The sequence below is a fragment of the Diabrotica undecimpunctata genome, chromosome 8 (genome assembly GCF_040954645.1).
Source record: "Diabrotica undecimpunctata isolate CICGRU chromosome 8, icDiaUnde3, whole genome shotgun sequence".
Classification (NCBI taxonomy): Eukaryota; Metazoa; Arthropoda; class Insecta; order Coleoptera; family Chrysomelidae; genus Diabrotica; species Diabrotica undecimpunctata.
The window spans coordinates 131,343,426-131,404,373 of record NC_092810.1 but is presented as its reverse complement, the minus strand read 5'-3'; the positions used below and the strand labels follow the sequence as shown (position 1 = coordinate 131,404,373).

The 60,948-nt window shown below is 32.1% G+C and overlaps 1 protein-coding gene and 1 long non-coding RNA gene across 3 annotated transcripts; one reads left to right on the top strand and one right to left on the bottom strand.

The window, feature by feature from the left end:
• Window positions 1-2,621: 2,621 nt before the first annotated feature.
• Window positions 2,622-23,085, top strand: LOC140448572 (mpv17-like protein). 2 transcript variants are annotated; one of them, XM_072541655.1, is made up of 5 exons: window positions 2,622-2,824; window positions 17,422-17,551; window positions 18,340-18,425; window positions 21,166-21,278; window positions 22,799-23,085. In XM_072541655.1, exons 2-5 carry the CDS (start codon window positions 17,423-17,425, stop codon window positions 23,017-23,019), a joined length of 549 nt encoding a protein of 182 aa, XP_072397756.1. In that variant the 5' UTR covers window positions 2,622-2,824; window position 17,422; the 3' UTR covers window positions 23,020-23,085. The 2 variants fall into 2 exon arrangements, with proteins under 2 accessions (XP_072397756.1, XP_072397757.1); XM_072541656.1 differs by lacking the exon at window positions 2,622-2,824 and adding an exon at window positions 7,309-7,548.
• Window positions 23,086-23,094: 9 nt separating this feature from the next.
• On the bottom strand, window positions 23,095-29,010 carry LOC140448573 (uncharacterized). The gene is made up of 3 exons (XR_011951737.1): window positions 28,722-29,010; window positions 26,341-26,484; window positions 23,095-23,233 (listed from the first exon to the last, which is right to left on the bottom strand). It is a non-coding gene; the product is annotated as an uncharacterized lncRNA (long non-coding RNA).
• Window positions 29,011-60,948: the final 31,938 nt, after the last annotated feature.

The following is a 60,948-nucleotide window of genomic DNA, read 5'->3' as shown; positions in this document are numbered from 1 at the left end:
GAGATAACTAAAACTGGACGAAAACGGTCAAGAAGACATTTAGTTGACAGGAAGACTTGGAAGAAACAGACGAACATAAAACGAAGACTACAGCGATTAGGGTCAAAGAAAACAAATGAGAGAAAATGGAAGTTTAGTGAGCAGAAGAAAAAAGAGCAGTTAAAGATCGATGTACTTGCAAACGTAGTGCACGAAAACAAAATATTAGTATGTTTCGTAATTTATTTTCGGAGAAAGATAGACAAGATGTATTTGAAGCCTATTGGAAAATCAAATCTTGGGAAGATAAGCGTAGGTATATTCGTTAAAAACAGGGTAATGTATGTCTCAGTTAAAAGAAGACCTGCAAATAAAAAAGAGTCAGAAGAAGGTTTGGAAGGCAGATTGGATGAGGAAATAAAAATATTTGATAAATGCTCGAGTGAGAAGAAACAACCAAAATATAAAGATTAGAGTCTGATTTATCGTCTTTTTTTAAATGGTCAACTTGTTCAAGTATGCAAACATTTTTTTTTAAATACCGTCGATATAGGCGAATGATCTGTGCGGAACTGGGTTTCCGAAGATACAAGAAATGAAAAAATGGAGAAAGTTTTTTCTAGATCTTCAAACAACCAAAAGAGTAGTAGCAGGATGGTAGCAAAAATGAAAACAAAATTAAACAATGATAGCACTTCATTGATCTTTTTAAAAAAGTTCCTGAGTGATTTAAACAAACTTGAGTTCCATTACTGCCGGAAAAGATCGTCCAAGATTTATTTGGAACCTATTTGGCAATCGAAAATGAGTTTATATTTGCAGTACAAAAAAGAATGTACGGCAAGTAAAAATCAGTTTCTGTCAGAAAATCACCTCGGAAAAATCACGAAATACACCGAAAAATGGAAGATCAAAATCAAAGCAGAGAAGACGCAATTCATCATGTTCACCCAGGAGACGAGTCTACCAGTGCTAGAAATTGCAGTAGAAGGAAACAGAATCCAATCAGGAGAATCAGTCAAGTAGCTAGGAGTCAACCTAGACAGAAGACTAAACTTCAATTTGCATACTCAAAAACCCAAGGTAAAAGTAAACGCTGCTAAAAAACTAATACTTCCTTATATTTTTAGGCCCAGTCCACTATCGAAGGCCAAGAAGATTCAATTATACCAGGCCTACGTTAGATCGATTATACTTTACGCTGTCCAAGTTGGGAGTTCCATCGCGGAGTACAACTGGAAGAAGCTCGAAGCAACAGAAATACGCAACCATCCAAGAAAGACTCCTGTTCACACCACTGAGGGAGGTGGCTGAGAAAAGGACCAGATACTTTTTTACCAGATACAAAAGGCAAACTTTTTTCTTTCATTGGTAGTATGATTAGAAGCACAAAAAGATAGCCCTGGTGTGCTTAATTAAGTAAGTTTTTAGAACTAATTTTTAGACAAATATATAAATTATATAAGCGAAAATACAACCGAACGTAAACGAAATTAGAGTATAACTTCAAATACAAATGAAAATATTTGAAATTAAAGTATAGTCCGTCTAGAAAGTATCCGGAAAGGGTGTCCGATACGTTAAAAAATTAGTGCAATTGACTGAACTTGGAAAAAGTGCAGTGTATGAGACAATAAAGAGGATAAAAAATGGCATAGATATGAGACATAGACCGTGGCTTTAGGATGACAAAATCCGCGCCTAGGGTTTTGAAAATTAGCGAACAAATTTGGAAATCAACGAAGAATAAAGGCAACAAAGAATAGATTTTAGTCAACGTTTTCGAGAAGATAATTTTAATAATGTTTTATATCTGATGAAAGTTGTTTCCAGCTTGGTGCAAATCATCTAAAAGTCCTATCAAGAGAAAATGTTACCATTCAAATTTCCAAATTTCCCACTAAAATAATGGTTTGGGGAGCAATATCTCAGCGTGGTGCTATACCTCTCTGGATAGTTAATGCTACTGTTAATAGTGCAAAATATTGTGACATCCTAAATGGTTTTCTTCTTGAAATGGCTTATGTTTTATATCCAGAGGGGTGGCGTTTTCAGCAAGATAATGCAAGATGCCATAGTTCTGCTTATACTCAAGTTTGGATGCAAGAACACGAATTGGCAACAATTCCGTGACCAGCAGCATCTCCAGATCTTAGCCCCACTGAAAACATATGGGGACTGATGAAGATTAAAGAGGAATGAGCAGCTCCACGAGATAAAGAAGGTTTGATTCGGTCAGTTTTAGAGGCCTGGAACACCATTACCGAAAATTATGGCCTTGACCTAGTTTCGGGTGTACCTGGACGATTAGTTAAGTGTTTGGATTTAAATGGAGGTTGTATAAGTAAATGAGATGAATTATTTGTTGAAATTTTATATTTTAAGTAATAGAAAATAAATACCGCAAAATTATAATTCTGCTTTCTTTTTTCCGGATACTTTCTAGACGGACTATATAATCTCTTGTGTAATCTGGTTTTTAAATGGATCTTAGTGTCGTTTTATTTTATCACGTACTTTTTTAACTTTTAACATTTCTATCAACAGGCAAACCAGTTTACCTTTCTTTATTTTTACTAGAGTTCAATGAAGGTTATGGTTATATGTATATATTACCATAATTCTTTTTAAATTCATCGTAATTGTATCCAATTGAATTGAATTGAATTGAATGAAATGAGTAGTTAAACCGACAACACATCTAAAAAATTCGTTCGTGTTGGTGTTTTATTGTACTTGTAATGTTTATATTGTGTTTTATCTTATCATCGAGCTATTAATAAAATTACTGAAATTTTGAAGGTGTAAAAAAAGCATTTGATATAATTTGAATGAATTAAATCATGTAAGTTCATATTTATTTATAATCTTTAAAATATCAGCTAGTTTTTAGTGAATATATATATAATTATTTTTATATTTTTGAGTAGTCTTAATAAGAACTGGACTTACTTTAAAATTTGTCATTTGTCATGCTTTTTCCAAGTCTAATAAGGCCATAATAAGGCTACTTGAACTTTTCTATTTTTCTCTACTCATTTTTTTTCTACGTCGATTTTCAATGTAAATAAATTATCTATGGTGGATCGTCCATCTCTACACCCTGCTCAGTGGTGGACTAAGGCTAAATCGGGCCCTAGGAAACGTTTCAATTCCGTGGCTATTTTTTAGTTATGACACATAATATATTGCATTTGGTAGTTTGGCTTCAAAGCATATAGTACCTATGTAGTTCTATTTAATTGTCGGATTTCAAGAAAAAAATTGGAATGGTTAAATAAAGTCTCAGAATTTTGTTTAAATTTGGGAGTGTGGCAATATTATTTTTCTTTATAAATGACCACATGAATACACGCGAAATAATATTTTCTTTACTTACAAAAGTCTTAAATTATAATACTTCATTTTTCAGTTCTGCTAGGTTTAAATCTTGTTCATAATATTTTTATTTCTCTAATCTTTCTCTAAAATTTAATAGTAATCACAGCAGATAATATGGTCAGTAAAGTTTCCATGTTCTGACATTTTTCTATGTACATTTTTCCAATCAATCGTCCGTTTTGTCATTAGCGTTGTTTGCTTGGAAAATAATTTACAGACCTAATAGTACAGTAGGTTGTTGATTTCAGTATAGTCCAACCAATCTCATTTAACTTTTTTCCCGCTATTCATTGTTCTGAAGATGGAGGCAATAGTTAATTTTTTTGTGATTTGTTTTGACCCTTCGTTACATCGAATAGAAGACGATTCCAAAGATATATTTATTAATTTTAGTAGATTTTTTATATAATACTCTCACACAGCGTCTGTTAAGTATCTGGCCATAATGCAATGTCGTTTACAAAACTCTTACTTTCACCATTACTTTGAGATGATTTTAAATTTAGATTGTCTTCTTTTATTTTATCTTTACAATTGAAATTGCTTGATTTTTCCTGCTGGTCTTTTCGCAGAATAGTTTCGAGTACAAATGATGTTTCTGGTGTTTAAACAGGTGAAATTTGTGAAAATGATGACGATTGTCGTAACTGTTTTCCGTCTTCAGTTAAAAAATTTTCCAACGTTCTTTTCATTTGTTTTGCCACTTTATCTCGATCTACTTTTTGTTTTATTTATTCACACTCTCTTATATTTTTAAAAGAACTCATTTTAAAGACTACGTACTAAAAAGAAAGAACAAAATTAATTTCAACTAAATTTATTTTACTCAATATCACAATCACAATTTGTGGTATTTTATATTATATATTATTTAATCAAATAATGTAATACTTTTATAAAACTTACATTTTTTAAAATAATTGGAAGATATTAATTAGTCCAATTACTTTTTCTTAGGTAGCTTTAACTTTTTTTTTTACTTTTTTTTTGTGGACTTGCGGTAGCCTTGCCGATCTTTGGCTTAGGCGCTTTTGGTTTTTTCGTATGACTGCCTTTATTTTATTTCTTCTCTTTGGTTGGTGTTTTTACTTTGGCGTCTGCAGAAGTCGGAACTGGGGATGAAGATGACGCAGTTTTAGGAGCTGACTTCTTTTCAACTTTGTTCGACTTGGTCGGCTTTTTCTCTGTCTTTGATGCTTCTTTAGCCTTAGTCACTTTCTTTACATATTTTGCCTTTTTGCTGGTAGCAGAACGTTTGGCGGCGGTGGCAGTTTGTTGTTCCTCCAGCTTTCATTTTTCTCCTGAACTGGGTTTTGTAGATCCAGAACACAATGATATAGACGCTAATTTGAAGATCCTGACGCTCCTTTTCCCTTTGTTTACACCAACGATCCAGTAGCAACTGTAGTTTTTAAATATTTTTTGATGAACGGTGCAACTTTTTCCGCATCTACTTTGTAATTTGCAGCGATATATATATATATATATATATATATATATATATATATATATATATATATATATATATATATTTATATATATATATATATTTATATATATATATATATATATATATATATATATATATATATATATATTGTTATGATGTGTTTTTTGTTTGAATGATGAGCAATGAGTATTTTTAATAATATAGAGTTTTTATCGCGGTTCTCAAAGAATTAGCTTGTAAGTACTTTTTTAAATTATCTTTATTATAACTATTATGAAACACACATATATATCTAACTTAGCCAATGTAAATTTAAAATAAACTATCTTTAAATTGATATTCTTATAAAACTAATTAAATTCTATAGACAATCTACAATTTAAACAAAACTATCTTCAAAATTGAAATTGTTATGACACTAACTAAATTATATTAACAAAATTTTGTACCTTTCTTTCACTGAATGCCTAAATGAACTGTTTTCTACTATATAGATTCTAATCACCACTGAATGTCTTCGTACTTCAGTTATCCTTGTTTTTTGTGAAATTACTTTTTCCAATTATCAGCTTCTACCAATTTAAGATATAGTTTTCTTCACCAGCATTTATACACCACCAACCAAACCAGCAAACAGCATTTATATTTATTCTTCTTTTCAATATACCAATATCCACTTATTATAAGTTGATTTATACTAATCTCCAACCATAATATAATTTAATTTCTTCCAATATACTTTTTTTAATCTTCAATAATTATTTGTGTATAATTATAAATGTGCATTAAATTATATGCATAATTTTTAATCTTCATTTAACTCACTATATTAAACAATTGGACTATCTCCAACTAACTTTCATATTTCTTATAAAACTGCTTGACTGATTTACTAAAACTGTGAACAATTGACTTCACTAATTAATTGTGTCTATCTTCTACTAACTTTCATAATAAACTGCTTGACTTCTAACTAAAAACTGCCATCTTGAATCCAAATCACGAGTATTTATATCTTTTCAATCTTCCAGAACCATCTGGTAAGAAATCATGTTCCAATTTGTTCTATCACTTCTATATAGATGTTCTCGAAAAAAATATCTGTTCGATCCACCGCCATAATCATTATTTCGAGAATGTTCGACTGTAAACAATGGTCACACTCTGCACTCTGAAGAATTCGTTAATGTTCCATTGATAATTTTGTTGACATTTAGGCTTTTCAGATCAGAATAAACATTTAAATCATCAAATATATATAAATTAAACACCTCAAACCAACATTATTATTATAACCCCACTTATATTCGTATTATGATTAATTTCTATCTGTCAATCCACTGTATAGTTGGTTGCCTAAGCACATGGCTCACTTAAATCTATTTACAACATTAAAATTACTAAAATACAACTTTTTACAATTATTATATGCTAATTTATTAAAAATGCCCTCACATAAATATATTTTTATTAAATTCTCTAGTATATAACTTATTTAAAATAATCAAATACTTTTTTATATCTAATATTATGTAGTATATAACTTATAAATTATTTTCTATAAACCCCAATCGTCACAATATATATATATATATATATATATATTTATATATATATATATATATATATATATATATATATATATATATATATATATATATCTTGATAGCTTGAAGATAAGAATCACCTCTTTTTGGATTTTTTCCTTTTTTTTCATTTTTGGATGGTGAAGGTGTTTGTCGCGTTCCAGATTCCGACGTAGCCAAAGTGGGTGATGATTGATTTTTTTATAATTAGGAATTTCATAAGGTATTAACTATGAATTAAAAACAATCTATTTGCAATTAAGTATATAGGACTTAAGTACCTATTAATTGCACAATTTTCAACCAAAACTCACATAAAATACCATACGTAACGTTCAGAGGACTGATTTAAATAGCTTCGTTTGACTTTTTAAACTCGATCGGCGCGCGATTCTATCATATTTTCATGCATCGACATCGATACTTGCGGGTATGGATGCATAAGCACGGGAACGGTCGTCCACACTTGTCAACTTCATCAACAATGATTCGGCATAATTCGGGCCTCAAAAATTGCGGGCCCTAGGTTGCCTAGGCCTTAGTCCGCCCCTGACCCTGCTTGTTGTTTAATTTGTTTGCCGATACTGTCTACTTCTACTAGGTTTCGTAATATTTTCGTGTATAATCTGCATGCTGTTGGTATTACTACTATTCCTTTAATTAGCTGGATAAGTTTTTTTGCCTTTCTTATGCATTGGAGAGATGTATCCTGTTTCCATTCTTCTGTTCTGTTCAGTTTTATGTTCAAGAATGAAAGTTGAAAGCAAGTTGATCATGATAATAAACTAAAGCTAAATAAAACATCCGCCTAACGGTTGTTTAGTATCCCCTCCAAAAAAAAAGATTTGTCATGTTTTCTAAATCAAAATGACATTTGTGACATTTTGAGTTTTTCAGAAACAACAATTTTATTATATATTTATATTTTTATGTTTAAAAATGGCTGCAATACAAGAACGTAAATACAATAATTATGAAAGTGTCAAGAAAACACAAATTGTAGAAGTACTGCAGAGACTTTTAGAAATAAAACAACGATTACAGCGATATTTGGCAATCTTATCAATACAACTAAAATTTATGCAGCTGCAATTACAGTTAGATAACATGAAAAAAAGATTTTAAATATACTTTATTTAGTTGTTTTAAAATGTAAGTAGATCAATACAATAAATAGTAGATAAGTTAAAAATTAAAGATTGATAAATTAATATAGAATTTATAACAGAATAATTAATATGTGGATTTAAGATTAAATTTATGTCTACGACTATAAATGTGTAGAACTGATGGTTACTTGGTTATTTAGTAATTTGGAGGTTTTAGCAAAAGCAATTACTTTTTTTGAGAATTTTGTTACAGTCCGTCTGTAGCAGTGATTCCCAAAGTGGTTGCATCTCCCCCTAGTGTTTTATGCAGCGATTCAAGAGGATGGTGATGGCCATAGGTGGATTTGTGTGCAATGAATAATTTTAAGGGGGCGGTAAAAACATAAAAAAAGAAAACGATCTAGAAAAATTTATTTATATATTCCGATCATAGCGCTCAATTTTTCTTTGAACAACCCACTGAACGTTGGCTCGATTCCCGCTTATTTTTGTAAGCAGTACGAGTACGAGCATTGCTGCGGGTACAGTTTGTCCAGGATAAGCTGTGCGCAAACCAGATAACCAGAGGAGAGAATCAGATTTCATTTACGGCTTACATTACAGGGTTGCCACGGTTCCTATAAATATTAACTTATTTCTTTGTACATAAAGAACTGTTGTTTACATGAATTATTCTTTTGCAAAATAATGACTGTATAGAGAGTTGCATTTAATTATTTAAAATTTGTAAATTTTAAAAGGTGTGAGATGATGGTAAATAAACTAAATACATATGTAGGGGAGACCGGGGTCGTTGCCATTATTACATTTTATTTTTTTGTGCATTCAATATATAATAAATAAAGAACATGTCGTTTATTATACTATGAATAAAGAAGCACTCACTTCGATATAATTATTTTAAATATTAGATTTTTATCACTTTTGGGAAAAAAAAAATATTTATAATAATATGTATAATAATCAAATTACCCCCCAATTGAGTAATTTGTTACATGGCAGGAGCAAATTGTTACATTAGTAACTTTCATAATTTTCATAGAATATTTTAATTTTTTTAATGAAAAATCTTTAAATGTACTTTATTTATTTATTTTTTATTAAAATACAAACTATTGTGCGACATTTTTAAAAACTAATCAAATCAGTTATTAGACTAATCAGACTGGCAATGTATGAATATAAAAATTGGAGAACCGTCACGGCAAATTTCATGCGCTCACCCCTTACAGTCTACACATTGCACCCATTTTCATTTTGATTTTGAATTAGTGTATGAATCACAACATATAATGCAGCAACATTCTTCATTTTCTTCATCGCTTTCTTTTAAAACAATTTTCCTTTTGACTTTTTGTTTTCCTTTTTTATTAGCTTTTAAGTTTCTCAGTTGCTCTTGCTGTAATCATGCTTGCTTTTCAGGCGTGTCCGTCAAAATAGCCGAACGTCTTCGTTTCCTATTTTGTGCAGTATTTTTCTGGGTTGAGCTTGAGGTATAGGACGAATATCTTTCAAGAAGTTAAAGGTTGTGGATCTTGGTCTGGTTCCTTGTTGATAACTTGTGGTGGCGTACTTGGTGGTGTTCGTATATTTTGTGTGGCTGCTTGTGACTGAAGCTCCATATTTTCTTGCGGCTCTAGTCTATCTGTAATGAATGATGGCAGAAAATGTTTATCACTAAAAACCTCCCTATTAAACGGGAAAATGCCAGTTACACAAAAACCGGACTGTATATTTTTTGGAGTTACAGCTAACGGTAAATCATTTCCAGAAATTGATGGAATGTTATAAATTGTCATTGTAACTCCTGGATGAGTTTTGATTCAGCCATCCATCTGACTGCTAATAAATTTTTTTAATGGTCCAAACACCGATCGGTCCCAAGGCAACAATGCCATTTTCCTTGCAATAATCTATTACCTCAACCGACAAATGGGAAATGTGATTGTCCAGTATTAATAATAGTGGGTTTTCCTTAGAACATTTAATAGTTTTATGAAAATGTTTCACATAAACTAAGAATTCCACTTTCGTCATCCATCCAGAAGGATTGCTCGTTCCTACACATCCTGGTGATCCACTGAAAACAAAATGTTCTCGATAATTTTTCCGTGGAAAAATAAACATTGGCGGCACTGAGTTTCCACTGGCATTCACTGCCAGACACACTGTCACCAATGTTCCTCGTTCCCCTGAACTGACCCCCCCTACTTGCTTCATATCTTTTGATGCTATTATTTTTGCTGGTTTTTGAATTGTACTTACCCCGGTTTCATCTAAGTTGTAAATATCGTGTGCTTCAAGATTATGCCTATTTAATACATTGGAGAGTTTTATAAGTTTTAAGTTTTTTAATAAATTTAAAGCTTGTGGCTCGCCCTAAGCTCGTAGCCTGAGGGGTACGGATAGATAACTCATTGTGGCATATTAACAAATTTGTTAGCCAGTCAGTAGATGCAGTCTCAAATTTGGTCCAGCTATGAGGAACAGTTACGTTATTTTTTATAGTAAACTGCAAAAAGCAAGCTGTTTAAGATCTTTTAGGGAGTCAGTATAAAATATGGACTACAAATGAGCGTTAAGAAAACCAAGCGCATGATTATTTCTAAGCAACATACAGTAGGAATACTAGATGTCGAGGGAAAACAAGTAGAAAGAGTAAATAACAACAAGTATCTGGGAACCTAGATAAATAAAAACAATGACCACGGTAGAGAAATAAGGACACGCATTGAAATTGCAAGACAATCATTTATAAAAATAAAAACAAAGTTTGTTAATCGAGACCTTTCTCTGGAGCTGAGGATAAGAGCCTTACGATGCTACGTGTTCTCGATCTTTTTGACGTATCTCCGAAGCGTCATAAAATTAATCCCGTATTCATCCGCTACTGGTCTTAGAGGTCTTTCATTTTCTATGACCTTCATTGCTGCAGCAATAATGATTTCCTGTGGCGTTTCACCACACTTAGTTTTTTTCTTGTAGGTTCTCATTTTGATCTATTAAAAATTTATCTATTTACAATTTTATTTACAACATAATCTAGGTAACTAATAAACCTACACCCAAATTTCTTGAGATGGAGCAGGTTGTTACAGTAACATGTCCCTTGAAAATAGTAACAACCTGCTCCAGGACGCCATATTAAAAAGAAATTGTAATTACTCATCAATCCCAAATATTTAATATTGTACTTATAGATAATAATAAAGCTAAAAGTCTACTAAAAAAAACTGCTTCTAAACTGCACTACGTCAGAGCCTTACTTAAACCACACTAACCAAAGTTCGTTAAGATGTGGTGAGGTATGCACATTATTGGCTACGTCGAGTTGAAGGTTCTCTTTGGGTTGATTAAAATTAAATGTACCAATCTGGTCCTTTTAACAACTTACCCCGGCTTCCCCTACAGCATTAACAAATTAATATGAACATTAATAAATAAATTTAATGATAAAATAAATGTATTATGATGGTTTCAGACTTATTACACTGACCTGAATACGGTTATTTCCATCGTCTTCCGTATACAATAATAAAAGTTATAAAAAGAACGGACGCATAATAAAAAATAGAATTGTGAATTAAATCAAATCCTCATCGCTATCATCAATGTCTCTGTTTGGAAATATATCGTCGTTAATGGCTCCTTCGAAATAAAATCATGCTCAGTAATGTTCACTTTGTCCACAATGTTTTCCCACTCTTTTGCGGAAAATATTTTGCAGAAAACGACAGCAAACTCAAATTATCACATCGTATAATCTGGCGTACCTCAGGGTAGCGTTTTGGGCCCATTTCTGTATCTGATATTTACAGCAGACGTTCCAACCAGCAATGACACCTTAGCTACTTTTGCCGATGACACTGTAATCTTGTTAGTGGATAACGACCCTAGTGTAGCATCATAAAAAGTACAAAATCATTTAGTTCAATAACAAAACTGACTTAAGCGATGGAAGATTAGTGTTAAAGCTAGCAAATCAGTACAAATTACTTTTACAACAAGAAAATCTACATGTCCACAAGTTTATATTAATAATACTGCCATTTCTATAAAACCAATTGTCAAATACTTGGATTGCATCTGGATAAAAACGTTACATGGACAACGCATATTAAAACTAAACTGAAACCACTAGATCTAAACTAAAAAATATTCTTTTTTTTTAAGTTCCATCTTCTATCGAAGGTTGGAAATCATCATGGCTATACTGACTCTGTTGACTGCCGCTCTAAAAAGTTCTGCACTACTGCATTCAAACCATTCCCTTAAGTTCTTAAGCCAGGATATTCTTCGTCTTCCCACATTTCGCTTTCCTCGGATTTTGCCCTGCATAATAAGTTGCAATAATGCGTATTTTTGCCCTCTCATCACATGTCCTAAGTACTCAAGTTTTCGTCTTTTGATAGTTAATATTATTTCCGCCTTATTTCCTATCCTTCTAGTTACTTCCACGTTTGACATTCTTTGAATCCATGATATTCGTAGGATTCTTCTGTAGCACCAAAATTCAAAGGCGGCCAAATTATTCAGATAGACTTCTTTTAGTGTCCACGCTTCCAAGCCATACAGAAGAGTAGATAACACGTAACATCGAAGCATTCTCAGAAGTAGTTCTAACCTTATATCCCGACAACAAAGAAACTTTTTAAGTTTAATGAATGATGCACTTGCTATTTCAATGCGTGTCCTAATTTCTTTGGTTTGGTCTACATCTGATGTTATCCATGTTCCTAAGTATTTATAGTTATTAACACTCTCAATTGTAGTATCTTCAATAGTCAATTGGATATTTGTATGTGCAGATTTAGTCATGATCATGCATTTAGTTTTCTTTAAATTTATCTTCAGTCCGTACTCATGACAGCGTTCATTAAGGCGTTGCATTACGTTCTGTAAATCATTGTTGTTATACGTCATTATTACTGTATCGTCTGCAAAACGTAAGTTATTCAAAACTTCTCCATTGATGGATATACCTTCTATTGAGTCTGAGAGCGCTTTTTGAAATACCGCTTCACTGTAGACATTGAAAAGTAGTGGGGACAGCACGCAACCCTGACGGACTCCTCTCTGGACGGACTCCTCTCTGTATTTTGATATTTTGAGTATACTGGTTGTCAACTCTTACCTTGGCAGTTTAAGTCCAATATAAATTAGATATAATTTTTATATCACGACTGTCAATATTTTTGCTGTTTAATGTATCTAAAAGCTTTTTATGTTGAACCTTATCAAATGCCTTTTCAAAGTCTACAAAACATAAGTACATGTCCTGATTCATGTTCATGCATCTCTGAGCCAGCACATTCAAAATATGAACTGGCTATTTAACAACAGGTCTCAGTTATCTCTTGAAAATAAACTGCTTCTGTACAAAGCTATACTCATAAAAGTTTGGGCATATGGAATAGAACTATGGGGCTGTAGTAAACCTTCAAAGACGAAAATACTTCAAACGTTCCAATCCAAAATACTCCTTATGATAGTAAAGCTCCATCGTATGTATCTAACCAAACACTTCACAATGATCTGGACATTCCATTACTTAAGGACATAATTAAGAATCACTTAATAAAATACAAAAATCTGTGTATAGAGTAGATTGTAAATATGCAATGTAACAATAAAAAAAAGAGGTCTCCGATCTGAGAAAGTTTGGGAAACACTGATCTAAGGGATTCTTATTACGTGTGGATTTAAGCGCATCTAAAACCAACCGCAGAGGTTTGCAATGAATGCATGCTGATTTTTTTTAACCCATTTTGTGCCGGTGATGCGTTTACGCAACACCTTAAATAATGTTTTTTTACTTGGCATAACCCCAGGTTTATCATTTACTAAAAAACAAATAAAATTTATAATTTTTTAAAAATTTGTATAGAATATACTTTCATAAAAATGGAAATAATTTGAACTTTTGAACATGTGAAATTCAAATAAACGTAATTTATTCTGTAAAATAAAAAAGTATTTTTTTTTGCTTTTATTTACTCGACAAGATGTTAAAAGTGATGTGTTTCATATAAATAAGTATATACAAGAAACATCTTTTTTTCTAAATCAACTTCAAATTTATGTTTTGCGTAAACGCATCACCGGTCAAATAGTAATATAAGCGAGAACGAAATTTTTAAGGCCTGATCTACCAATCTGTTATGTTCTGGTTGGTAAAATAATAAATAATAAAGTAAAATAAGTAAAATAAATAAAATAAGTAAAATAATAAATATTTACCGCCATAAATGAAATACACTTATGCGGACTTTACATTTACGAGTACTCGGTTCCGAGTAGCTCGGATTTGAGTTACGAGTAGAATTGCGATCGTTTACATTAAACCCGAGCTATCAGAGTTGTTTCAAAGAGAATTTAAAAATGGCGCCATCAAGAAAGAAACGAGCTGCTGTTGCACTAGTATTATTAAACATTTTAAAGGAGAAAAATAAATGTGGTAAGTGGAAATGGTCATGATATCCGCAATAGTCTCGTAGGCCTTAATTCTTTTGATAATGTCCCGATACTCCTTCAGTTTCACATTCCATAAACATTCAAAAGAACGGTAAAGATCGATAAATTGATCCATTTGATCTGCAGAAAATCTTAGTTCCGCCATTTTTATTTTGGAATTTTCACCACTTTGACGCTCACTCGTACAGGAACTGACAGGAACTCGTACTGCTACTCAGTTTGCGTTCAACTTCAATCCGAGCTCAGATCCGAGTGACAAGAGGCTTCGAGTAGACGTTTATACTTCCGGGTTGCACTCCGAGTAGAGTAACTCGGATCCGAGTACTCGTAAATGTAAAGCGGACTTTACTGTGCGTTTTTGCTAGTTGCACGTGGTGTATCCGCCTCAAATGTGATGATGATGAGTCAAGTTGCCAGTCACAATCAGACCTGCTGCTTCTTTTGAGATCGACGTTGTTATAGTGTGAAACAAATCGCTTTGTTTTATAAATATGAATAAAGCTTTAACAAAAATTTAACTTCAATTAGCTCCGTGGGAAATTGTTAAGCGGCCACTATACTACTCGCGAAGTTGATCGAAGTTCAGCGAGTACGAGAGGTGTTGACCTTCACGATAATGGAGTAGTCAATTATCGAATAAATATCAAAGGAAAAAAATTGTGGTGGCCCTTGTTCACAAATACCATGGATAATATTCTGGTAAATTCATGGAAAATTTATAACACTACACATGAAAAAAAGATGTCGCAGCTGGATTTTGGATCCTACATTGTTATGTGCCTACTAAAAATGTAAATTTCACCAAGAAAAAAATTTTTAAATTCATCAACAAATGTCAAATTTGTCACAGTCAGACAATTATTTATACCTGTAAAAATGTAACGTCTACCTTCATATTGGCTTCTTTCAGAAATACCACACATAGTACACGGCATTGACCGGTGATGCGTCTACGCAACACCCAGTTTTTTCCAAAAAAACATATGTTTTCATTTTTTTCTTGATTGTTTAGTTTAATTACATTATAATAATAAAAAATGTCCTCACTTTTCTTATTTTTTCATACCTTGGTAATTAATGCGTTAATATATTCTTTCATTCATTGTATTTAATTTGATTTCTTTACATCCATTCTCTGAATTTTTTAATCCCATAATAACTAAGAACTGACTTATTCGTCTTCTTATCGCTGATATGTTTTACACGATACTTTAAGAATAAAAATACGTGTTATCTCCCTTGCTGGGATAAAAAGAATTTGCATATGCAATTATGTAAATTCATAAGTTTCTAAGTTGGCTCATAGCTGGATTTCCTATTTTTTCGCCTTTATTTTATTACTCTCGAATATTAAACAGCAGCAATGCTAATATTTCATTTCATAAGCGTAATTTTTAATTTTTGAAATTTATCACCCGCTTATGAATAGCATAAATCATTAGACTTTTAACTAGTGTAGCTTTGAAATATTTTTTGTTTTAATTTTACTCTAAAAATGATTGTTTCATTAGTTTGATTCATTTAGTTGACATTACTTTACCCAAGAAAATACGTTTAGAAATAGTAAAAAGTCTGGTTTTCAAAAATCTTTTATTTTTCATAAAATATCGATTGTATTAATATAATACAAAGGGATAAAAACATTATCCCTTTTTTTTAGAGGTTTTAAGGTTAAATTTAAAATTTATGAAAAAGAAAGACTTTTGAGATTTGATTTTAATACAGGGCCTTTGCCATCCGCTTATACGTATTTCGACCTTCTTTGGTCTCCTCAGAGCGACGTATGCAGAAGATCTGGATTGAAAACAAATCTCTCCCGTCATAAAAGTATAATTACAGCAATTAAGCTCTTCTTTTTCGAACTTCAGAACATTCCATTGGTAGTGGCCTAATTTCGGATAGAGACCGAATTGAAGTTGATGGCTCAGGTTGAAATGTTTAATCAGGAACATCTATAATTTCAACTCGATCCATACTGTGTGTTCAAAAGAGAAAATTTTAACTAAGTTACTGATTTTTTTCAATATTGATATCTAAGGAAATTTCACAATCTACCACTTCTAATTCATCATCTGACTAATATTTTACTCCCACACTTCCTCACATATACTAGATTCTATCTCCTTTTCGTTTTCTCTGTTTGAGGCAGATTATGCTGCTTCCACCGTTAATATTTTTTGTTCAGGTTGCTTTTGAGTATATAGTCCATTAGAAACTTACCATAGAAAGAGCGAAGTCTTCTTCTGAAAATATTAGTTGGTTGAACGCAAAAATTCCGGTCGATTTAAAAGGGTTTACAGCCTTTTCAATTTTAGCAACAAATAAGCTTTTAAAAACAAACCATCTGTGTCAGTCTGGTTAATACCTTTACCAATATGACTGACGAGCCAGCTGTCATAAAATTGACTCTTTGGCCACTTTACACTAACCTATAATATAACCTACAATACTTGTTAAAGGGTTTATCTACAAAGCCAAATTCGTAACTGTCCTAAACATTTAACACTCTCTAATAAAAGAACACACTGGAACAGATATAGAGAAGAAATAAAAACATCCATTAACCTAAACTTGCCTCTTAAAAGTGATAGCGACATAGAAAATGCAGTTGCTCACTTAACTACAGTTATTCAGCAAGCTGCTTGGACGTCCACCCCAGAAATTACTTACAAACACAACTTCGAGTCCTATCCTGCTCATATAAATACACTCATATTAAAAAAAAAAATAAAACTGCGAAAGAGGTGGCAGCTCACTAGACATCCAGAAGATAAAGCAAATCTTAATAGAGCTTGCAGACTACTCAAAAGAAAACTGATCCAACATAAAGACAATGGAATCAACAAATATTTAAAGAACCTTTCACCTGCAGATGATACAAACTATTCGCTGTGGAAACTAACAAAAAAATTTAGACACAACTAACAAATGAATATGCCAATTAGGACACAAAATGGCACTTGCTCCAGATCTGCAATGCCCCTTGATATATTACGAACCATAGATTACACCACGATTTACAGTTACCAACAGTTAGCGAAGCAATATCTGCTGTAAACTCTGCATACAAGACCAGACTATACTGCTATCCAAATCTGCTGGCCGCAGATCTGCTCAATATTTCACACGTACATAAGAAGATTAAAATGACAAAACCCTTTGGGCCTCTAGTAAATCTGGAGAAACGGAGCATAGTGTCATAGTGCGGTAAAATAAAAGTTTTTATTCTGGTGTTTTCTAAAACTTTTCTTGATTTTTTTTAGTCTTGTAATACTCATAAAAATGTTTGATTACCACTGGTTAAATGTCTGTTTTATGTAAAAATGTATTCTAAAATTTGGCCTTGAATTTTTTTTTAACAGGAGTTTCAAATTTAAAATTTTTGATTGTTTATGGATTAGATATCTTGACACTGTTGTTAATAGCGTATTTATTGTTTCAGCATGAACAGCATTAGATTATTTATAAAAACATCGTTGGTAAAACGTCCAATTATTACAAATTCAATTATATATGGAACTTTGTGTACGTTTTCGGAATTTTCACAACAAACTTTATCCAAAAAACTTTCGGTAAGTAGGTATATTTTAAAAGTTATTGTGTTTTATATACCTATTATGAATTTATAAGGATTTTAAATGATAAAATGGTATTTTTAAATAACTCCGTTAGTTTTAGTATTGGTTAAAGTTTTATTTATTGTATTCTCTTCTTTTACAATACTTTGCTGTCATTTTCTGTTCTGTAATTTGTTTTATATACTTGTATTTTCTACTAGATTTTCTTACATGTCCATATTACTTTAATCCTTTTTCTGTCCATTCTTGATTTCTGGTAGCATTTTTAAAAGCATTTCATTTGTGTTATAGCTATCTTACTGCTGTTTGTTGTTTTTCTAATTTTCTGCACCATGTACCATAATATTTTGTACATAATGGTTTTAAATCTGTATTTTTCCTAGAGTTTGTTTAATATCTTCTTCTCTTGACGCTGTTTTTGTTATTGTTAAGCCCAGGTCTTTTTTCTCCAAATCTTCTACATCCTTTTCTATTATTCTATACAATCACCACTTGATCATCTTGAAAGAATAATGTATATTAGTAATAATTTCTTACTATTATTCACTTTAGTTCACATTTGTTATTCCACGCTTCTAATTTGTTTTCCAAGTTTATTGTAAATCCTACTGAAGATGTGAAACACCCCTACAAAAGCATGTTTCTATGGTTCTCGTTTTAAACACTTCATTTTGTTTGTGCAGATTTTTTGTGACGTCTATGAATGATTTTTTTCACTTGCATGACATTATAAACTTTCTTATTTAACTTAGTTAAAACAAAATAGATATTTTTTAATTTAGCAACCAATAGAACCATATGACACCGACACCATTATCAAATATGTTATTTATGGAACCGGGATAGGGGGTCCGTTGATAGCAACTTGGTAGGTAAGTTTTAATTTATATATAAAATTTTAAAAGAAAATGAAGAAATCCCGTCCCGTGTCCTCTATTTGTTCCTTTACTACGTTTTGGGAAACTAAAAATTATGTAACATATAAGAAACCTGTGAAACTGATGCTTTAGAGTATCAAACATTTTTACAGTTTATTGAATATTGATTTTTAAACACCAAAACTTTGTTATAAATCATCCTGTATTCATGCATTAATCCATCGCTGCAGTAGTGACCCAGAAATTATTCTTCTTCTTTAGGTACCGTCTCCTCTAAGGAGGTTGGTAATCATCACAGCTATTTTCACTTTTGAGATTGCAGCTCTGAACAAGTCGACGGAACTGCAATTATACCACTTTCTCATATTGTTGAGCCAGGAGATGCGTCTTCTTCCAATAGTTCGTTTTCCCTGTATTTTTCCCTGCATTATGGTTTGTAGCAACACATATTTATCCCCTCTCATAACGTGGCCGAGATACTGTAACTTTCTTATCTTAATCGTATTCATGATTTCCATTTCCTTTTTCATCTTTCTGAGGACCTCAACATTTGTTATTCGGTCTACCCAACTTATTTTTAATATTCTTCGGTAGGTCCACATCTCGAATGCTTCAAGTCGATCGCTTACCTCTTTCTTTAAGGTCCAGGCCTCCATCCCATACAGCAGGACCGAAAACACATATGAACGTAATATTCTTATTTTGAGTTGCAAACTAAGGTCTCTACTGCATAATACTTCTCTTATCTTATTAAATGTTGCTCTAGCTTGTCCAATTCTCATTTTTATTTCTTCTGTATACTCGTTATTTTCATTAATAATTGTACCAAGATATCTGTATTTTTTTACTTTTTCTATTGGAACCCCTCTTATGTTTAAAATGTCTTATTGTTGTATTCTGGAAATTGTCATAAATTTTGTTTTATTAACATTAAGCGTTAGTCCGCTTTCCTCACTAGCATTTACTACATTATCTAAAAGTGTCTGTAGATCTTGTATATTCTCTGCAATTAGTATAGTATCATCGGCATATCTGATATTGTTGATGGGTCTGCCGTTGACTTTTATTCCAATTGTTACATTTTCTAGTGATTTTTTAATTATTTCTTCCGAATATAGATTAAACAATAAGGGGGAGAGTATGCAATCTTGCCTTACGCCTCTTTTTATCTCTACTTCCTTCGAAAGTTCTTTGCCTACTCTGACATTTGCTGTTTGGTTAAAGTAGAGATGAGTTATTATTCTTAAGTCTGTTTTGTCAATGTGTTTATCTTTAAGTAACTGTATAAGACGGTTGTGTCGGACCTTATCGAACGCCTTATTGTGATCAATTATTAGCTGCTAGTATAATGAGTGCTTTAGATAAATTTGTAGTTTTTTTCTGCTATATCATCGGTTCCGAGCCATGGGGAATAAATAAAAAAATATATAGTAAAAAGAAGGCAAGTAGGATTGAATAGTATATAATATAAAGTAAACCAATGTTTAAAATTATAACATCCTATGGTGTCGATATCAACTGATCACCTTCTAACCCAGTCAATAAACACAAAATTTTCTCAAAACCCAAAAATTTGGGAATCGATAGTTAAAAGCGTTTATTCTAAAAAAAATTTACAATACCAAAGTACCTCAATTTTGCAAAAGGGTTAATTTTCATATACAGTCCATCTAATTTACTTACCGTTGCACGTCATTGACAGAGATCGAAGTTGACATAGTCGCCAAAGTATAAAAAAATCCTGAATCCATTTTAAATCAAATAGGTCACATAATTATTGCAAAAGTGGATTATACAACAAAACAAATTAATATTTAATGTAAATAAATAGAAACAAAACAAGAGTTAAAAAATAATCTGTTAAAAATAATAATCCACTGGGAAACTAAGTTCCTGTAGCTGGCTGTATACCATGTATCACAAAAAAAAAGTTTATTTCAAAATTTTTAGTAAAGGGTAGTTGGGTGTTTTATTTATACCTTTTACTAAAAATTTTGAAATAAATTTTTTTTTCTGTTAAAAACAATTTGAGCCTCTTGCTTAAAAAACAACATAGTTTAATTAATAGTAAATAATAAAAACAAAACTAAAGTGTCAACACCGCAACTGTCAAATAAGTGTTACCAATTTATGTAAAAATAACACCTACGTTCGATTACAGTTACAGTGTGTTTCGAACAAATGTTCTTCATAAAAACGCTTTATAATGCATTTATACAAATTAAATGAACATATTATTTTGTATTTCTTTAAGTTAACATTAAGAGAAATCTTTAAATATTATTTCTACGCGTATATAATAAAATATGTCTAGTGGCTGTAATGCCAGTGTACTCGGCAAAGTGATTCTAAAAAAGAACACACCTACCGTATAAATATTTCATGTAGGTATCATGTGACCTAACGGGCAATGACGCGGATGACGTGCAACGGTAAGTAAATTAGATGAAGTATATTGGGCTGTATTTCGTAAAATAATAAAAAAAGCGAAATTTTTTAGAAAACTATTATCGGCATGACTTTACCTTAAAAATTTGCCTAATTTTTTTTATAGCTTTAGTAGTTTCTGAGATACCTTTTTTAAATTTCTACCTGGTTACACATAAAGTAAAGAAAAAATAGTAAAGTATAAATAATAGTAATATAGTAAATAGTAAATATAGTAAAGTAAAAATCGCTATTATCTTTTTGATATAGTATAGTCAGTTAAAACAAGATCTTCTGTTTTAGGTACAGATTTCTAGATAAAAAATTTACTGGGACAACATTAAAAATTTCAGCAAAGAAATTACTCATTGATCAGTTTACTTTTACAGCTGGTCTACTAGTAGTTTTTTACACTTGTAAGTATCTAATAAGTAAGATCTCTTCATCTGTTTTTATAATAAAAAGCTACTCCCGTATTTATAAAAGATTCTATTATCTCGTTCAACTCAATATTTTGCTAATGTTTTAGCTTCATCAGGATTGCAAAAGAGAAATCGTTAAAATGCAAACCAGCACATCACAGGACTTTAAAAATTAGAGTGTAATTTTTAAAGCTCGAGTCAGAGTGTAAAGTCTTTAGGAGCGTTATTCCCCTGTAGTTAATACAGTGCTTTGTGTTTACTTTTTTTGTGGATTGGTACAATAAATCCTTCTTTGTATTCATATGGCATTGTTTCTTCTCGCCAATTACCTTTAATTAGATTCTTTATCGATCTGTATTACGCTGCGTTACCATCGCTGCCTGGAGCCTTATTATTTTTAGCTTAAGTTTTTTAATTGCATGGGGTACTTCTTCGTATGTTGGGGTATACATGGGTTGGTCTTCTATTTTAGCTCTATGCACTTCTATGCGTTATGTATTTTTGCTACATTGGTCGTTGGATAGTTGATGGAAGTATTCCTTTCAGGTTTTTATAATTTTCTTGTTATCAGTAATTGCGAAATTGCGAATTGTCGTCGGAAACGGTGGGTCTGACACTTTTGAGCTTATCTCTAACATTGCCAATATCATTAAATTTATGCAATATTTTGCTTTACTTATTGGTACTCGATCAGGATATTTTTCATTAAAGATATGGATATATATTTTTCATACTTCCGCTATACTCCTTTTACGATCGCCTAACCTAACCTTTACGTAACCTAAGATCATCAAAACTTCTATTCGCTGTTTTTCTGATAGCACCATCGTCATTTCAAATAATTTCTATTAGGGTAATATTTCTCAAAAAGATACTAGTGCAGACTTCTAAATCGATGTGATAAAACAAATCAATTTAATATTGACATATCCAATGGTAACTATGAACTTTTTGTCTGGTTGCTAAGGAATTTGACATATCTTCACAGCCTACTTGATATTTGGCAATATCATTACATCATTACAAAGCCATCATTTAAATGGAATTGGTTATCTTTAATGGATAAAAAACTACCTTCTCTTTCGTACAGCAATAGGCCACTCCTTTCGAACATTTGTTGTAATTATGTTATTTGTTTGCCTTTAATATGAAATGACTTCTTTAATAATTTTCTTTGTAAAATAAGTTTTGAATTAAATTTAAAAAAATACGAGCAATGGTTTCCTTTAAACTCTGTATACTGAAGTTTGAATGTGATGAGTTTGATACGGTTGTACTTTAAAAAATATGCCCTTTCTATAAAAAAAAAATATCGACGACGTCACATTTGCTAAGATAGTAGGGGGAAAAGCTTTTTTTCCAAAAAATTTAGAAAACAAAAATAAAAATCGACCTGTCGGAGATTTAACTCTGAAAATAATTAAGTCATGAGATAATAGACTGATTTCACACTTTATGAACACGCTGTATATTTTATTATAATATACTTTATTTTATTTCTCGTTTATTTTTAGCCATGAGCATAATGGAAGGTAAAAAAGATATTTTCGAAGAATGCAGGCAAAAGTTTATACCTACATTTAAAACCAGTTGCTGTTTTTGGTTACCTGCACAATTAGTGAACTTCATGGTGGTTCCAGCAGTTTATAGAGTCACATATATCGGAGTATGTTCATTTGTTTGGATCAATATTTTATGTATGTTAAAAAGAGAACAGGTCGAAAAATCGGATTAGTATTGTATAAGAAATTTGTATAAAAACTATTTTATTATAATATTAACAAGTATATAACATTCGTATTTTTTTAATACTGTCATTCGTTCTTGCCTGTTTTATCTTCTTTGGATGTATTAGATACTATAAGTACTAATCCTATCATTATTAACGATATTCCAAACCACCATAACAAAGATGTGGTCTCTTTAAAAATGAAGAAACCAAATAAAGCCTGGAAAAAATTTAATTATCAGTAAACAAGAAATAAACTCTTTCATAAACTAAAAATTAAGTTATACTCCATTTATAGTGCAGAAAAACTTGAGATCCCTTCTTGTCCGTATCTATAAATCTTATAGATACGGATATCAAAAATTTCTTTTTTTTTGATGATTTTTTAGGTATAAATGGTAATTTTTCTTTTTTAAGTGCCGTCTCTCAATCGTATGTTGGACATCATCTTCACTATCTTCGCTCTATATACCACTGCTCTAAAGAGTTGTATTGAACTTCATCTAAACCAGTCCCTTACATTTTTCAACCCTAACATTATTTTTCTTCCTATACTCCTTCCTCCTCTGAATGTTCCAAGCAGTTCAACAACTCATTATAATTCTCATCTAAGACGTTTTTTGTCTTACCACTTCATTATAAGTTGATATTTAAATAGGGGAGTCGTTCTACTCCTAAGTAGTCTGCCATTCTTCTTCTTATTTAAGTGCCTTATCCTCCAAAAATATTGGCGACCAGTCGCATGATCTTTACTTTGTCCGCAGCGGACCTAAACAGGGTCTTAAGTCAGGATGTTCTTTGTCGTCCAGGTCCACGTTTCCTTTATATTTGTCCCCATGATATCTGTCTACATGAATAATTTCATGTAACAACTTACATTGATTCCTGTTCTGAGGTATAATACTGTTTCTATGAGCTGTATGGTTTTAAAGTCTATCAGTAGGGTGCTAACCTGGCCCCTCCTCCTTTATCCGGGTTTGGGACCGGCAAAAGTTCTGTCGAGCTACTCGATCCACTCAACAAAACTGAAAAAGAAATAAAAATACTCTGTTACGCAGACGATGCAATATTGATAGCTCAAGATGAAGATGACGAATATCATGGATTCAAAAAATGTCAAACGTGGAAGTAACTAGAAGGATAGGAAATGAGGCGGAAATAATACTAACAAGCAAAAGACGAAAACTTGAGTACTTAGGACATGTGATGAGAGGGCAAAAATACGCATTATTACAACTTATTATGCAAGGCAAAATCCGAGGAAAGCGAAATGTGGGAAGACGAAGAATATCCTGGCTTAAGAACTTAAGCGAATGGTTTGAATGCAGTAGTGCAGAACTTTTTAGAGCGGCAGTCATCAGAGTCCGTATAGTTATAATGATTTCCAACCTTCAATAGAAGATGGAACTTAAAAAGAAGATGAAGATAGTCTAGATCGTAGAAGACTGGTCCACCGATTTAACATAAGAGCAAAAGAATTTAATATGACAATCTCATCTCAGAAAACAAAATAATAGTAATCAGCAAAGAACCAACCAGATTTAAAATAGAAATTGATGGCATCAGTATTGAACAAGTAATGGAAATAAAATGGGATTCTTCTGGACAAAGAAGTGAGAGATCAAGTACAAAAAAGAAATAGATTGACAGGATGCCTTAATCACGCTATACGGTGAAACAGACACCTTAACACTGAGATAAAGCCAGTGTAAGACCAATAATGACATATGCATCAAAAACAAGACCCGACACAGCCACAACACAAAGGCTATTGGAAACGGCAGAGATGAGAGTATTGAGAAGAATTACAGGAAATACGCTGAGAGATCGAAAGGGAAATGAAGACATTATAAGAAAATGTAACGTACAGTGTATAAATAAATGGACACAAAATAGAAAAAAAGAATGAAATACCCACATAAGCAGAATGGGGGAGACCCGTGTCGTCAAAATAACAGGAATAAGTCACCGATCGGCAGAAGAACTATCGGACGACCGCGCAAAAGATGCAGTGACAACCTTCAATAGAGGTATTAATCCGCCAATTAACAAGCAGAATTGCTTATAAAGAGGAAGAAGAAGAAAAAGAAGAACTTAAATTGATAATTATTCATCACGTCGACAAAATCTCTTAATATTTCTTTTTAAAATTTTCTTATTTTTACGGTGTTCAGAACATCTCTTTGTTAAGACGCTGAAGAACTACTTTATTCGTCACTATGTCGATCCACGATATCCTCAACATTCGGCGGTACTCTCACATATCGAAAGCCTTTAATCTCTTACACATTATTTTAGCGAAGGTCCATGCTTTCGTTCCATATAGGAAAATGCTGAAGAAATAACAAAATAATACCCGCATTATTAAAGGAATTCTTAGCGTTCTGTTTTTTTGGTATTTTTCTGGAATTTCATTTTGTACTGAATGATTTTCAGAAACTACTTTAGTACATGGCTTATCAAAACAATTGTTCTGTATTTTTTGCAGTACTTAATCTTCTAAATCTAAACTTCTTTCTTTGATCATCTTAAAAATCCCTTATATTGCACATTGATCCCAGATTTACTTGCAAAATGAGGTACAGTTGTTTTTCACTTTATTTTAATTGCATATTTCTTAGCAGTAAGTATTACACCTAACTGATGATACATCCCAAATATTGAACATTTCTTCTTTCTATTGCTGTCCTGATTTAAGATCGTTCCCTTAATATCATACGAAGGAGTGGAAACACATAGCCGCACTACCTACGGATCGGAGACCAAGATGTGAGTCTTGGTTGCAAAGAAACTTTCTCATACTGTTAAATACTGTAGGTGCTATATGCATTATACTTCTTATTTCCTTATTCTGATCACAGTTATCAGTTATACAAGTTTTCATATATTTGTAATATATTTTATCAACTACTGTTTCATCAACAAACAAATCTCCTTCCTGATTTCGAATGTTGTGTGATTTTCTGTTGGTTTTCTAATACCGTAGTTATTACAATAATAATTCGTTCGTTCGACTAGTTGTTACTAATTTACAATATCATCAGAATATCTTGTCCATTAGAGTGGAATACTACTCCACTGATTATTATTATTATTTTTGTAGTACCTCCAAGACCTTCTTGGAGGTTTTATGAATAGATATCATTATAATTTTTGTAAGATTCTGAAGATATCTATTCATAAAACTAAAGCATCTGCATCCTATTCTGCATTTTTTCAAATTTCTCCAATTTGAAGATTATTTTTATGACTGGTTATATGTCTATATATAAAGTAATGGAAAATAAAGAAAAACTTGTGAATTAGAAGAAGAATCGCTATACTTACTGTTATAATGTAATTTGTAGCAGAAGATATTAGTGTAGCATTTATTGACGCAATTTTTTGTAAGGCCTTAACAAAAAATGTTAAAGATGCTGTATTTGTAGATAACATTAGAGCGAAAAATATAATCCTTATTAAAATGTAGCCCTGTAACAATAGACAGATATAGATTAGCTTGCCTAATCCAAAATCTTGGTATATATATTTTAAATTTAATTAATCAGTAAAGTCGCCAAATGTGGAATATCATTCGTATTTAAACTCACATTTGATAAACGTACTACTTGTGTCAAATATAGCTTGAGACTTGGTGATTTTTCCATCTGTGTAGGAAACTAGTGAGAACGAATTCGGAAGAAAAGAGATACGCAAATTACGTACTTTGGGAGTAGGAAAACATTAAGTATGTATCTGTAGAATGTTGTGATAAAAACATTTTGGTACATATTATAAAAAAATAAATTGTGAGGTGATATACATTTTTCTAAATGTTAACAGATGCGTTGTAATTATTTTCATTTTAATTTAGACAAAAAAAATAAGTTGACTACACAAGAAACTTGAGACCATCTAATTTTAACATATTTGTTATAACAATGGAAGAACTGGACATCGCCATCACAGCACTTAAGATAGGCAAAGCAGCAAGCCAAGATGACATCAAAAATGAAATTCATAAAAGTATGAGCAGTCTTGCGAAAAAATGGGCATTAAAGTTCCTAAATCAATGTTGGGACCAGGCTAAAGTACCAAAGCTATGACGGCAATTTTAAGTGTTAGTTGTATTAAAACCAGAGTCATCCCCAAGGACCCAAAGGCTACCATTTTATCTTCTGTTTAATATTCAAGCTGTTCAAAAAATTGATATTCAATAGAATCAAACCAAACATAGAAAACGTTATTCAGGAACAGGGAGGCACACTTAATCTTACGATATACATCGAGGACGGATATTAAAAGGGGTTAAAGACTGAAGTCGTATTCATTGATATAACGGCTGCATATGATACGGTTAACCATCAAATACTCCTGAACAAAATTTACAAAATAACGTTCGATCAATGTAATGGTTCGACTGCTCATCTACAGAAATCTTTCGCGCAGCAGTTTCCAAAACTACAATTGCCATTTGGATTGCTAACCTTCGAAAAGAGACGGCGCCATGAGAAGAAGAATGTGTACTTCCAGTCAAAACTTACGGCGCCGAAACACTTTCCTTAAACCAGGCTACAGCTACAGTAGACCAAAGAAGAATAGAAGGGTCGTTACTTGGATTGACCCTCAGACACAGGGTGAAAGACGAGGAAATAAGAAGAAGGACAGGCGTTGCAGATGTCGGAGAGCGTGACAGGAAAAGCAAAGGTAGACCATGTACACGATGGACAGACGACCTCAAGAGAGTCACTGAGAACTAGTTGTAAGAAGCTTAATAGCGACAGAACTGAAAGAAATTAGGGGAGGCCTGTGTTCAACTTTAGACGCAGAAGATTGGATGATGATGATGATGACCAATTAAATATTAATAGTAAGATATTAATTCGCTGCCCTGGAAAACTAAGAAAAAAATGTTCAAGATTATTCTGCTACGCCTATTAATGTAAGGCTGACCGTAACGATAGACCAGCCAGTGTTGTGGTAAAATGACCTTATCCACGTGGGAAAAGAAGATTCTTAGAATAACCTACAAGACAGTAAGAGTGCAGGGGCAATGGCGTATACACGTGAAAGAGCTAGATTAAAGTAGCTGAGTCACCTGGAGCGTAGGACTAAATCAAACATTGTTTACTGCCACAATCCGCAAAGTCGATGACTCGGAGGATAGAGGTGACAAAATTACGTACAGGACCACCACCACTAACCTAGCATCAAAGGATAGCAGCTCGGATGCAACATCGTGAGCTTAGAAGAGGATAGTGCCGGAGAATATTATACAAGGACAGTAATAGGGATTGAAAAGGTACCTTTCTCTGATACCTTACTGCATCTTTATTCTCGTAGCGTTAAGATGCTGTGTTTTCGGTTTTTTTGTATTCCATTGGTACTGAGAACATGTTTAGTGAGTTCTCTTCGTTCTGTTTAAGGTATTCACTTGTACAAAATACTGATAATAAATCTAACAAACATTTTCTATGAGTAATCTAGATGTAAAAAATTTTCATTCGATTTATGCGCAGTATTTTGCTTAAATGAATCTTTGAATTTATTTTAATTTCTTTCCTATACATCAATGTACAGATTTTAAAACATATTCCATCTTTTGATTTTGCAGATTTTAATTAATCTACATTCATTTTAAAAATACAAATAAATAAAAATAGTTGCAATAAAAAACTATTGTGAAATAAAACTGAACAGTTAATCCACAAACAAACTACAAAACTTACCTCGAAGTCAGGCAATCCCGACAGCTTTCCGAACGCACTGCCAGTTGCCGCTAGTCCGCCGGAGATAAAAGCAAAATGGACGTCTTTATACATTTCCGTATTTGTTGGAAAATTTATATCCTTTACATTTGTTATTGTGTTTGGAATATTTACATTCGTTTTAAAAATTCTTGTGATGTTTTCTTTATAGATATACGGAAATGTCAGCCATCTAGTAAATGCACAACACAATGTATCCCCCTTACATATTTCACTTCTTGCTTGACATAAAATGAACATGAGGGTTCACTCGGGCGATGACGCAATATCCAGCTGTTACAATGTAGAGGTGGAAGATAATTTTATTGCGGAACGGTTATATTTAAAAATGCTAAGATGTATTTAAAAACTAGAGAGAATGTTTTTAATTAAGTTGTCTGCACAAGATTACACAAGAGAAACATACTTAAATTGTCATTTGTATTTAAAGTTTGTACTTACTATTAGTAATTTCGTTGCATAAAATTAAGTAGCATAACTTAATTTGAGCTTAAAAAATGATCTATAAGTTCTTTTACCAGAGCTCCTACCTGGAAATTTGTATCAATAATGTAATTCAAGAACTAAATAATATAAATTAGTGAATGGCTAACGTAGTTATACGTTAAATAATTTCTGTACATTCTGCTGACAGTGGTAGTATAGTAGTATAATCTCATTAGATGGTGAATAAATTCAAAGAACTGTGATAATCAATGAGAAATTATTGATAAGATTTTCTACATAGAGTTCGTATTCATCGTTACCATAAAGGTATTAATTATTCCTTTTGTCTATTTCTTTTAATAATTATACCTACTTGGGATCAGCTTCCCTAATATTTGTCCATAAATTTCCATCTTGGGTACCGATATAAATTCTTTTCATTGACATATCCTGCCAAAGTACCTCGCACTAGGTCTTCTAACCCATAATATTATATTTTCGAATTAATTTGTGCTAAAATAAGAATTTTTAATTTTATCCTCTCTCACTTCACTCACCAATCTAAACATTTTCATTATAACTACACAAATTTGTTCTCTTCTCTTTTTAACTAATATTCACTTCTAAAAGGTAGTTTTGTATAATTGTCCGTTCAATTTTATTTGATTCTTTCATTGGATTTTTGAAACAAAAGTTCTTGTTTTTATTTGGCACGGATATGTACAGTGAGAATGACCAAAGAAAGACGAGAGGAAGACTAAAATCAACCAGTGAGAGACATTGTAGTCCAATGTCTCTCACTGGTTGATTTTAGTCATCCAACCAGACATTATAGAAATACATCTAATAATATAGTTTTAATAGAAATTAATAGAAATTGATTAGTGTTTGAAAATGATATTTTTTGAAATGAAATTCACTTACTTTTTCTTAGTTTATTTTGACATGTTAAATGGACTTTCTTCTCAGTTTTTGTGTTAATGTATTCCGTCTATCTATCTATATAAGGATTTTTACAGTTGTCGCCGCCTTCCTTCTTTCAGCCAACGTCTCCAGTCCTTTCTGTTCTGCAATTCTCCATCTCTAAGGTCTCGTCTTTCCATGGCCTCGTCCACTTCATCCCTCCATGATCTTCGGGGTATACCTCTTTTCTTCCTTCCTATTGGGCTCTAATCCGAAATCTTTGCTATCCACCTTGTATGATCTGTTCTTCTCACAGGTCCATACCAAATTAAACGTTTTTCTTCGATGTAGCTGAGTATGTCTTGTTCTACTGCCATTCTTCGTTTTATCTCCTCATTTCTGATGCGATCCATTTTTGTCACTCTGCAGCTTCTTCTCATGAACTCCATTTCAGTTGCTATGATTTTGGACCTGTTTCGTTTATTTATTACCCAATTATCTACTCCATAGGTCATTATACTGCGTACCAAGGTGTTATAAATTCTCTTCTTTGTATTTCTGGTAATCTGTCTATCCCACAGTACCCCGTTCATTTGTTTAATACATATTCTTGTCTGTGCTAATCTGCTGGTATTCCTTTGCATCATTTAAATATTCTTAACATATGCAAACAGTTCCAAGATCCGTGTGTGTCAAAGGGCGATGGAGCGTGCTATGTTGGGCGTTTCACTACGAGACAAGATCCCAAATCGCCAGCTACGACAAAGAACAGGAGTGGCTGATGCAATAGAGAGAGTAGCAACACTGAAATGGAACTGGGCAGGTCACGTGGCTCGAATGACAGATAATAGATGGACAAAGCGGATACTGGAATGGAGACCAAGAGATGATGCCTACCGAAGTAGAGGTCGTCCACCAACACGTTGGACTGACGATCTAAAACGTTGTCATAGGAATTGGATGCAAGAGGCACAGGATCGAAATAGATGGAGAATTATGGGGGAGATCTATGTCCAGCAGTGGATAGGCGAAGATTGAGTGATGAACATATGCAAACGTAAAATTGATATGTTTGTTTCTAGTTTTTTTAATAGGGTCGTAAATTAGTTTTATTTAATTATACTCACAATGATAAGGTGGAAGTTAAAAATTAATTTTTCTTTATTTGGTTAGTTAATTAACATTATATTTGTTATAAGTATGTATTATCATAATATTAAGAGCGAGAAAATGGTTTTCTTCGTCTCCAAACTATTTCGAAATCCAAACTAATCACTTTCTAGTTTATCTTCGCATTTTTCAATAGCCTGTAGTGAAGTATCTTTAATATAGTTTTAGAAGTCCAACTTATAAAAACAATATTATTTATTATTATTATTTATACCCGCTACACTTCTTTGAATGTGCGTGTTTCGGCCATCATCATAATAAGTAGCCTGATTATGATGATGAGCCTGATTTTGAGTATGTAGTTGTCTTCAGTACTTGTCCTATATGCGCTTGATGTCGGCCCATCCTCTTGTTGGAGGATGTCTTCGATTACGATAAGCATCGTGTCTACAAGGTCTTTTAGGTCTACATTCTAAAATTTTCTTGGTCCATCCTCCATCTCTGATTCTGGCAACATGGCCTGTTCAGTTCCATTTTAGCGTTGTAATTCTTTTATAACTACTTGACTTGAAACTATGTATCTGAGCGATATATTGAACATTGAACTCTCCATTGCTGCCTATGCCACTTGTATTTTATTTATTACACTTAATAGGTATACCCTTGTTCAATTTACGTGCCAAAAGTTGAAATATTTTTAACCAGAAAAAGGTTGGTTGTGTATTGTGTTTTAGAAAAGTTAATTTAAAGCCAACTCATGTACAAGAGTTCTAAAGGTCTTAAAGAACAAAGCGGTGAATAGTTTAGGAGAGATGGTATCTCCTTGCCTAATACCCTTCTCCAAGGAAAACGTGTGTTTATCGCCATAGTATATTCTGACTACAGCTGTTGCGCTCTTATGTATATTTCGAAGAAGAGTTGCGTGGCTATGATCGATACTGCATTCTTAACATGGAGCTATGCTGGACTGAGTCAAATACTTTGTCAACGTATACAAATATTAGTATAAATATTATAGTGGTTTTTTCTCTATTAAAGACTTTATTACTTTTAGATAATCAATGGGATTTTGGTATTCAACAAAGCTGAATTTTGATGGGAATGTTAACTTTAAGACCCCAAAACGATGCCAAAAAAAGTTTCTCACTCCCACCCCCGGCTTCTTTTCACAAAACACCCCTCGTAGATGTGTGTGTGTGTGGGGGGGGGGAGGGGGAACATCGATTTACTAAGAATCTGTACGCTGTACAAAAAGTGTTTCAATTAAGAATTTTACACAAAAATATTGAGAAATAGAATATACCGTTGTCTCAGAAACAACGCTTGAAGTGACCATCTATTTTGAATGTCAGTTACAGGCACGAAATCAACAATCTAAAATAAAGTTTATATTAACTCTACGGTAAAATTCGATATATTTTTAGCTTGAGTTTGAGTTTGAAAGGTGAAGAGTGTAGCTTTCCTATGCAATTTTTGAGTTTTTCCGCAAATTATTATAGTTTCTAAATAAATGGTTAAATAAATAAGCGTTGTGCGATTTTTGCCATTTTTGCGTTATGCGATTTACGATGAAATCAATAAAATTTTATTTAATTTCTAGATAGTTGATTTCGCGCGTGTAACTAACATTCAAAATAGCCGGCACTTCTAGCATTGTTTCTGAGAGAACGGTTGCTTCTACAGAAAAAGAGCTAATAAATAGTTTTATTGAAAATTATCTCAACTAAATTTCTTGTTTGAAACATTTTTTACTACGGCGCACAGATTCCTGGTAAATCGATCTTTTCCGTTGTCTTCCTACGGGGGAGAGGGTTTAGTGGGAAGCCCAGGGCTAGGAGTAACAAACTTTTTTGTATCTTTTTTGGTATCCTAAAATTGACGTAATTCTCAGTAAAATTCAGCTTGTTCATATGAGTTTTAAGAGGTTAAGTGGCATTTTCGTTTCTGACGACTGGAGCACTAGAGACAAAAAGGAGAAATAAATGGGATATCCAAATATACATAAATATTAAGTTATATAAAGCAAGATTATAGCATATATTCTATCTATTTATTATTTATTATTATTATTTAAAACAAAGTTTGTTTAATTACAATATATTTTAAATATATTGTAATTAATTCTTCCGGAAATCCAGGTCTACACAGGATGCTTTCACTTCACTAGTTTCCTCTGTTCAGGTCAATTTCACAAATCAAGAATCAACAGCTGCAGCATTTATAGATGTAACCTCTGCATTTGACAACATAAATTTATATATTCTACATAAGTAATTGTTATATCTTGGAATGTCAGTTAAAATTTCAGATTTCATTATATCCTTGAACAAGAATAGATGGACTTACTTAAAAATAAATGAGACACTTTTAGCACCAAGGCTAACGAATAAAGGTATACCACAGGGTAGTATTTTAAGTCCACTTCTTTTTTTATTGTATAATATTGATCTAGAACAGATAGTTCTTCCACACTCTAATATATTGCAGTTTGCAGATGATGTTGTGTTGTATACCTCCCATACTACCCTTGACATTTGAACGCGTCAACTCAAATCTACACTAGATTGTGTAAAAAATTATTACCATTCTCTGGCTTATCAATATCAACTACAAAGACTGAAATTGGTTTTTTTTCCAAAAAACGCCAAACTCCCCAAGTTAACTTTAAATTAGGAAAAATCGAATTTCCAATCAAAATTGTGTAAAATATCTAGGCACATATTTGGATCGTAAACTATTATGGAAGGATCAAATTCATTCTATTATAAAAAAATCGACAAACTCCCTGAATATCCTTAGAGCATTTTGTAAAACCAATTGGGGAGCTGACCCGAATATTGCATTGCTATTTTATCGCTCAATGATTCGACCAATTTTCGATTATAGTTGTCATTTATATGGGTCTGCGTCAACAGAACATCTTATAAAATTGAAACCCAAAAAAATAAATGTTTGAGGCTATGTCTTGGTTACTTAAAATCTACTCCTATTAGTATTATTGAAATTGAAGCTAAAGAGCCACCCCTTACACTACGCAGACAGTTTTGTACAGATAAGTTTGGAGCTAGAGCTATATTAAAAAACTCCAGCTATTTAAAAAATATTCGTAACTTGAATATATTAGACTTAAACCATAAATATTGGCGTAACAAAAAAACTCCCATATAGGTACGTTGAAAGTTATAGGAAACTAACAATATTTGAAGAACAATTGTATCAAAATAAAATACCACCAATTTATACACAACCTCCTAAGACTCTCTTCTCTAAGATAATAGAAACATATTATATGGATTCAAATCTTTCAGGAAGTATGATCAATAAAATAATTAAAGATAAGTGGCCTGCATTTCAATATATTTTTACTGACGGCTCCAAAATTCAAAATAAAACGGGTTGTGCAATATATCACTGGAATTCTGATTACAAAGAATCATGTCGATTGCCCAATGAAGCTTCACTATATACTGCCGAACTATCAGCTTTATTTCTTGCGTTAAAATATGTAGCCTCTATTGGTATGAATAATTATATCATTCTGACTGATTGTAGAAGCATTATGGACAAACTCACTTCTATCAAAACCACAAAAAACCTAAGAGATAGAAATAAAGAAGTTACATTATGATATTATTTCCGCAGGTAGCTCGATTATTATTTGTTGGGTAAAAGGACACTCTGGAATATTAGGAAATAAAGAAGTCGACAAATTAGCTAAATCTGCAGCTTTAACCAAACATAATATAAACAACATACTTCTTCCAGTAGCAGACATAGATAATATCAGTAGAAACAACTGCAAACAAAGATGGCAATGTTTATACAACAAAAGTACAACTGGAATAAACTTTAGAGCTTGCCAACCACTAATACCCAATGAGAGATATAATAAACAGAATAAGATCAAACCACGCACTCACTCCTGCATACAAACACAGCATAGGTATTACTGATAACCCATATTGCTCCTGTGGTAAAGTGGGAGATCTGCAGCACTTTATATTGGAGTGTGGACAGTACAAACAAAGCATCAAAATGATGTATGAAAAACTAATTGAGCTAAATTGTTCATTGCCTATCAATTTAAATACAATTATTTTTTCAAATAATAAGCAGATATTAAAATGTATCTACGAATACATAACATCCTGTAAATTTAAATTATAAGTAGTTTTAGGTATTCAAATCAAAAATTGTAAATATGTCAAAAATTGAATGTGTATACCAACATATTACTTCCTGTAAATTTATATTATAAATGGGCTTAGGTAATAACATCAAAAATTGTAATTACCACAAATAGTCTGGCTAATTGGCTATGCCAAAGTCATTATACAATAAAAAAAAAAAATAACAATAAAATCGTAAGGACGCTTATCTCCGAAAGTTACCCTAGTTAGATATTAATGTTATTGTTTATAAATATTTTAAAAGTAAATATTTAAATAAATTTTTTATCGATTACAATATCCATTCTATACTATACTATCCCAACTCTACGATCTCAATCCAATATGCGAAGTTAATAAAATTAGCTGTATGCCACGATAGAAGAGTCTTTAGCGTCAAAAATTGTTTTGAACAACAAAATAATGTTCTTATATGTTTTATAGATTATGTGAAGCCTTTCCCTTAATTCAAATAACGAATAAAATGTATTTAGAAGCTATTTAGAAGCTTACCGTAAAATTTCAAACTAAGAATTATTGTGCAGCTGACTTATAAAATGCAATTATCTCGAAAACGGTTGAATTTTCAGGTTACTAACAAGTATACCTTTTCTTTGTAAAAATAAAAAAAAGTTAAGCGCAAATTTATGCCACACATGTGGCATATGTAGCGCCCCCTAAGTAAGTATAAAATTATAATTTACCCTTCTCAAAAGCATCCAACGTAAAAGTTATAGCGAAAAATAAAATTTTAAATTTCCACTTTAACACCCTGTATCTTTCTTAATATCAATATTTTATTAAAGCAATTTGGCTTAAATCGTAATTTTTTAAAGTTCAGAATCTACGGTTTCTGTTTGTACAATTACTTACGGACCATCCTGTATATTGAAATATATTGAAATTCCCTCGTACGTATTGAAAGACGAAGTAATTTTTTTAGTTCCTTTTAGCGTCGCCGAGTAAAATAAACCATTTTTAGAGTTGTTTATATTTTCTCGGTATTTTTTGATCATTAAACCGCTCGATATATGCGTTTCAAATAAACATCCATTTAGATCGCTGAGAAGTTTTTGCCGGAAAGATAATTGTTCACTCTCGCTTAAGTCGCTGTCAGAGGCAGTTGCCTACAGCGGTGGTCCCATGCCTCAAAGAAAGACCAGTGCGAAGTATGTGTTGGTTATAATAACGCTACGGAAGAGGAGATAAAGGGTCTACAGATCAAATATACCGTGCATCGTGTAGAAACAGATTTATCTTGTAAAGAAAAAGAAAACGATAAAAGTTCTAACAACACGGTTGCAATCTATGATCTTCAGGTGGTTTTATCATGACTGTCTGGAGAAGCCTCATCCTTCTATTATATTTCCAAAGTGAACGTTTATAATCTAACTCTCTGCAACATTCAAACTAAAAATGTTCAATGTTACATAGTGGCATGACGGAGAGGCTCTAAGAGGAGTAAATTAAATAGGTTCATGTATACTAAAATACCTCAATAGTTTAGAAAAAGAGAAAAATGGAATTTTTTTTTCTGATAACTGTACAGGCCAACAAAAAAACCGTTTTATGATAGCTGCATACTTATACGCCATTTTGAATATCGATGAGCTGCAGAGCGTAACACATAAGTTTTTGATTACAGGACACAGTGAGAATGAGGGAGATAGTGCTCATTCAGTTATTGAACGCCAAATTAAAAGATCAAAAAGGTCAGGACCTGTATATATCCCTGATCAGTATGTGACGCTTGTTACGCACTGCTCAAAAATCTGGAGAACCATACAAAGTTGATGAAATTTGTCATCAAGACATTTTTGATCTAAAGCAACTAGCAGCTGATATCATGACTTTAAACTCTTTTTCCAAGAATACTAATTTCGAACTCATAAAAATTTCTAATATAAAAGTTTTAAAAATCACAAAAGAATTCCCTGGAATATTGTTTTATAAAACCTCTTACCAGCAAGAACATTTCAATAGTGTGTTGCTATTGAATCAAAGAAAAAAAATATCAAACCAAAATTGAAAAAGGTTTACAAAAATAAAGTAGGGATATCAGAAAAAAAGAAAAAAGGGCTGATGTCATTATTTAAAAAAAATTGTATCCCCAAGTGCTATATGCCATTTTATGAGTCTTTGTAGAATACCTATTATTTACCTGTTATCTTCAAGTGTTTTCGTTTTATAGAGACAAAGAATTAACAATTCTTCTGGAGCATTCCAGAATCTTTCTGGTCCATCTATCATCCGTTAATCTGGCAACATATCCGGCCCAAGCCCATTTAGCCATGGATATTTTTTCAACTGCATCTGTGACTTCTGTTCTTCTTCTTATTTCTAGGTTTGGTACTTTATCTCTGATGGTAATACCTAATATTGATCTTTCCATAGCGCGTTGTGTAATTCTTATTTTATCTATTTTTCTTTTTGTCAGAGTCAGTGTTTCTGCACCATATGTAAGAACCGGTAAAACGCACTGGTTAAAAACCTTTCTTTTTAAACAAACTGGGATAATAGACTTGAAAATGTTATTCAATCTACCAACGGCAGCCCATGTGAGACCTATCCTGCTTTGTATTCCAGTTGTCTGATTATCTTGGCCTAAACGAACCTCATGCCCTACATATTTGTAAGCTATTACTTGGTCGATGCTGTGGCTCTCAATCAGAATTTTACCGCTGATTACAAGGTTGGTCATAAATTTTGTCTTTGAGGTGTTAATTTTAAGATCAATTATTTTTGACTCTTTATAGAGCGTGTGCAGCATTTTTGTAGCTTTATCAACTCTATCGGATATTAAAACGATGTCATCGGCGAATCTTAGGTGGTTCAGATCTTCCCCATTTATATTAATTCCCGTGTTATCCTCTCGTTGCATTTGCTTGAACATATATTCAAGAACAGCTGTAAACAATTTAGGTGAGATAGTATCACTCTGTCTAATTCCACGTTCTATTCGAAACTTCTTGGTATCTTCATGAAGGCGGACACAAGCTGTACCAGTTTCGTAAATACTTATTTGGATACTCGAGCAAAGATCTGTTCTATCTAACAAACAAAGTGGATTTCGCAATGATAGATCAACTTTAGACAACTTAGTTGACCTTAAGTCTGAAATACATGGAACGCTAGCAAATAATCAAAGCTGCATAGCGGTATTTTTTTAAAAAACCAAATCATTTGATACATTGATACATTTGAATAATTAAAATTTTACAGAAATTAGGTATAAAAGGAAATATGCTAAACTTTATCACTAACTTTTAAAAAACCGAAACTTCCAAGTAAAAGTAGACGATTCCATTTCTAAAACAAGAATACAGCAAAATGGTACCCCTCAAGGATCATCGATTAGTGTTACTCGTTTTCTTAATACTATTAATAGTGTTATGGAAAATGATACTCCACAAGTAAAGAGTAGGCTATACTCATATGATCTCATAATGGATTGTAAAGGAAGAAACATAGAACTAATTAAACAAACCTTACAAGATACTATTTCTGCATTAGAAAAATGGTCAATGAAATCGGGAATGAAATTTGGCTAGAACAAAAGTAAATAAATACATTTCACCAGAAAACGTAATGTTAGTAGTCCAGAACTTACAATATTTAATACAAAAATAGAATATGTTGATTGTATCAAATTCCTTGGAATTAATTTTGACAAACATTTAAATTTGAGGCAACATACCTATTTATTATTTTAAAACATCTTGTCAACAATATTTGAACATAATGAAAGTCCTATCTACTAAAAATTGGGGATGTGATCAAGATATCCTATTGACTGTATATAAAAGCCTTATTAGATCTAAAGTCGATTACGGTTCAATAGTGTATGGGTCTATCAGTAAATCACTTTTAAAAGAGTTGCAAACAATCCAAAATGCTGCTGTAAGAATAGCTTTAGGAGCTTTTTGTACCACACCTACAAATAGCTTACTATGTTTACTAGGAGAAATGCCTCTGGAATTAAGAAGACAATATCTTAGCCTAGCATATGCTGCAAACGTTTCAGAAAATAGTAAAAATCCCGTCAGAAACAATGTCTTTGCTTCTCGTTTCCACACAACATATCTTAACAAACAAAGATCTAAACCCCCTTTTTATGAAAGATTTAATAGATATATGACCAGCAATGATATTGTATTCTCTAAAATATACCAAACCATCCTTTTAACCGCTCCCACTTGGATGGTCAGAAAACCCTTCCTAGACATGAGTTTAACAAAGACTAGTAATCAACTTAATGCTTCCTCTATGGTTAAACAATTTTACAGTAAGATTGATGAGTACCAGAATTACCAACATATTTATACTGATTCCTCCAAATCAGAAAAAGGAGTGGGACGTGCCTTCATGCACAACGACTACACTGCTTTATACAAAATCTCAAATTTTAGCACAGTATATATAGGAGAACTATTCAAACTCTACAAAGCATTAGAATATGCACTGAAAGCCAACTTAGACAGATGCTTAATCTGACAGATTCCTTAAGTTCCATAAGTAGCTTAGGCACCATTTACACAACTCATCCATTGTTGTGATTGATAAAGAACCATTTGTACCAACTTCAGCAAAAGAATACGATTTTAAAATTTATGTGGATTCCGTCACATATAGGTATACATGGTAATGAAAGAGTAGATGCTGCCGCCAAATCTTCAGTTAACAACGAAGACTTGACATAACCTACATATAAGAAATATTTTCATCACTGGATTAACTCGACGTTGAATGAATGGTGGCTTCAAGAATGGAATCAAGCTCAACAAAAACTACGAGACATAAAAACATCAGTTACAAGATGGAAGAATAAGTGTATCAACAGGAAAGACCAAACTATAAAAAAACAGACTGAGATTAGGACATACACGCACACACACACAAATGAGGGGAAAAAGTGTAACCTACCGACAACGCTACGCGAGTGTCTAGGAGAAAACTGTGTCTATTCGTCAGTTTTAACTATTCTTAAATCAATAGGACTATACAACCAAATATAAACATCAGTGCATGCACAAATAAATGTGTAATAGTCAATGCTTTTATTAACCAATGTACTTAGTATAACTCAGATTTATGTATGTAAAAATCTATATATGTCAAAATCAGTATATATTAAGTACCTGTAAATGTAAAAAAGACACAGGTTGATGCGCCTTAATTGTAAATAAAAAAAAATGTAACAATACATTTCTTTTTCAACAATTGTGGTCATTCAGAAAAATTCAAATAATTACATTTTTGCAACCACATACTATGAGCAGATACCGGGAGAAACAAAGTGATACAGTCGTTCGATTTGTAGCATTTCTTTTGATAAGTATCTAGAAGAAGTTTACAATTACTTAAAATACCTAGAATACTTCAAAGGTAAAATAAAGAGTGCTTTTCTTTTGAAGTATTTATTTATTTTGTTCGACCAGGGGGGAATCGACAACTCCTTGCTAGAGCAACTTTGGAGATAACTTTAACAAAATTTTGTCGGAAAGTTTGTGCACCAAACTCAATTTAACTGTAACTCGGTCTGGCTGATGGCGTGCAAAATGGGTTGGTCCGGGTTGAGGAGGCTACGAGGGGGTAGGAGTAGTCTTTGGCTGACAACTGATCTGTTTTGCAAGTAAAATTCGACCTCCGACGGCCTGATGTCTTCGAAATTTGCAATGTTAGACAGGACAGGATTATCCCGTGAAGGTTCCTTTGGATAATTTATGGTCTTAATCACTTATAAAGGGAATATGTATTGAATGTTACTTGAATTTCATTAAATAATGACTAATTTACGAATTAGTTTCAAGATTTGAGAATAGAAATATGCTTTATTGTCACTGAAAATTGTACAAATAACAACAACAATTAAAATTTACTAAAATTACATAAATCGTCAATATCTTGCAAAATTTAATTAAACTTGCAAATTGCATAATAAAACGTTACAAACTAGTTTACGAATAAGTTTAAGTTGCTGCATGTGATACCCAAATATATATAAAAATACTTAGTTCCTTGTACCTAAACGTACTGTAATTTCTTAGTTATTCGTTAAGAAACTTTTCTACTGAATAATATGGTCGTTCAGATAGATAGGCTTTTGTCATTTCACGGAACTTCAGGAAAAAAGTTGTAGATTTAAGTTGCAAAAGGGAGAAGGTTGTATACATTTTTTGCCGAATATAATATAGATTTCTTTGCTATCTCAGTGGACGGGATCGGTAAATACAGATCAAAGGTTGAATTTCTGGTGGAGTAGTCATGATTAGGTCTTGCTGGAAAATATGTAGGCGTTTACGAATTAAGCAAACAGTTTCTAGAATATATAGAGAGGGAAGAGTTAAAATCCCGGGATTTTTGAAGTATCTTCTGCAATGTGTTATTCTATTGAGGCCAAAAAGATACGGTATTGCTTTTTTATGTAATTTAAAAATAAAATCAGATTGGTCAGCTGTACCAGAATTCCAACAAGGAGGGCCATATCGAAGATGAAATTCGAACAAAGAAAAATATGTTATTGTGGAAGATGGTAAATTGATTTCCTTCGAAACAGTCTTTTTTCATAGAAGGCTGAGGCTAGTTTCTTACTTAACAAATTGATATGAAGGGACCATTTATGGTTGTGTCTATAAAATATCAAGAAATTTTACAGAATCAACGATATTGGTCTGGCTGTTATTAAGAAGCAAGGGTTGAAGAGCTCCTTTATACGATAATGTTTATGTCTTATCCACGTTCTTCTTCTTCTTCTTCTTCTTCAGCCTTCAGTAATCCAACTTTGGACATAGGCCTCCCCCAAATCAATCCAGTGTCTTCTATTTTGCGCCACTTGCTTCCAGTTGTGTCCTCCGATCTTCTTAATATCATCAGCCCATCTCATTTGTGGTCTTCCTCTGCTTCTCTTTCCTAATTATGGCCTCCACTGTTGTATTTCGTGGTTCCATCTCTTATCCTTCAGTCGAGCATTGTGGCCTGCGAAGCTTCATTTTAATTTAGCAGCATGTTCTCCTGCGTCTTTTACTTTCGTTTTGCTTCTAATCCATTCGTTTGTTTTTTTGTCTATAAGTCTCACCCCAAGCATTGACCTTTCCATCGCTCTTTCTAATTTTACTATTTTATCCATATTGGACTTGGTGAGTGTCCACGTCTGTGAACCATACGTGAGTATAGGGAGGATACATTGATCGTAAATTCTGGTTTTCAAATACTGTTCTATTTTAGTGCTTTTCAAGATCCAACTAAGTTTACCAAATCCTGCCCACGTTATTCTTCTGGTAATTTCGGCAGTTTGATTTTCTTTGTTAATATCTTAACTATCCACGTTAACAGAGAGTAAATTAGAGTTGGACCAGGTTTTTATTTTATCTACAAAGTTATAATTGCATGAAGAGTTGCAATATTAGAGTTCCTCCAGGTAATACTGGTATCATTAGCAAAAAGAAAAACTTTTTCATCGATTTTAAGTTAGTGATGTTATTTATAAAGATAAGGAAAAGTAGAGGACCCAGTACTAAACCTTGTGGTACTCCACATACAATTATTCTTTTGTGACTAGAGTCAGTATCATTTGCTCTTACTAGTTGTTTCCTCTTCGTTAAGTAAGATTGGAACCAACATCGCTGGTACATATATTAGATAAAAGCCGAACTGACTTTGTGATAAAATGTTGTTTTAAACGAGAAAGGACATAAGTCGGGCTTTTATAAGTCTCTCAATAATTTTGGATAGGACCGGTAGTGTCAATAGGTCTATAGTTACAGACATTAGATTTTTCACCACCCTTATGAAAAGGAATAATTATGGCTGTCTTTAGACACCCTGGAAATATACCTTTTTCAAAGGAATGGTTAATTAGTGAGACCAAGACTTCCAACACAAGATTTGCTTTTGATACTATACATTACTATTTTTATCCTGAACAAAGACCTTAAAGGGCCCAAATCTGATTCAAAATATAAACTTTTCTCTTTAATGTTTACTTTCTCTCTTGCATTGTTTTGAGACAGATTTTGACTTATATTAGGGTCGGGATCTGGTGGCCAGTCAAGAGGAATTTCGTTCTCAATAATGGCGAACGTTAACAAAGTTTAAATCTACCAAAACGTTTAGATGTGGTTTGACTATATAGAAGATTAGGAAATATGTAAAGGAATAGGATCACAAAGAAAATGTTAGTATGGTCCTTACTTGTATTTCGTACAATAAATCCAGCAATTTCTTCGAACACGAGGAAACCATTTACCATCAAAATTCGAAAAAGACCAACCTGGAATGACAATTATCCAAGCTTTGATTTCTAATACAAAATAAGCGCAAATTTGTGAAATATACTGTACTATTACAAAAATTCTCAAAAAACTTTGAAATGCGTATTTAAACTTTGACAGTTCAAATCTATCCCATTGAAAAAAATTATTATTCAATCAAAAACAATCAAAATTAGGTTCGAATTGACGTGTGAGTTTGTCCGATACTGATTACTGGATTACCGCAAGGCCGATATAATTAACCAAATAAGACGATGTATTTGATGACTTTTCTAGTAACTTTCTTAGGTGTGAATCTGTCTTTTTAGTTTACTCCTCCTAATTAAAAACAAATTAACCATTAAATTCCAAAGACCAAAAGTCAACCATCAATTTTGAAAAACATAACTTACTAAAAACTTGTTAGTTATACATTTTCCAGTAATTTTTTAAAAACAATGTTTTTTTGAAAACGATTTCCATAGTGAAAATCGAAACGTCCACCGTTATTTAAAAACGTAATTTTCATTACAATCAATTATGGCTTATCCTCTACTAAAAATAATATTTACCTTGTCTCCATCGTCTTCCCCTAAAATTGTTATAATACACTCTGGGCCAAAATTAACCAGCCACCTTAAAAGTGGGTAATTTTGGATTTCTTATATCTCCTTAACCTGTTGTCCAATTTAAGTGATTTTTTAAATATGTTATAGCCTTAAATTATGTGTTAAATATGTTATAGCCAAATTAACAATATTTTGGAAATCAAAGTCTAATTGAAAAAAAATTGGGTATCAATAATGTGTGTTGCCGCCTCTAGCTCTTAGGACTTCTATGAGCCGGTTTGGCAATCCATTCATGATATCCTAGATAGCAGATTGAGGGATATTGTGACACTCCTCATCCTTTGAAGAGCTGTCTTCAGTTCTTCAAAGGATGCAGGGGCCAGTACTCTTGCTCTTACTCGTCTTTTGGGGTTGTCCCAGATATGCTTAATTGAGTTAAGATCGGGACTGTGTGCTGGCCATGGTAGAACTTGAATCCCGACCTCATTAAGGTCGGCTCATTGTCATGCATTAGTCTGAAGTTATCACCAATTAATTGTGAAAAAGGCATGCCATGGCCTTGAAGAACTTCTTGCACGAATACTTGGGCATTCACACTGCCTCTACCGAACACAACAATATCAGTACGTGCTTCGTAAGAAATACCTCCCCAAATCATTATTGACCCTCCTCGGTAAGCCACTGTTTCGGTTATAGCGCATGCAGCAGCAAACCTTTCATTCTGATGCCTACAGACACGTTGGCGTCCATCTGGACCTTTTAGGGCTATTCTATTCTCATCTGAGAACAATATATTCTTTCATTCCGCCATAGTCCAGTTAGCATATTCTCGCATAAAATGAAGTCTAGCCCTACGGTGTTGTGGGAGCAGTTGTAATGCGCGAGCTGGACGAAAAGCCCCCAAGTTTATTTCTGACAGTCTTCTTCTAATAGTTTGTCTTATCATATAACTTTTCTTACCTCAAGAAGAGACCTACGAGCTTCAGGAGCGGTGCAAAAGCGATTTCTCAATACTTTAGTGACAATGAAGCGGTCATCTCGAATTGAAGTGCATCGTTTTCGGCCTTGACCTGGTCTGCGGTTGTACGATACTGTCTCCCGAAATCGTCTGATGGCATCTTGTACCGTAGTTCTGGGTACATCGAGTATACCAGCGATATGACGTTGACTGTAACCAGCATCAACTAAAGCCACTGCCCTAGCAGCATCAGTTGGAACGAGTGGAATTTTTAAAATCACAAACAATAAATAAATACTTTCGCTCACAATAATATAAAATTACAATTTTAATTGTTAATTTTAATTACAAATTTAATTCTAATTACAAATTGTTCAAGAATTGTTATTAACACAGAAACAGATTTGCAACAATGTCGTACAACGACTATATGTCAAAAATCCTTCGATGACACAACTTTAGGAAACAAACTGTCATAGGTAATATAAACAAAACAATAATAAAGGTAGTGGGGTTACTTTTGCTGGTGAGTTAAATCGTCTGTATTGATGAAAAACATGGCTAGTTGTTAAACTATCTAACTTTTGTATTATCCAACATAAGCGAATGAATTAAAAAACAGAATGTTGAGAAAACATCAGGCTATAGTTAGATTTTAATTTTAATATTTTATAAATGCTAGAATATTCCACAAGGTGATGCAAACTTTAAGAAAAAAACACATTTTAATTCGTACACCCGGTATACAATGAAAATTTACCTGTTTAGTAACCATATTATTATAACGATATTGCCAAGGAATAAGGCTATAACATGTTAATAAAATCAAATGTGGCAAAAGTGGCCGGTTAATGTATTTAGATTAGTCCATTGGTTTTCATCTATTTGGCGAATTCTCGTACATTTTTTATTAATTTATTTAAGATGTTGGTATATTCATTATCCTAATCAACCTGTATGCGTCCATTGCTTGACATATGTCTCCCTCAGCTTTTTCCATCTGGTTCCATCAGGTCGTCAGTCCATTTAGTTGGTGGGCATCCTCTGCTCCGTAGTATTGGTATAGTGGTACTATTTTATTCCTTCTGTTTTCATTTTCAATGTTTTCTAGTAAATTGTTCCCCTTTTTCTTTTGAATTTGGCATATATAATGTAAATTTCTTCTTTTTTTGTGCTATTGCTTCACCACATTCTTTTATAAGCCAACCTTTTTTATCTTTGTTCTTTCTTCGTATTATTGTCTCTTGTGCTATTTTTACTACTGCCTTTTTGATTTGCAACCAATATCCTCCTATACTTTTTCTATTGACGTTATTTTTAGTTTTTTGTTTAGTTTATTTGGAGGGTACGTAAAGCTGTTGGTCTTGACTACGTAAGTAGTCGTTAATACTAAAATCTCAGCCAAAAAACTTCCAAAAAAACAAACTATAATTAGATAGGTTCAATTCAATACTTTCAGTAAATAAGTACAATTATAATATAAGAAACCCATCTTAAAATAAATATTCTTTATTATGTTTTATTGGTAAATCCGGCTCTTAAACTGAGATTGCCATCTTCAAGTAAAATTGTTTTTAATCAATCGCATATTGCTGGCGGTTTTATTACCAAATAGGCCCTCTCGAAAAGGAGGTCTTGAATAACAAATTTAACTTTATTAAATTAAAAGTACGGCCTTAAAGACTTAACTTTATAAATCGTTTTCTTCGCGAGTAACTTTTGGAAATTTACGCATTATGCAATAATTATGACTGACACTTTCAGCGATGAGATTATCTAATTGGTGACTAATATTTTTGCAACTTTTTTTGGGTAATAAGCATAGTAGCTAACACAAAGCATGAATAAAACTGTTATAAACTTAAATCAAACGTCAAAACGGATAAGAATTAATAGATCAATCACGCAGATAAACTTTTTCAGTATATTTCTATAAAACTTTTTATTACGTTTAATGGCTTGTCTTTATTAACCTCGTAGGACATTCGATTAAATTTAAACTAGGATTTGCTATCATTAGTTAAGATGTCCTAAGACTCCGGTCACTAGTCAGCCATTTATGTTTCATAAAGTGCATTCTAGTAAAATTGTAATAATCTGGTTATACCGCCGAGGAATCATTTTTTATATAAAAGCAATCGAAGTTGGCTGAGAGAGGATGAACAAATATGTTTAATTGATAATTGAAGACCTTATTGAAGGTTTAAAGGTTTAAAAAATATGAATGTAACCCATTAGTTCCCAAGAGTAGAAGAAAAACAAATTTTGTTTTTTTTTATTGCATTTTATTGCTAAAATTATATCCAAATACTTATTTGTGTTAAGTAAAAAAAAATAAAAGTTCTTAGTTTTTTAATAACAAAATGTTGCGTATACGCAACGATGGGATTTGCCAGAACAAAAAAATTTTTATTTACTGTGAAATGATTCAAAGTTCAACATACACACACACACATACACACACACACACACACACATATATATATATATATATATATATATATATATATATATATATATATATATATATATATATATATATATATATATATATATATATATATATGTATGTGTGTATGTCTTACATGACCCTCAGAGCTGGTGAGATTTGGGGGTCATGTAAGATGCACCCATTTTTAGTTTTTATTAATTAACGAAGTTAACAGTCTATTGCATTTACCTTTGTAAATTCCATGAGGATTGTTTTTGTTACTGATGTCCTTCCAATGTTTTTCTGTGGCCAAACAATGTTTTTAACAAATTTTTATTAAACTGATGATGGAATGATTCAATTCCGAAAAGATCTTCTTTAAAATAAAAGTTTTAAGCTTTTAATAAGCATTTTTTATACCTTAATACACACGAACACCACGTGCTTTGGAAATAAATTTTAGAAGACAAAAAAAAAGATACACCCATCGATATCAAGAACATTACTTTAGATAATTTGTATGATAAGCCAAGACAAATAAGTGAAAAAAAAGTAAGAGATCTTTTAGACCTTATTGAGTTATTTCATGAGAGTGCAAAAGAATTTTATCGTGGACTTGCCCAAATCCCACGAAACTCACAAGATCTGGATAATACTGCTGACACAGATCCAGACATAGATAATTATTTTAGTGATGACGATTTTTAATAAAATATTCTAAAACAAATATTTGTGTAATTTATTATTTTAAAGAAACAGCTTCCGGAAAATATTTCTGTTCATCAAAGTTTTTTTCTTCCTGCGAAAACTATTCTGTTCGTATTATATAGAATATATGTTTTTATTTTGTGTTTAGAATGCGCCTTTAATTCTCTTTCAACTAACAAACTAAGTAAAAAACAAGAGGAATACACCTACTTTTATATTCATTTATTAACAACTATTTACAATATTTTCTCAGAATATAAATCACTGTCGGATTACTTAATCTAAACCAAATTTAAAAAAAACAAATTTCGAGTTTACAATGTATTAAATAGACTGTACACTATATAATATCAGTTATGGCCAATAATGTCTCGATCAGGCGCGAAGGGAAACAAGAAGAGACAAAGCAAGGAATTAAAGGGCGGACAATTCCGTATATTAGATATACCTTGGGTTAGTATATAGATCTTAGTTACCTTTGCGTATTTAGGCTCTAGCTAATGAATACGCCTCCAGTCCTACAGCAAGTTAAATAGCGCCGATGGCCGCGCCTCTCGCGTGGGCCACTCTCGGGCGCCGCGCTCTTACTGGACGTTTGAGCCACTTCTGTTTGTTTTTATCTATTGCCAACTCGTACCTTAGATTCTTTTGTCACGTCCGAAGTGGAGATTTGTTTCTACGTTTTCGCTGATTATGCCATCTATTCCATGTGTTAAACTGGATCACGCTATGTAAAACTTCTTAATCAGCTCAATTTTTATCACTTGTTTAACAATTCGTACCTTGTATTAATTTCCAACAAGGTCTAAGTGTCGTAATTTTTTAAACATTCAGGCTTGTGTTAAACTGGGTCAATTGTTTTGTTTTTAATTTGAAATGTATACGTTAAAGTGTGTCGAATTTATTCTTTATTAATTTGGAATATATAATAATTACTTAAATAATTATTACTCTTTACTAGGCTAATTATCCCTTAATTTTTCCTTCTTTATTTCCTTGCTATGTTTACATTACAGTCCTTAGAAAAAAAAACCGTTAAGAGCTGGACAGTCTCTATAGACAAGCATCATTTGAGAACCTTTTTGGTCTTTGGCTTGTGTCCATAATATCGTCTTTTTGTAAGAGGATTTGATGACATTACAAAACCTTTACATAAATTAACTCAAACAGACCAACAGTTTAACTGGAATGAACAGTGCCAAAAAGCTTTTGATAGACTGAAAGACTCCCTCATCACTGCACTAATACTATCGTCACATTCTAAGGCAAGTTTCATAGTCGACACTGATGCTAGCAATATGGGTCTTGGTGGCATTCTTTCGCAAATCATCGATGGGCCAGAACGAATTATAGGATCCTGTAGTAAAGTCCTCTCCAAAGCCGAAAGAAATTATTCTGTAACACGAAGACAATTACTTGCTATGGGGAAAAGATTGGAACACCATAAGTTTTTATATGGACAGAAGTTTCTTATTCGGACCGATCACTCCTCTTTTCAATGGGTCCTCCAATTTAAGAACTCCAAGGGACAGGTTGCTCGATGGATGGCAACACTGCAGATGTATAATTTTGATATTAAACATTGTAAAGGTAATCAACATCATAATGCCCATAACCTAAGTAGACGACCTTGTCCAGAAGACTGCAATCACTGTGGCAAAGTTGAAGCAAAGGAACCCTTAGTTATAGTCAATTACATAAGCACCCAAATTGGACCAGGAGACCATTGGAGTTCCACAATACTTCGTGATGAACAACCTGCAGATTGGTGCAATATGACCTTGATGGTCATATTGCACCAATTTTTATCACGATAGAAAAACGTACGGTTCGACCAACTTGGGGTGAGATTTGTGACAAGAATGTGATACTAAAAAGTTATTAGGCACAATGGGATTCCTTGGAATTAGTGGATGGTGTATTACATAGAAAATGGAAAAGTCTCGATGGAAGCCAGCACAAATTTCAACTTGTCCTCCCAAAAAACCGAGTTAGTGAAGTACTTTTAGAGTCTCGCAGCGGTATATCCGGAGACTATTTGGGAATAAACCAGACTCTAGCAAAAGTCCGAGAAAGGGACATCGCTGGACCATTTACTTGTACAGTATCTGGCAACCGGTACATTTTAGTGGCCATGGATTATTTTAGTAAATGGCTGAAGACATATGCTCTTTTTGGTCAAGAGGCCTCGACAGTCGCTAAAGTACTGGTAATTCATTTGTTTTGTCGTTTTAAAGTTCCAAGAGAATAAACTACAACCAAGGTCGAAATATTACATCAAATTTGTTCGAAAAAATATGTCAGATGCTGTGAGTTGTAGAGACCAGAACCACACCTTTACGACCTCAATCAAATGGAATGGTAGAGAGATTCAACCGAAATTTTCTTCAACATCTTCAAATTGTTGTCAATGAACATCAATATAACTGGGACAACTATATCCAGCTTTTCCTTCTTGCATATTGAAGTGCCATGAATGAGTCGACAAGCGAAACACCAGCGAAAAGGGAAGAGTTGCTACTTCCTACTAACCTATTATTTGGAACTCCCAAACTCCATGAAGAATATAACGACAGCTTCACCCAAAACTTATCTAAAAGAATTGACGATGTCCATGTGAAGGTTCGAGAACATTTAAGAATGAAGAGCGGTGGGACGAAAGCTCGATATAACAGAAAGGCTAACTCTCCCGGGTTCAAGGAACGAGGTTTGGTGTGATTATAATATAATCCAGTACATTATAGGGGGCGATGTCGAAACCTACAGAAGCAATGGGAAGGTTTGTATTTCGTGGTGGCATTAATCAATGAAGTACCGAATCAAACGACAAATATTCCGTCTTTATTATGTTTTGTGGTTAACCAATTATTGTTTTGTATGTGTACCTTAATATTTTTATTATTGTTGCAGTTAGTTCTGTTTCTGATAGACAGGTTTGTATTCTTTCCTTATCAAGTAAGTCCTACCTTTAAAGATTATTACCGTCAAAAATAGTTCCTCTCCCTCTTTTTTATAATATTTTTCTTATAATACAACCTTCTTAGAACAAAATATTGCACAAAAAACTATAATAACTAAAAGTGAAAATTCTCCACTTTTTGTATGTCAAAGTAAATAAATTAAAAAAGTTAATACAAATTTACGGATTCTAATTTACAGATTTACGGATTTTGATGGATTCTCATCCGTCATGACTTGGCTTGTCAACTTTCCATAGACATCTGTAGATATGAATATTTCTTCCCTGTAGAGAAGTGTTTCGAGCAGTGATGTCCACACACAGTTCTTGATCGTTACCACAAGAATTGCGTTTGGACAATCATGGCCAAAAACTACTAAGTTCAAGATTTTCATTAAATATTCTCGTCTGTGCTCGATCGGTAACCTGTAACATAAATTTTATTTTAGTTAATAATTGTAGTTTGTTTTATGGAACAAAATCATTTCGAATTAATAATGTTTAGTATGCAAATAACTTAAAACAAACTGCATAACAACTGCACCTGTAACAACTTCAGTAAAGGTGGGGGCGTAGTAATATGGACTACAGATGGAATCAAAGCAAACAAAATCAATGTCCAAGAGTTTTGTGCTAGTAAACATTCAAAATTTTGTTCCATTTCTAATAAAGACAAATTAAATAACATAGTTATAATATTAAACTGCTATAGATCGCCATCCGGTAATATTAATACTTTTTTAGAAAATCTTGAATCTGTTTTATTAAATAAATTTTATTTTTAAACGAAATGCTGCACTTTTAGTATTGATACAAGATATTCAAATTCTTATGTAATCAAACATCAAAATGTTCTTTGTTCTTTTAATGTAAACTTTAATTTCGTAAAATGGCGCATTAGGGTCACGGATACCAGCATTACGACGATTGATAATGTTTTTGTAAATTTTTCAACCTCTTCTGTTACTTGTGTAAACGACAATAATGTATCCTACCATCGAATAATACTGGCTGACTTTGATTTTGGCACAGGCAGTCAAGTGTTTTCTATAAAAAAAGAAATTTTAATGACAATAATATTATTGAATTTATAAATGATATTTCAAGAGAGGACTGGAATCAAATATCTGGTATTTTAGACACAAATATTGCTTAATATTTTTTCTTAATATTTTTATGTATCATTTTGACACAAACTTCCCTATTATAAATAACAAATCTAAACCAAATACTAATAAATTGGTTAATAATAAGGTGAGACAACAAAGTTATGAACTGAAAAATCTGCATGCATTATCTAGAGCATTTTCTGAGTTGCGCGACTGTTATACACATAAAAAAGTAATCATCTAAAAGCTTCTTAATTCAACCAAAAATTCCACTTCAAAATATAATAAAAACATTTGATAATTCTTCTAAAAGTGCTTGGAGAATTATATCTGATTTTTCAAAATGTAAAAAAAATAAAAGTAACTTAACGCTATCAAACAGGAATAACATTGAGTAAAAATAGCCAATACTTTCACCTTGTTTTTTAAAAATGCTCAATTAGAAACAATTGCGACTATCCCAAAAAAGCTGAAAGTACATATATTTGTAACAATACTGTTTTGGATGATTAACTTCTTCATCCATACACTACATTAAAATTAACCGAATTATTAAATCAAAAACTAAAAAACAAAAAATCTCAAGGCTTTGATGAAATTTCTAGATTTTTACTTACAAAGGTTGTTCCTTTTATAATATCGCTATTTACATATATGTATTTAATGTATCATTTTCAAATGGCAACTTTCCAGATTATATATAAAACTGGAAAGGTGCTACTCATTCATAAAAAACAATTTCTTCGGTATTTTCAAAAATCTTTAAACACAGCTACTTACAAAGACTTAATTCATGTTTGCAGATCAATAATGTGATTTTTAGTAACCAATATTGTTTCCAGTCTAAAAAATCTACGCCTACAGCAATTCATTCCTTTTATGATACTCTCACCAGTTAATAGATACAGGAGATAGCCCTGTTGGGATATTTTGTGATCTCAGCAAGGCCTTCGACTGCATCAATCAGGAAATTTTAATTTATAAATTAAAAAATATGGGTATTTAAGGACGTGCATTGAATTGGTTAACATCTTATTTAACTACACGTCGACACGTGTAGTTAAATATCTTATTTAACTACCGAGAAACTCAAAAAATTAAATACGAGTCATAAATCTAACTATCTCGACCCATTCTATTTTTTATTTACGTCAACGATGTTATCTCGGTTAAATCAGATGAATATTTTACAATATTTGCGGATGATATAAATGCCATAATTAACGTATCTGAAACCACTTTGGAGACCAAAAATGTAATCGTTTACTGTCGGACTTTTACACCTGATTCTGTAATAATAACCTACGTCCATGCAGTTTCATAATAGGCAACGATATGTTAACCCAATTAATTTGAATATAAATAGTAATGACATAGAAAACGTTTCATCAGTAAAGATCCTAGGACTTCATATAGATGAATGTATTAATTGGAGAAAACATTGTGAAGCATTAGCCCCAAAATTAAACTCAGTAACTTTTTTGTTTCAAAATTTAAAGCAAGTTTTAACAGAGAAACAATTAATAGGGCTAAAAATGGAATCTTTCACAATCGACTCTACACATCGTAAAGCCCTCAACCGAATCTTGGTGCGAGATCAATTTAAATCGCCAGCTGTTTGTTAAGCTAACCCGTTTACGTATTGGTCATAGCAGACTAACTCACAACTACTTAATCTCCAAATCAAATCGCCCTATTTGTGACTTACGTAACTGCGACATTAATGTAGAACATATCTAAATAGAGTGTCATAAAATATCAGTGAAAGACAAAAACACTCACTACCTAACAATATAAAAGCAGTCTTAGGAGCACATTGTAAATTTACAAATATGTCTAACCATGGGCGCCCATATATCAAAATCCAGGGGGGGGGCAAGTCAACTCAAATTTTTATTTTGATCCATACAACTTAATAAAAACTAAAATAGCCGATTGCAAAAATGCAAAAATATAAACATGATTTACAAACAGTAAAGAAATACCAGAAAAGTAAAAGTAATCTTAAACAAAAAATTATTAACAACATATTTTATGGTATGACAAATTTTATTATACAAATTTTTTTATGTAGGAATAAAAAAATCAATTTTAAGCAAGGATGTTAAAAATAGTAATAAAAAAAGCAGGTACTCTGAGATACGAAATGCAACACAAGCAATAGTGTAGTTTAAATAATATGTAACATAATATCTGAATTGAAAAATTTCTTTTACTAGGAAATTAAAACAAATATTCAAAACTGTAGTACGTTGAAAGGGTTAGGGTAGGGTGTACAGTACACCCTTCTACTACCATGCTTCAAATACTTCGCTGGGTGCCAACTTATTTATATTTGACATTAAAAATTTGTACTATGTTGTAAACAATTGAAGAAATTTAATTAAAAATTTATTTGTTATAATTTATTATAAAAAAATTAACATTTTTTTTCAGTTAGTAAACTTGATATTGAAGGCTAGTGCTCTGTATCTTGTGAAAATAAAAACTGAAGGTTTCTGGGCTTTTGTCCAAACTCATCTATTACTTTTTTAATAAAATTATTTTGATTGTTTTCTATTTTGTTTCTATGAACGCTCATCATACATAGTCCATCTAATTTTTGTTCACTTATAGTGGACCTAATCCAGGTTTTAACCCTTCGAAGAGTTGAAAATGTACTTTCAATCGTGCATGTAGTGGGAGGAAGGCACAGAGAAATTTCTATAGCTTGGGCTATAGCTGGGTAAAATAAGCAATGGTCTAGTAGCTCTATCATTGAAATATCTTCTACATCTAAATTGGTTTGATTTTTCCAATAATAGAGCCACAATGATGCCTGTTCTTTTAAATTAGTAATTTTGTATAAATTATTTATGATTTCTATTATTTTGGCGAGGTCTTCTTCAGTTAATTTTATTATGTTTTTGGGATGCAAGTTATACAATAACATACCAGGATCATTGTCTTCTGAAAATCTGACATCAAGACAACTAATTAAAGAATCTAGGTACGGAATAAATAATGACACTCTAAAAAAGTCTTCAGCGGAATTAACCGCATGGTTTGACGGTTGTGTTTGATTCTAGGAGCGATTCGTGGTTTTTCAAGGGTAATACTTAGAGATTCGGTATCATTTGTACTCTTTTCAAAAATTGTTTTAAAAGTTGTTTCCGCTTCTTGTTTCTTCTTTGTTATCATATCAAGAAATAACTGTATATGATTTTTAACTGCCAGCATATCTATTAATTTAGTTTGTAAAATGTTTACTATGGGTTCTAAGAAAGAAGAATATTTGGAAATCAAATTTAGGGAATATATAAAAGTGGAATCAGATGTGGCACATGAAAGCTGCTGTGCTCTTGATCTTGTTGAGCAATTAAATTTGTTATCTGCTATTATTGTTTCTAAAACATTTTTGATTTCAATAAAATTTACTAGGCCACTATACCAAATATTTAAGTCAAACAAGTAAAAACGTGTAGCATTTATTAAGCGGATATTTTTTTGTGAGAGTAAATTTTGCATTTGAAGTGGGACGAAATAAAGTTTAAAATTGTTGGTACAGGTACACTTTCTACCAATTAAGGCTTAATACCTACGACATCTCAAAATCCCTCTTTGCATTGTACAATATTATTATACAGTAGACTCCCTCTATAACGAGAACTGAAATGACAGACTAATTACCTCGTTATAAGCCGATCTCGTTATATCAGACAATAATAATACTGTGCATACATATGAATCTGTAGTTTTCTAAACCATTAACTTCCTATAGTGAAGCCATTTGGAGCAATATAAGATGCTAATAAATACTGTTTGAATGGCGTTTTTGAAAAAAAGTTTTACTTTGTTTGTACTTTACTTTTATTGTCAATGAAATATATTAAAACATAAAAGAGTTGTTTACTTTTATTTTCAATGATATACGTTAAAACAAAAAATCTGTACTTATATTTTTTTCCAACTACATAATGTATAAAGCGTATTTTCAACGATATCATAAACTATTGCTTCTGCAATTTTAAGAACTGTCATTTTTAACTGCTTTAAATGGTCCAGTATCATTCTATCATATTTTCTAAAGATGTGAAACAGTTGTATTTATTCATTGTAAAGAAGTTTATTGCGGGCTGCAGTTAAGTTTATTGAGGGGCTGTTTGAAAAGGTATTTATTTATAGCCACGAGCCGACCAAAAACGTAAAAAACACGTTTTTGGATCTTATTTTCTCTCGTTATAACCAAATTTGCCTTGCTATAGACGGTTATAGTTCAATAGAAATTTCACGGGACGTCTAATGTATCTCGTTATAAGCGAAACCTCGTAATAACCGTGTTCGTTATAGAGGGAGTATACTGTAGTAGGTAGCTACATTCGAGGCATTGTTAAGGAAGTACCTACCGCATTTCTCGGTATTTCGCTAGATTACGCTACATACATACTGATTTTTTAAATAATATTACTAATGATAGGGGGGGGGGCAACTGCCCCCTCTTGCCCCCCCCCCATTATGGGCGCCCATGTGTCTAACTAACTGAAAGATATTAATCTTTTAAACAAATTGTAACTATTAATGTTCTGTAAACCCCAATTACAATTGTAAAATATGACATTCTAACCTTATTGTAAACCTAGCAATTAATCAAAAATACTGTTTTAGATTTAAGTATCTGTGTAATAAATTACTATGTATAAGGCTTAACTCAGACGTACCGCTTTCCACCAACGAAACAGTGGTCGTAGGGTGGTTGACTTGTCGATCAAAACGACCACTGTCCGTCAACAATTTTGTGGACGTGATGTGGTGGAATGAACCACAAATCGGGTTCATATTGTATTGGGTTCATCCTATCATCGAAAATAAAGAGAAAAGTCAATTTCAACAACTTTATCATCATTTAAGACTGTATGATGACAAATTTTTAATTATTTTCGAATGAGCAAAAGTACTTTCGATTATTTGTTAACAGTAAAGAATAATTTAAAACGAGAAGATACATCCATGAGGACAAGTATTCCTCCTGACGAACGCCTCGCAATCCCTCTAATGTCAGTAAAACCATTTTATTATTTAATGTTTATTGAAATATTTACACAATAAACATAATGTCAATCAAAAATTTGAGATAAAAGCGACTCCTGGGAAAGTGGTGAAAACTCCAGTTGACTTGGCGACAAAGCCGACAAGCGGTCAGTTCGGATACCATAGCGGTCTTCGGGAAACAGCTGTGATCTCTCTTGATATGTATTAGTCGTATTGTAACCATTCCCGTGGTAACCATTGAAACCTATATCTCTAACATTGCAGGTCTACATGGGTTCAGAAAAGAGTATTTTTTAATAACATTTAAAATTTCTATTTAACAAATATTTAACAATCACCACCAGCACGACTTTATGCTTCACGCATAGAAAAGTGAATGAAGGCAATGAAGCTTTGGCCACAGTATATTGCTTAAAAAGATATACTGTGCTTTGGCTAGAGAGTCGCTGTGCTGGTGGGGATGCCGTGCCTGTGGTCGGCTTGTGGTCGGTGAATTGCCCGTGTGAGCGCAGGATGGGCAGCATCTGCTATAGTTTTGTGGACGATATCACCCACCGACGACGACAGTTGTTGATACCGACCACAGTCTGTCGTCCGTCTGAGTGCTACCACGATATTTCATACAAATTGTATACTCTCAACACACAAGCACTTTTTTGTGGTTCTAATGTGGTCGAAAAGTGGTACGTCTGAGTTAAGCCTAACTATAGTACAGCTGATAACCCAAAGTGGTTGATGCTGTTATCAATAAAATAATAAAAATTATTAGTGCTATATTGTGCACAGGCCGAATCCCGTCTAAGATACGGGATTTGTTTTTAGGCAACAAGTAGCCATATTAATGAAGTCTTTATTGCACACAAAAGAATAATACAGTCTATTGCTGGTATCCCTCATAATAAAAGTTGCAGACAATGTTTGTAAAAATTCAAAATACTGCCCTTGGCTGTCTATATATTCTCTAGAGTCTAGACTTGTATATTTGTATTTAATAACCTCAAAAAATTTTAAAACCAATGGGCAAGTTCATAACTTAAATACTAGATATAAAGATACCTTACGTGCCACAATATGCATGGGAAATATATATTTCAGGTCTCCTAGTATAATAGACAAAGACTTTTTAATAGACTACCAATGCATATAATATTGTGTAAGAGCATGACAAGCTTTAAACTAAATTTAAAAGAATTTCTTCAATTTTAAATCTTACTCATTTTGTTGTTAGTTTGTTTAGTGTGTTTGTTTACTTATTTGTTTTATTCAACTAACTGACCAATTCTACACAAACTATGTTTGTCTACAAGGAAATAAAGTTTTTATTTATTTATCTAACAAATATATGTTCATAAAGTTTTAATAATGAAGTTCATAATGATTTATTTTTGGCAGGAATTAAACTTTTGGTAGTCCTTTTATCGTAGCTCCATAATATTAAGCAGTTAACAATAAATTAGTTTATGCAACTGATGGATGACTGTGAGTTAACACAATAATGTACATGCAAACAATTCCGTAAGTCTTTATCCAAGCTCATTGTGCGGTGAGCCTGTTAAAACAAGCAAGACTTTATCACCGGATTGGCATCCATATATCTACGGTGCACTTTACATTTCGATTGATCTGATGATTTTAATCTTGGATTTGCGGCAATAAACTAAAACGGAACTATCGGATTAAATGCAATACAATGGCTATGAATTATTTATCATTGTCATTTGGAATATGCTTGATTTACTTTGCTAGATACCAAGAACACTAGATAGAATGGGAACGTTACGAACTCGATTCAAGAGTCAAACTTTTACTTTTATTATTAAAACTTGTCGATAAATTTAATATCATATACATTAAAACCTTCCAATAGCGACCACTCTCGGGAATCAAAAGATGGTCGCTAACGAGGAGTGACCGTTTAAGAGCGAGAGGAAAATTAAAGTAACTAACCTACATTTTACGTTGAATATTTACATATTAAATTTTATTTTATTAAATTGTAATTTCAATTTATCAGAAACACAAATGACCTCAATTTTGTGGTTGCATACTTTTTGTAGACAGACTGTATAGTAAACCGTTAATTTTCTAAAATAATCGGACATTAATGATTGTTTAATACATTTTTTAATTTATTCTAAAACATTCAGGTTCACATTTTATTAGAATAGTCCAGTCGTCAAAGATTTGACCTCCAAAAATTATACGAATTTTGCTGAATCAGCTGATATTTGCTAATTATCTATGATTGATATTAGAATTATCTATGATTATATAAATACATAAAAAATTAATATATATATATATATATATATATATATATATATATATATATATATATATATATATAATATACTTGTGACTCGTTTGGAAAAATATATAAATGTTTTGGATGGGTTGGAGTCAATAAAAGGAGCTATTGGTTAACTATTTAATATCTCGAGCTTCCAATTGTGTTTAAAATTATTATCAAGAGCTGCTAAAAAAGACAAAATATCTTACAAAGTTGAACTAGAAAGAATAAAACTCACCAAATAAAATTAGTTTGGTTAATAAAATTGCTGCTAATACATCTCAAAAAGAATTAATACAAAAATGTCCTTATCTAATAAATGCTTCCCTGAAATTTTAATATAATTTTGAAAACATTTTATTAACACAAAAACAATTAAATTTATAAATAAGTTAAAATAGCGACCAATTACAAATAAGCCTCAATGTCATAAATGCCAACTTCTCGAGCTTCCAATTGTGTTTAAAATTATTATCAAGAGCTGCTAAAAAAGACAAAATATCTTACAAAGTTGAACTAGAAAGAATAAAACTCACCAAATAAAATTAGTTTGGTTAATAAAATTGCTGCTAATACATCTCAAAAAGAATTAATACAAAAATGTCCTTATCTAATAAATGCTTCCCTGAAATTTTAATATAATTTTGAAAACATTTTATTAACACAAAAACAATTAAATTTATAAATAAGTTAAAATAGCGACCAATTACAAATAAGCCTCAATGTCATAAATGCCAACTTAAAATTTTTGTTTTTTAAAATTATATTGCCAAAAATAAAATTTTGTTTAAAAATTCTTTTTTGTTTAGTAACAAAAAAGAAGAAGATTTATTCACCATTGATAGATGTCTGAAAAAATATAACAGATATGTGGACAATTAAATCAAAATGTGATATTTTACAAGTTTCATAATATAAATTATAAAGAAATAATATAATTATAAATTTTGCTTAGATTTTGAATTTCTGATCTTTTGTTTAAATTATTATCACTTTTGCTAATACAAACCATTTCCAAAAAAGTCCTTTTGAATTTATTACTTTCACTACATAAAATTTTAATGTTATCAAAATCCATAATATAGTCTTTATCGATTACATGCTCTGCCAAAGCACAAGATGGTTTTTTAATTCTGCAATCACTTTTGTGAGAAATAATGCGATTTGAAAGATGATTTGAAAAAATGAATATATCACTATTATAATATGTTTCTGTAACTTGTCTACGCAAGACAATATAATTTTATAATTCATAAAATGCGTAGGAAGACAAATAATA

What these genes read in the sequence shown, in the direction of transcription:
- LOC140448572 (XM_072541655.1), top strand. Translation starts at nt 17,423, where the DNA reads ATGAACAGCATTAGATTATTTATAAAAACATCGTTGGTAAAACGTCCA. An exon ending in CTTTATCCAAAAAACTTTCG is followed by an intron (nt 17,552 to 18,339) that starts GTAAGTAGGTAT and finishes TTTTTAATTTAG; the next exon opens with CAACCAATAGAACCATATGA. An exon ending in GGTCCGTTGATAGCAACTTG is followed by an intron (nt 18,426 to 21,165) that starts GTAGGTAAGTTT and finishes CTTCTGTTTTAG; the next exon opens with GTACAGATTTCTAGATAAAA.